The sequence below is a fragment of the Lactuca virosa genome, chromosome 4 (assembly GCF_052849685.1).
Source record: "Lactuca virosa cultivar CGN04683 chromosome 4, Lactuca_virosa_CGN04683_v6, whole genome shotgun sequence".
NCBI classification, from domain to species: domain Eukaryota; kingdom Viridiplantae; phylum Streptophyta; class Magnoliopsida; order Asterales; family Asteraceae; genus Lactuca; species Lactuca virosa.
The window spans coordinates 281,098,206-281,170,294 of record NC_136429.1 but is presented as its reverse complement, the minus strand read 5'-3'; the positions used below and the strand labels follow the sequence as shown (position 1 = coordinate 281,170,294).

The window sequence follows — 72,089 nt, the reverse complement described above, 5'->3', positions numbered from 1 at the left end:
ATCGAAGTATAAAACTCAAATATCACGATAGCGATTCAACGGAATATAAAACTATTTGAATAATCAACCAAGAATAAATCGAACGATAAAAAGAAAAAACACGCGATATTTACGTGGAAACCCAAATCGGGAAAAACCACTGGCGGAGGAAGCCGAGAACCAATTTACTATAATATTCAGTGTTTACAGAGATAGAGGAAAGAAAAACAAATATATCAAATATATATTTGTATGAATATGAGAGAAAAATGAAGATGTAATTTGAGGTGTGTTGTTTTTAATAAGCTTGGTTTCATTTCCTTTTATAGGCAAATGAATGTATGAATTCAATTGTCTATTACCATCCAAGCTTGACAAACATGCTACCATCCATTCTTGACAAACATGCTACCACCCATTCTTGGCAAATTAAAACCACATGTGTAGAATGGTATTCTAGAAATCATCCAATGTTGAAGTTTGAAGGAAACTTCCACAATCTCCACCTTGACTTCAAATGAGACAGGATGAAAAAACTTTAACTTGCACAATGATCATGCAAAACAGTTTATCAACAGCTCATCATACTCCAAATCTCTATAAGAATCTGCAAACACCATATGAGAAAAAATTGATTTCGAAAAGTAAATATACTTCCTCCACCACGAGCCTATCAGGCTCAAATGCGATCTGAAACACCCACCAAATCCAAACATGCTTTGAATTTGGCTATTGGAAGACTTTTAGTGAACATATCAGCAGGATTATCATTGGTGCTGATCTTGTTTACTGTAATATCGCCTTTAGCAATAACATCTCTGATGAAGTGATAACGAACATCAATATGCTTCGTTCGATCATGGAACATTTGATCCTTCGTCAGAAATATTGCACTTTGATTGTCACAAAAAACAGTGTTAACAGATAACTTGTTTGAAAGCTCACCTATCAACCGTTTCAACCAGAGGGCTTCCTTCACTGCTTCCGTAGCAGCCATGTATTCGGCTTCAGTGGTGGATAACGCTACAGTAGATTGTAAATGCGCTTTCCAGCTAACTGCGCAATCACCCAAAGTAAACACGTACCCTGTAATCGATCGTCTTTTATCCAAGTCCTTTGCATAATCGGAATCCACATAACCAAGTACTCCATTATCGGTTTTTCCAAACCGCAGACATAAAGAGGAAGTACCTCGCAAGTAGAGAAAAATCCATTTAACAGCAACCCAATGCTCCTTTCCTGGATTCGCCATGTATCTGCTCACCATGCTTACCGCATATGACAAATCTGGACGTGTACAAATCATAGCATACATAAGAGATCCTACAGCGCTGGAGTATGGTACCTTTGCCATGTATGCTATATCTTCTTCGGTGGTAGGACTTAAGGCGGATGATAGCTTGAAGTGGGCTGCGAAAGGAGTGCTGACTTCTTTTGCGTCATGCATATTGTGCAGAACCTTCTCAATGTAGCTTTGTTGAGAAAGGTATAGAGTTCTTGCACTACGGTCTCGCACTATTTCCATTCCTAGAATTTTCTTGGCAGCACCCAAGTCCTTCATATCGAACTCAGCATTCAACTGGTCTTTTATCTTTTGAATCTCCTTTATATTCTTCGCTGCAATTAACATGTCATCCACGTATAAAAGTAGATAGACCATTGAACCATCGTCACACTTTTTGTAGTAAACGCAGCTGTCGTAGGTGCACATTTTCAGCTTGTGACTGGTCATAAATGAGTCAAACCTTTTATACCATTGTCGAGGAGATTGCTTGAGGCCATAAAGAGACTTCTTCAATTTGCACACGTAGCTTTCCTTGCCAGGAGCTACAAAACCTTCAGGTTGTTGCATATATATCTCTTCCTCAAGCACACCATTTAAGAATGTTGTAGTAACATCAAGTTGCTCTAATTCATAGTCATGAGAGGCAACTAATCCCAACAAGACACGTATTGACGTGTGTTTCACAACCGGAGAGAAAATGTCGGTATAATCGATACCTGGGATTTGACTGTAGCCTTTGGCTACTAAACGAGCTTTATATCTTGGTTTGTCACCAGGGTGGATAGCCTCCTTCAACTTGTAGACCCATTTGCACTTAACTGTCTTCTTACCCTTTGGAGCTGGAAGGAGATCCCATGTGCCATTTTTCTGAAGAGATTCCATCTCCTCGTGCATGTCAACCATCCACTTATTAGAATGTTTGGATTGAATGGCCTCGTTGTAGCTTGTGGGCTCCAGAACAGACTCAACTTCATTGGCAACTGTAAGTGCATAAGCGACAGAATTGGCTTGAACATATCTCTTTGGAGGTACAATCTGTCTGCGAGGTCTATCTCTTGCAATGGAGGGACTGTGAGGTTGGCTTGGAGCTTCGGCTGGCTCATGAGAAGAGGAATGTTGATTATTTGAGGGTTGAGAAACCTCGACACCTTCATGAGACTGGTCCTCGAAAGATGAATTTAAAGGAAACTCCACCTCCACTCGAACATTGTCTTTTTCCGAATTTTCATTTTCTCTGGTCTGAATGTTTGGAGACAGGATGAAGCATGGCTTTTTCATCGAAGGTCACATCTTTAGATGTCAAAACCTTGCTTAGCTCCGGGCTCCATAATTTGAACCCTTTAACACCTGTCGGATATCCGAGAAAGACGCATTTAATTTCCCTCGGTTCCAATTTACCGTTATCAACTCGGGCATATGCTGGACATCCAAATGGAATCAATTTCGTGTAATCAGCAGGTTGGCCGGACCAAAGCTCAAATGGGGTCTTCTTTTGAATAGCACGAGAAGGGGAACAGTTGATAATGTAGCATGCGGTTGAAGCGGCCTCGGCCCAAAAAGACTTCGGCAACTTCGAATGAGATAGCATGCATCGGACCTTCTCCATGATGGTGCGGTTCATACGTTCCGCTACGCCGTTTTGCTGTGGTATATGAACTACGGTGCGATGCCTCGTAATTCCTTCCCTACGGCAATAGGAGTTGAATTCTTCAGAACAAAATTCCAGTCCATTATCAGTACGAAGGTATTTCACTTCAAAACCTGATTGCTTTTCAACCAATACTTTCCAATCTCTAAAAGTTTGGAATACTTCTCCCTTTGACTTCAAGAAGAACGACCATACCTTTCTTGAGAAATCGTCAATGATCGTGAGCATATAAGAGGCTCCACCTTTCGATGTAACCTTCGCTGGTCCCCATAAATCAGAGTGTATGTAGTCAAGTGGCCCTTTCGTCGTATGTTTGCCACCGATAAAACTCACTCGCTTCTGCTTTCCAAATACACAATCTTCACAGAATTCAAGTTCGATTGATTTGTGCTCCCCGAGCAACCCCCTTCGACTTAGTTCATTCATACCATGGTATGACATGTGAGCGAGCCTGAGGTGCCATCTACGAGAGCGATCAGCGTTGGAGAGGGATTTAGAACATACCGAGACTTCGCCGGAGATAACTTGCCCATCCATAATGTAAAGGTTTGCAGATTTTCTAACTCCTCGGATGAACACAGAACCTTCCTTGAAAATATGGAGTTTCCCGTCTTTGCCAACAAACTCGTAACCTTTCTTCTCGAAAGTACCGAGACTTAGTAAATTTCGCCTAAGACCGGATACGTGCTTCACATCTTGAATTGTTCGAACAACGCCATCGAACATGCGGAACCTGAGTGTACCCCGTCCAATAATACGACACGAAGTGTCGTTACACATTAGAACGTGGCCTTCGTTAACCTTTTCATATGAATGAAAAACGCTTCGGTTGGAGCTCATATGAAAAGTACACGCTGAATCAAGTACCCACTCACTCGTGGTCATTAAACCGTAGTCTGAAACGGATAGAAGCTCGCCATCGGAACCAGTTTCGGCAACATCGGCTTCAACGGTGTTATTGGTTGTTTTTCCCTTTGCGATTTCCTTTGCTTTCTCCTTGTTCTTTAACTTGAAACATTCATCGATCAGATGTCCCTTCTTGTGGCAATAATTGCAATACTTGCGATTGGCTTTGGACTTAGATCTAGATTGGTTTTGTGAAGAGCTACCTCTCTCGTTAGGTCTCCCTCTGATGTTGAGACCTTCGGCTTTAGAATCGCTGCTACTGTTCCCAACTATCTGCTTCATCTTTTCCTTTGAATCAAGAGCAGTCATTACCTCGTCAAGGACAAGAGTGTCCCGAGAATAGATAATGGTGTCACGAAAGTGATCGTAGGAGTCTGGGAGAGAAGATAATAAAAATAACGCCAAGTCTTCATCTTCGTATTTGACGTCCATATTCTCCAGATTTCCTACAAGCTCTTTAAAGGTAGAGAGGTGATCAGACAAAGAACTACCTTCACCCATCTTTAGGTTAAAAAGTCGTTGCTTCAAGTGTAGCTTGTTGGGCAAGCTTTTCGTCATAAGTAGCTGCTCGAGTTTTAGCCAGAGAGGGCTGCGGATGTCTCTTTCAACACATCTTGGAGAACGTCGTTAGAAAGATGCAGACGGATCTGCGACGACGCCTTCAGATCTTTCATCTCCTTTTCCTCAGTCGACCAAGTTGCCGGCATTTTCTCCATTCCTAATAGTGCTTTGTGGAGATCCATTTGGATCAACACATCTTTCATCTTTACTTGCCAAAGAGGGAATCTTGTGTTTCTGTCAAGTAAAGGAATATCGTACTTCATCGATGACATGGTTGAAAATAGTTTTTTACGAATCGTTATCGGAAAACCCGGATAGCTCTGATACCAATTGTAGACAAATCGACTACAATAAATAATCGATAACTTCAAGATCGAAGTATAAAACCCAAATATCACGATAGCGATTCAACGGAATATAAAACTATTTGAATAATCAACCAAGAATAAATCGAACGATAAAAAGAAAAAACACGCGATATTTACGTGGAAACCCAAATCGGGAAAAACCACTGGCGGAGGAAGCCGAGAACCAATTTACTATAATATTCAGTGTTTACAGAGATAGAGGAAAGAAAAACAAATATATCAAATATATATTTATATGAATATGAGAGAAAAATGAAGATGTAATTTGAGGTGTGTTGTTTTTAATAAGCTTGGTTTCATTTCCTTTTATAGGCAAATGAATGTATGAATTCAATTGTCTATTACCATCCAAGCTTGACAAACATGCTACCATCCATTCTTGACAAACATGCTACCACCCATTCTTGACAAATTAAAACCACATGTGTAGAATGGTATTCTAGAAATCATCCAATGTTGAAGTTTGAAGGAAACTTCCACACCAGACATATTGATTCATGAACTCGGATGGAGAAATAAAACAAAACCTTAAAGAATGGATAATAAGAATAATTTTATGTTTAAAATACTAAAACTAAATAAAAATCCCAAATAGTACATAGTTATTATTTATTAGTATATTGAACATGTAGTCAAAATAAATTAATGAAATACATATTCTATAAACCTATCAACGAAAAAAATACCCGTCGCTTAGCGCGGGTAAACGGCTAGTATATATATATATATATATATATATATATATATATATATATATATATATATATATATATCAAGGTTGTAAAAATCGCTCGACGGTAGCTCGACGGTCGACTTATATATATATATATATATATATATATATATATATATATATATATATATATATATATATATATATATATATATCAACGTTGTAAAAATCGCTCGACGGTAGCTCGACGGTCGACTGGTGTTAAGGGATTAATCGGTCTTGACGAGAATTAATCGGGGACCATAGATTATTAATAAAATATTAAAATTAATTAAATATTAATATATCTTAAGAAAAACAAGTACTTCAAAATTAGAAAATAAGAAAATTTGTAATTTGGAAAATTGAAAATACAAAAATATGAACATTTTGCTATAATATTTGAAATTTTGAAATTTTGAAAATTTTGGAGTAAAAGAAAAACTTGGTTTTTTGAAATTTTTTAAAATTGTTTTTAATTTTTTTCACCTTTTTTGACTTTTTATTTTGACTTTTTTCGACTCTTTTTGACTTTTGTTGACTTTTGTTGACCGATTAATCCCGCCAAGGCCAATTAATCCCGCCAAAGCCGATTAATCCTAAATTTCCGATTAATGTCCTTATCCTCGACGGTTGGAGAACGTCAAGCGATTAATCCACGATTAATCCCGATTTCTGCAACCATGATATATATATATATATATATATATATATATATATATATATATATATATATATATATATATATATATATATATATATATATATATATATATATATTAGTCTATAACCCGTGAGAACCACGGTTATAAAATTAATTAAGCTTTTATAATAAAAATTTATAATTTTTAATCAATTATTTTATATAAATCATTTTAAATAAATTATTAATCAAGAGATATATCAAATTTTTAAAGTTATTATAACTTCAAATTTAATATATAATTAGAAAATGTAAATTTGAATTTTGAAATGAGTTGCCTAATATATCTATATGACACATGGCATAATATTAATGACGAGTTGTATTAGAGTGACACTTGGCAAAAAGGAGATTAAAACTATTCATTTATTAGAATAAGGATATATATATATATATATATATATATATATATATATATATATATATGGAGAGAGAGAGAGAGAGCTAGGTTCAAATGTTTCTAGCAACTATTGTGTTCCTAAATGCACCAATCACAAATTAACAAATAATTAAATAATTAAGTAAATCAAAAAGGGCATTTCTAGTTTTTTGCACTTCCAATTAAGGAAACCAAATAAATATATGTTGACCTAATATCTTTTCTTTATAACCATCGACCATTCACAGTCTATCCCTCATCTTGCCACTGTGGTATCTTCTTCTTCCTCCTTCTCCATCACCGGCTTCGTATTCCATCACTGAAATCGGTCAATAGTGCCGTTGTACACCAACATCATATCCCTGGTATGTTCTTGATCTCAATTTCTAATTTTTAAACCTAATTTATGATTTTACAATCTACCATCTTCCATCTCCTTTTTCGATTAAAACAATTCCTTTTTGAAAGCTAATTAAAACAATCGACCATCGGAACTCATATTGGACGAGAGAAGGTATTAAATATGTTAAGGTAAGATCTTCAGTGACTACTTCTTGGTCTTGTTATGTATAAGTGTCCCAAATCCCAATAAAACAAGCTCATTAATTTTCTCAACCACCCTTTTAAATTTAGATCAGGTGTGCAGGAAGGGATTTAGTGCCTGATAACGAGTCTGTAGAAAAGTTCATTCAGGAGGTAGTAGGCATCTGTTAGTTTGATTTTTGAAAATTTTGACACTTATGATTTATGATTATGATCTTTTACTGAGATTTGCATTTATGTTATTTACACAACCCGATTCAGCTCCCAACAAAATCATTTAAGTAAGTATGTGCTTGTCCACTGCACACATGGACATAATCGGACAGGTTATATGATTGTGCATTTTCTTATTCGATCAGAATCAGTTTCCCTCACAGAGGTAAGTGATATGAATTTGATTAGTCAGTGAGAGTTCTTAAATCTTAAATTGTCTTCTTTATGTTTAACAAATCATGCAGGCAATATATAGATTTTATGAAGCACATCCTCCAGGGATTTACAAACAATATTACATCAATGATCTATACAATCTTTTTGGTGAACAAATTCCTAAAAACTTTGTTTGCGCCCAAACCCCTAAATGGAGAGGTCACCTGATTGGGATGATGGTGATGATGGAAATACCGGTTTGCAGGTTAGATGATTGGGACCTTTATAATGAAAATTTTCATTATTACACTTGATCTTCTAATTATAACAGTTTGTAGGAAAATAATGTGCAAGCAAGTGTTTTGGGGGCAGGTGATGTGGCAAATTCTATGGGGGCGGATGAGATGGGATATGATATGGCACTAAGTGAGATGACAAATGATGATGTATTGGGAGATCCCGTGCCATTTAATCAGATAGAGTCAATGAGGCAGTTTTGCAATCAAGTTCTTAAGTTGAATATACGGGTAAGTAAGTATTTTGGTAACTTGTTATATTTATGGTTAGTTAGTAGTAATACATAATCAAAAGAGTGTGTCTGAAATACTTGTGTTTGAAATATTCTGTTATAATTACAATAACATGTTTATACTTGTGTTGAAATATTCTGTTAGAAGGAAAGTAGGTAATATTATGTTAGAATTTTTAAGGAATTGAAGTTTAAGCAACAAACGGAAATGAAATATCCTTTTAGAATTGAAGTCAATATGTGTAGTATGTTATTTTTGGTGTATTCAAACCTGTAAATTCTTTCAGAATGAGAAAACACAATATTATTTTAGAATGAGGTTAGTAACACTCATCGATTTGATGCCTATTATTCGTAAAACAATTCGTTAAAGAATGTTATTTAACTGTATTCTGTAATGTATTTTGTCAGAATTTATTTATATAAATGCATTCTGTTAGAATGATTTTGAGAATATTTGTTAACAACAAGAATATTTGTTTAACGAGTAATACTAACGAGTAATATATCTTATTCTTTCAGAATTTCATGGAGAAGGAATTCAATGTTGATCATACGAGAGAAATATTTGGAATCGAGTTCAAAAACAAGTATATATGCGAAGATCAAGTGGATATTCTGTTAGAATATGATAGAATATGTATAACTATATTAAAATGTATAAGGATATTAGTATGTAAGAATATGTATGAATTTGTATTTTATTTCGGATGTGTATTAAGAATAAAATCATAGACCCAACTTGGATGTATATGAATAATATCTAGAATTCTTAAATCAGGTTAATTATCAAAAATATATGCATTAAATATATTCTGCAAGAATAAAATCGAAAATATATTTACTAGTTTATGGTTGGCATTCTGTCATTCTGACAGAATAATATCGGATTTTTAAATTTGAATTAATTTAAAATATTCATATTTTTAAAAATAATGGAATTAATTATCCCTAAAAATCCGAAAGTTTCCTTTTTTAATATATGTTAATTGACTAAAAAGCCCTTATGCTGAAATTTGTGTGATTATATGGTACATGTTACCCTATTGTAATATCATAGACCCTCAGATCATGACCTTTGACTCTATTCCATCCGGTGGTCCAGATCTGTGCATTCTGGCACACAATAGTTAGTAAAAACAAAATAACCTAATCCTATATATATATATATATATATATATATATATATATATATATATATATATATATATATATATATATATATATATATATATATATATATATATATTAAAAAATGCAAAAGAAATCAGTAAGGGTAAATTAGTGTTTTTAAAACGGACAGGCACTAAGCATGCAACAAAAATATAAAGTAGAGATGGTTCAAGTTAAAAAAATGGTTATTGACCAAACATACAGATTACCATAAACTACAGGGACCATCTGTGTAATTTACCCAAGAATCTTTTAATTCAAATCAACCAGCTATCCAAATGTTGTTGAATCGAAATAAAGAATCTGCGATCTTTTATAAAAAATTTATCATGCAATTCTTTTCGAATAGCCTCGTTCACCGATGTAATCTCTGCCAATATGATAAAAGAATCAACCAAAAAAAAAAGACCTGTTAATTCCAGTTAGGAAAATGTTTGGCTCGTTAGGAACATACTTTCCAATCTATAATTTTTATTTATTTTTCGGTTTAATAACTCATAATCAGACCTTGATAACTAAATATTTGCAAATTGAAATTTTCAAATAGATTTTTCAAATACTTAAATATTATTTACTAGATAAAAGTGGTCAAATTTATAATCCGTAGTATACAGTACGTAGCATCATTTTGAATCCATTCCAATTAAATTGCTATTTTCTTCATTACAATTATTACGACGAGACATATCTAATCCTTAGTTTTGAGTAGTTTCTTTGTGAAAATGTATGTATAACCAAAAAAACTAATGCATCTAAAATTGAGTCAAGTTCTGACTGTTGTAGTTGATTAGACATTATGGGGAAATCTTTTACGAATAAGATTTATTGTTACATTTATATATGAAAAATTAAGATATGGTGATATAAATCAAGGTCTTCCAAAGTGGACGATTAATTTATTTATAGCATTAGCTTTCCCAACAAAAAATGGAACCATTAGCAGCAACAAAAGACATCGCAATTGATTATAAAATTGTTGCTAAAGGTATTAGCGATGACATGTTGCGGTTAGTATTTTATGTCAAATACTCATAAAAACGTCACTGTTATGTGTGTCACTAAAATATCTTTCTTCGTAAATAGGGGTGTCGCTATTACCATTCCGGTACACTGGCCAGAGATTTTACGAAGAAGGTTGTCAGAGTTACCATTTGTAACGTCGCAATTTTCGCAACAAAAAATTTTCGATTTTTACTTAGATAAAATGAATCATTTCTATATGGTTACTTCACAAAAATCATTTGTTGTAAAAGTTTACAACCAAAATCACAGTAGAATCATAAATGCGGAATCACAAAATAAGAAGGTTGTCGATATGTGTGTATAGTCACGCATTCGTCTTCCCACAATCATCTGAAGTACCTAAACCATTTAAATCCACAACTATAAGTCAAAGCTTAGTGAGGTCCCCAAAATACCATATAAAACAATATACGTACAAACATACATGCAATGGGTCCGTACCAACCCAACAGATATCTAGGATCACAACACTTTTGTTAATCTTACCGTCAACCCGACCCATGTGAATGTCTAGACTCACAACACTAAATGTTGATCTTGTCATCATTTCACCCCTCTTGGCCCTCAACATCAAATTATACCGACCGTACTATTGGCCATCCGCACAAAGTTGGACGCCTCATCCTTTCACAAATATGTGGGCATATGTATAATACCGATAAATAGACAATTCGACATTACAGGTAGTAATCTACAAGTCAACCTGTCTAACAACACACAACAGTCTAACCACATCCTAGTACATTAAGACACATACTACAATACATATTATAGTGAGTAAACTCACCTCGCAGTCGAGCAGCCAAACATCACAGCTCACAAAGAAGTAAACACTAGTACTATGAACCACCTAAACATTAATTAGATGTCAACCCTTAGTCTACAACGTAAAACCCTCAAGTTGACCAAAAGTCAACGTAGACAAAAGTCAACGGTCAACGGTTATAGTTAACAGGCGAGTCACTGCACCATGTTGGCTAAAAGACATAGTAGTTGAGTTTCAACCTACCATCGCATTGTGGCCATTAGCCAAAACAATTTAATAGATTAAGTACTTAACCCATAGTCTTCAGAACTCAAAAGCTCAGTTCTGGTCCTTCTAGAGATCTTAATGGATAAAGTTTCCAACTTTATCCATTACGACATCCCAATAAGTCAAGATCTAGAAACCTAAGTCCTTAATGGATACACTAAGTGCATGAATACAAATCTAGGATATGCAAGCAACATTTCTAACCACCACTAGGTCCAGAAGTCATAATTTCCACCAAGAGGTTCTAAAGTTCACTTCAACTCCAAGAACAGGTTAGAGCTTTATACCTCCAAATGATCATACATGAGATGAAGATGGTGGATCTACATTGGAATCAAGCACTCAAATAATAAGGGGGGCTCCTTATTCTTTCAAACCTTCCCAAAATGAAGTTCAAACACTCAATAAACACTTATGGAGGCTAGGGTTTAGGAACATTTCGTTCTTAGAGAGTGGGGGCTGGCAAATGAGGCAACCATAGAAGTTAGAGCCTATAAATAGGGATCAAACCCCGGAGTTTAGGGTTTTGAACCCTAGCAGCCACAATGGCGTGGCCAATGCTTTGCCACATCGCGGTCAACAAGAACGCACGTCTTCTTAATGGTGTGGTCGCGCCGTGGTGATCCTCCACCAACACGTCGCGTCAGCCAAAACTCCCAAAATTTATAAGATTTAAAACATTTAAACCAAAAGAATAATACTTGGAAAGCATATGACCATGATGTCGCAAATACTCGTCGTCGCTATTGTTGTTTTATTTTTTTTAATATTAAATTACATTTTACATAATTTATATTATAAAAATATAGAAATTATAAAAATACATAAATACTAATCTAGAAATTTGCATTACATAAACGATCAAATAACATAAAACAAAATATACTACATTACATAAATGATATAATCCATAATTGTACCGTTTTAACTTTTCAATCCATGAACAATATAATAAATCCATAATATCTTATATAATAACATCATCGATAATAAAAACAAATATTACTCGTCTTGTCCGTCGTCGTTGCTCTCATAATGCCGCTTTAAATATCGAGTTTAGGTCCTACAAAATATATATATAAGTTAAAATAACAAAATAAGAAAAAACAAATTGTTACTTACAATTAGTTCACAAACACATTAACTCATTGACAATTTAACAACTATCAAACTACCAAATTATTTAAGTCATTAACAACTTAGCTGATTAACAAATGCATTAAGCACTTAACAAATAAGCAAAATACAAAACTGCCAAAATTCACTATAAAGTGCATCAAGTCTTTAATAATGTAGCAAAGTATCAAAGTACCAATTTCATAATAAATACATTAAGCACTTAACAAATTAGCAAAGTACTAAACTAGCAAAATTCACTATAAAATGCATTAAGAATATAGCAAAGTTCCAAAGTAACAATTTTCATAACAAATGTCTTAAGCACTTAACAAATTAACAAAGTACGAAAGTACAATGTTTTGGGAGCATTAGCAGTGACGCTGTCGACTTGATTGTTGTCGTCACTATTGCATATGTATGAAGATAAACTCTACCCGTTGGATCAACATAAGAAACTATAGCCACGATTCATTCTCGGCAATGTCACACGGATCGTCGGTAGAAGCTATTAGTGATGACGCTTTTAGTGGTGACACACGCTTTAGCGACGACACCAGGCTTGTCCGGTTTGATGTCGTCGTTAACGCATGCGCCATCGCTTAAAGTGGTGTCGCTAAAGGTGGCTTTTCTTGTTGTGTTTGTAAATTGTATTGATCTATGAATTTTTCTAAAATGAAATAATAAGAAAATTTAAATTATTTTTCATAAGTGGGAAACACATATAGCGTCGACATACACATGTCACTATATGTGTGAATGGGTTTTTCAAACACAACCATTATAGCGACAAAACGTTGTCCAATAAGGCTTTGTATATTTTATTAAGTTACCTATTTGTGATAGCATGTCGTTAGTACATAGATTTAAGTTTCTAATTTTTTTTTCTTCAACTTTAATGTCTAGTGCGACGACATATTGTCGAAATTGCGTATGTCTACAACGATGGTGGGTATATAGTCACTATTGCTATTAATACATATGAAGTATTTGCAACACTGTCTATAGGGACAACCATTGTCGTGCGCTTAGCGACGGAAACTTGAACTTCATCAACAACTTTTGTCTTGGCCATAGAGGCCATTCATTTATCGGTGTCTCGCCATTTTAGTTATGTTCTTGTTCAGGAATCCATCTATGTTATTGTTGATTTGCCCCTTCTAATGCAAACTATTTTAACATGAGGTCAAGGCGGTCAGGGGCAGAAACCTGAAGGTGTGTATGATGAGTGATCACACATCGCCCCGAAAAATTTAGAACCAAAAATTCGGTTGATTTATCTATTAATCTTTATATGCAAAATGTGTTTCATTTAATATATAAATAAAAATAGCGTAGCCAGAATGACTTTAGCATTTCCCTTTGATTAATCCACCCAGCTTCAATTCTTGTTCCACCGTTTTCTTTTTTTCTTTTTTTTTTTTGTTTAACTTTTTATACGGAAAAAAATTATTCATGACCCATATTTACTGTCCGAAAGTATAAACTCAAGATTTTCCCAACATCAACATTTCATTCACTATGAAACAGTTGGTTTACATCAAACAAATACAAAGGAAAACATCACTACAATCACTCTCAACTCTCAGATGAACATTAGGAATCAAGTCTTTAGCAAATACGAACAATCTAAAACCATAATACAAAACCCTAATCTGAAGAGAACAAACGAGAGAGAAACATACGAATAAGACTTGTGGTGTATAATAAATGAACTCAGCTTCCACTTTAAATAGTCGGGGCAACATACAACCCATTAACCACCCATGATCAGGTTCAGGTTAAAGAATCTGCATGTATCCTTCACCGGCACTCACAGAATTACAATAGCACCCCTATACATATAATAATTTAACACTACACACCCTGAATACCATATCAATACAAATGATAAGTTTGCTCATGACCCTATTACTTTCAACATCCCCTCTCAAACTTATCATTTGAAAACACTACATTATTTCTTGAAAACATATTTAAAAGTCCAAGTCTTTTTGACAAAAACACATGTTGAAAAGAAGTCAAAGAATTAGTCAAAATATCTGCATTTTGATTAGATGAATCAACTTTAACTAATTCTAAAATACCATTTTCAATTTTTTCTCTAATGAAGTGAACATCTATTTCAAAATGTTTTGTTTTCTCATGAAAAACGGGATTTAATGCTAATTTAATAGCAGATTCATTATCACAAAACAATTTAACAGGAGTTAAATCTTTATAACCAAGATCATTCATAACTTTCAAAATCCACAATACCTCACAAGTAATAGAACCCAAAGCATGATATTCAGACTCAGTTGAGGACCTGGATACTGTGATTTGTTTCTTACTTTTCCAATAAACAAGAGAACTACCTAAATAAACCAAATATCCTGACAAATACCTCCTTGTTGACAGACACTTAGCCCAATCAGCATCCACATAACCAACAATATCAAAAATACTAGACTTAGAAAACACAACACCTTTTCCAGGACAATCTTTTAAATACCTTAGTAATCTAAAAGCAACATTTAGATGAGATTTTATGGGCTTATCCATAAAATGACTCAACACTTGAACATCATAACTAATATCAGGGCTTGTTACACTAAGATAAATCAGTTTTCCAATAAGCTTTTGAAATTCAGTAATATTACTAACATATTCAGAATTATCATCACAATCTCTATTAAAAACAAAATTAACTTCCAAATGAGTTTTAACAGACTTACAACCCAACATTCCAAACTCATGTAAAAGATTCAAACAATATTTTCTTTGATTCAGACAAACACCATTAACTGTAGGTAATACTTCAATTCCCAAAAAATACTTTAACAATCTCAAATCTTTTATTCTAAATTGAGACTTAAGAAACAATTTAACATTGTCAATTTCTTCATTGCTATTACCAGTCAAAATTATATCATCCACATAAACCAATAAAATGACAATGGTGTTATTTTTTGTTCTAACAAACAATAAGTAATCACTTACACTTTGAAAAAACCAAAAATTGACAAGGAAGAACATAACTTTTCATTTCACTTGCGTGGAGCCTGTTTTAAACCATATAGGGACTTAACAAGCATACAAACCCTACTATCATTTTTAGTATGATACCCTTCTGGTAAAGACATATAAACATCCTCAATTAAGTCACCATATAGAAAGGCATTATTAACATCCAATTGGTAAAGAGGCCAAGAATTATTAACATCAACACATATGCCAATTCTAACTGTAACAATTTTAGCCACATGAGAAAAAGTTTCTTCATAATCTATTCCTTCCCTTTGATTATAGCCTTTAGCAACCAGTGTAGCTTTATATCTCTCAACCTCACCATTTGACTTATATTTAATTTTATAAATCCAATGACAACCAATTGGTTTTTTATCTTTAGGAAGATCAACAATATCCCAAGTATGATTTCTATATAAAGCTTCCATTTCCTCATTCATAGCATTGATCCAATTAGGATCTGAAGATGCTTTAGAATAGGTTTTAGGTTCAAATGTTTTATTAAGGTTAGATACAAAACATTTACTTTCATTAGACAAAAAAGAATAATTCATAGATTTTTCTAAACCATACTTATGAGAACTTTCAACAACAAAGTCATTAAATCTAGCTGGCAAACGAACATTTCTACTAGATCGAGTGACTCCTAGTAAGTGATCATCAGAAGGATTATTTTGTTCTAAAATACTATCCTCAGCCATGGTAGATGAACTAGGAACATCCACAACAACCTGAGGCACATGTGCCTCGTCACTCTGGTTGCTAACCTCACTGGTAGGGATCTCAGCCAGACTGTGGACTGCTCCAGCACCATCAGATTGACGGGTTACTCCTAAGTCACCTAAACTACTATTTTCTTGAAGAGAATTAGACAGCACACAGGCTCATCATAGGAAAATGGGTCACTTGGATTAACCAAAAAAATTAGATTTATCACCAACTGAGGACTTAAGCTTGAATGGAAATACAGATTCATAAAATTTTACATCCCTGGAAACAAAAACAAAATTTGAATCAAGACTCAAGACTTTATAACCCTTTTGTTCCAAAGAATAACCAAGTAAAACACATTTTTCAGCACATTCAGAAAATTTGTCCAGATTGTTCAATGTTGTTGCAAAACAAAGACACCCAAAACACGAAGTTTATTAAAATTGGGAATAAACTTATAAACAAGTTCATAAGGAGAAGCTCCATTTAAGACAGACGTGGGAGTTCTGTTAATCAAGAAAACTACAGTTAAAACAGAATCACCCCAAAAACATAATGGCAACCCTGACTGAAAAAATAAAGATCTTGCAACATTTAAAATGTGTCTATATTTTCTTTCAACCACCCAATTTTGTTGAGGTGTGTGAACACATGAAGTCGGATGAATAACACCTTTACTTTGAAAAAAAAGACTTCATGTTATGATTCAAAAACTCAGTGCCATTAAAAGTTGAATTACAAGCATTGAACAAGCAAGTACCTGCCATATTAGCATTGACAGATGCCTCCTCATTGCTTTGTCTTTCACCAATCAGATTAAGAAACTTGGCATACTGATCTTTAGTAAGTTGATGAAACTCAGACTCTTCAGGTTCAGATGATCCAGGAGCAACAAAAGATGAGTTTACAATGGCGTTTTTAACTTGACTGTTTTGATTAATATCACTTCTAGGTTTAAAATCCTTGGGATACCCAATTAGTTTATAGCATTTCTCTATAGTATGTCCTTTTAACCCACAATTCTTACACTGTACAATCTGACCTTTGCTTTTATTACCAGTATTACCAGAAAATTTATTATTGAATTTACTATTAAATACACTAGGTTGACTCTTGGAACAGGTTGAGAGTCATTAGAAAGAGACCCATTTCTTTGAAGAGACTCTTCTCGAGAAATTATTGAAAAAGCAGTTTTAACATTAGGAAGTGGATCCATAAGTAATATATGACTTTTAACCTGGTTATAAGAGTCATCCAGACCACTAAGAAATTGCATGAGCTTCATCAATTTAGAATGATCATTTAGTTTAACAACAGCCTCACAAGTACATTCTGTAAGACTAGATAAACCATCAAATTCTATCCATAAAGCATCTAGTGTATTAAAGTAATCAGAAATAGACATAACATTTTGTTTTAAAGAATTAATTCTTTGATGAACTGTAACGACGTAATTTTTCAAAACAATTTTTCATTTTTAAATCATACTTTCAATCACATGAAAAATCACAAAACGTAATGTATCACTGTGTCATAACAAAGCATGTCCCCAGAATCTCAATAACATAAACTCCATAAGTGTGTACGGATCATGCCGACGCCTTCCCGCGATCCTCGCTAGCACCCGAAACACATAACACAACAACTGTAAGCATAAATGCTTAGTGAGTTCCCCAAAATACCACATACAACACATACGCCAATCGATGCTATAATATGACCCTTCGGTCGATGTGTCTCAGCGGGACCCCCCAGTCCCGTAGCTCGTTGGACCCTCTGGTCCGGTCATAGCTCGTCGGACCCTTCGGTCCAGTCTGTGTCGTTGGACCCTTCGGTCCGGTCTATATCGTTGGGCCCTCCGGCCCGGTCTGTTCAACACATAGCATATATATAACACAATGCACATAATCTCATACATACACATAGCACACAAGACCCTCTGGTCTACACATAAATACCACTCTAGGTAATGTATAGTGAGAAGACTCACCTCGGGTAACTCGGTAATCTCGAACTCGGTAAAATCTGCTCTAGCCTCCGCCTAATCACATGGAATAAGCACTCTAATCAATACAACTCTCAAGGCTAGACTGTTCCCTCTCTTAGCACTCTCAGAAGGGTAAAAGACCATTTTACCCCTCTCATGGCTCAAAGACCCAAATGTTGACCAAACCCTAAAAGTCAACAAAAGTCAACTCTCTGGGTTATGCTGCGCGTACCGAACCTGTACGTTGGGCGTACCCGGCGACCTCACAGAAACGGGGTGCGCGACCCCTTACGCCGCGCGTACTGGGATTACGCCCCGCATAACTCCCAGTTTCAGACTCTAAGCTCTTGAGGTCTTAAACAGTTAAGTCCCACGCCCAACTTCTAGATCTGACCATTTCTAAACCTCTTAATCCATAAAGTTGGTGACTTTAACAACGACCAAGATGGAATTTTTATGGATCTATAACACAAATATCACTGAAATGGGACAGATCTAGGTCCATGGAGTACATTACACTCATAAAGTCTCCACCTTTGGGACTTTTAACCCTAGAAATGGTCCATGCAACATTAAACCAAATAAAGAGGAAAGTTTTGTACTTTATACCTCTAGATGAAGCTCCTTTCTCTGAAGATCTCAGATCCAAACTTGCACTTCAAGCCCTAGCCTCCACAAGCTCTTCTCCTTCTTCTTCACTAACACACCAAGACATTTTTAGCTCCAAAATACACACACTCAAGCTAAGGACGATGGAAGGCTCTCTCTTAGGGTTTCACTCTTTGATATAGAGGCTGAGAAATGAGCCTTAACATCCTTTAAATAGTGCATAAGCCAAACATTTAGGGTTTGCATCTGGACCCGTTACGCCCAACGTACCCAGGCTAGTCCGCGTCCAAATTAAGCGCATGAGTACGCGCAACGTACTCCCCAGTACGCCCAGCATACTCATTTGCTACAAGAACTCTCTCAAGGGACCAATCTTGACAACTTGACAAAATGGAAGGGTTAAATAGCTTTACCTGATATTCGGGATGTTACAATTCTCCCCCACTAGAACTAGACTTCGCCCTCGAATTCTCATGCCAAAAACAACTCCGGATGCTGCTCTCGCATCTCTGACTCCGTCTCCCAAGTCAGCTCGGACCCCCTCCGATGCTGCCACTGGACCTGAACCAGAGGCACCTCCTTGTTCCTCAGAACCTTGATCTTCCGATCCCGGATCGCGATTGGTCTCTCAGCATAATTCAGGCTCGCATTCACCTGAATACCCTCCAGCGGTACCACCGCCGACTCGTCGGCTATACACTTCCTCAACTGAGACACGTGGAAGGTATCATAAATCTGACTCAACTCCGTAGGTAGCTCCAACCGATATGCTACCTTGCCCACCCTCGCGGTCACCCTGAACGGATCGATGTATCGGGGCCCCAGCTTGCCCCTCTTCCTGAATCGGATCACTCCTTTCTAAGGGGACACTTTCAGGAGTACGAAGTCCCCCACCTGGAACTCCAGCTCGGATCGTCGCCGATCCGCATAACTCTTCTGACGACTCTGAGCCGTCAGTAACCTCTGTCTAACCTGCTGTATTTGCTCTGTCGTCTGAAGCACTATCTCAGTGTTACCCATCACACGCTGCCCTACCTCTCCCCAGCAAATGGGAGTCCGATAGCTCCTCCCATACAACAACTCGTAAGGAGGCATACCAATACTAGAATGGTTGCTGTTGTTGTAGGAAAACTCAGCCAATGGCAGATACGTGTCCCAACTTCCTCCGAAGTCCAACATACATGCTCGAAGCATGTCCTCGAGCGTCTGAATCGTCTGCTCACTCTGCCCGTCCGTCTGTGGGTGGTAGGTGGTACTGAAGTGCAATCTCGTACCCAACTCCTCGTGGAACTTCTTCCAGAACCTGGAAGTGAAACGTACATCTCGATCTGACACAATCAAGATCGATACCCCATGACGCGATACCACCTCTCTCACATATAATTCTACCAACCTCTCAGCAGAAAAGCTCTCACTGATAGCAAGAAAATGTGCGCTCTTCGTCAGCCGGTCGACGATCACCCAAATTGCATCGACACCCCTCGCGGTCCTCGGCAATTTGGTGATGAAATCCATGGAAATCTATTCCCACTTCCACTGGGGAACCTCAAGCGGCTGCAACTTGTCATGCGGACGCTGGTGCTCGGCCTTAACCTTGCGACAGGTCAAGCACTTCTCGACAAACCACGCGACATCCCTCTTCATACAGGGCCACCAATAATCTTTCTTCAGGTCCAAAAACATCTTCGTGGCCCCGGGATGGATCGAGAACCTCGATCTATGCGCCTCCTCCATCAGAATGGTACGTGCCCCGCCTGCATGCGGCACCCAAATCCGACCCTGAAAGGTCATCAGTCCTCGACTATCGGTAACGAACTCGGACACCTGGCCGATCACCCGCTCCCTTTTGCGGTTGTCCGGTATCACGGCCTCTGCTTGGGCCTCCCGAATGGTGTCCAACACCGGGGTCATCACTGTCAATCTCATACAAGTGCCTCGAATCGGGGAACTCTCCGCCCTACGGCTTAGCGCATCAGCTACAACATTAGCTTTGCCCGGGTGGTACATGATCTCACAATCATAATCCTTTACCACATCCAACCATCTCCTCTGGCGCATATTTAGGTTGGGCTGATCCATCAGATACTTCAAACTCTTATGGTCCGTGTATATGGTACACCGAACCCCGTACAAATAGTGACGCCAGATCTTGAGGGCGAACACCACTGCCCCCAACTCCAGATCGTGGGTGGGATACCTCGTCTCATGAGGCTTCAGTTACCTCGATGCATACGCTATCACATGCCCTCTATGCATAAGCACCGCACCCAACCCCGATATCGATGCGTCACAATACACCATAAAATCCTCCATCCCTTCTGGGAGGGCTAACACAGGGGCTTTGCATAACTTCTGGAGAAGTGTCTCAAACGAGGTCTGCTGCTCCGGACCCAATGAAAAAGCAACACCCTTCCGGGTCAACCTGGTGAGAGGCACGACAATCTTGGAGAAATCTCTGATAAATCTCCGATAGTAGCCGGCCAATCCCAGAAAACTCCTGATCTCGGTGGGAGATCTCAGCACCTCCCAACTCATAACCGCCTCAATCTTGGCTGGATCGACCAAAATCCCATCCTGGTTGACGAGATGCCCCCAAGAACTGGACCTCCCGTAACCAGAACTCGCACTTGGAGAATTTGGCATAAAGCCTCTCCGTCCTCAATACACCGAGAATCTCTCTCAGATGCTCCTCGTGCTGCTCTCTAGATCTCGAATACACCAGTATATCGTCGATGAACACGATCACCGAACGATTCAACATCGGTCTACACACCCTGTTCATGAGATCCATGAATGCTGCCGGTGCATTGGTGAGCCCGAAAGGCATCACCACGAACTCATAATGCCCATAACGAGTCCTGAACGTCGTCTTCTGGATATCCTCATCACGCACTCTCATCTGATGATATCCAGACCTCAGATCAATCTTGGAGAACCAAGACGATCCCTGCAACTGATCGAACAAACCGTCGATCCTCGGTAATGGGTAACGGTTCTTGACCGTCAACTTGTTCAACTCCCGATAATCAATACACATCCAGTGTGAACCATCCTTTTTCTTGACAAAAAGGATCGGCGCTCCCCATGGCGAGCTACTCGGTCGAATAAACCCCTTTCCCAGCAGCTCCTGAAGCTGCGAGGATAACTCCTGCATCTCTGGCGGCGCAAGGCGATAAGGCGCCTTGGCGATAGGCGCTGCCCTCGGAACCAAATCAATGCGAAACTCTACCTGCCTCTCGGGAGGCACACCCGGCAACTCCTCGGGAAAAATATCTAGGAACTCACGCACTATCGGAACGTCCTCCATTGAACTTGGCCTCCCAGCAGCCTCTCGTCTGTCCATCACATAGGCTACAAACCCGCTGCAGCTCTGCTGCAAACTCTGTCTCGCTCTGGCGGCTGAACAAAACACCGACCCACATCGGATACCCTCACCGTACACCGTAAGTACTCCCCCACTGGGGTCTCGTATCGTCACCAACTGTCGCTCGCAGTCTATGACAGCCCCAAATCGGCTCAACCAATCCATGCCCACTATGACACATACGTCCATCATCGCTATCGGGACCAGATCTATCGGGAACTCAACACCGAAGATCTCGAGTACACATCCTCGAATGACATCTATAGCATACACCGCTCGCTCGTCAGCTATGGAAACTCGTAAAGGTCGTCTCAACGCCTCTCGTTGGCTACTGATGTGTCGACTAAACGCTATCGACACAAATGATCGACTCGCACCCGAGTCAAATAACACTAAGGCAGGTACAGAACTTACAAGAAAAGTACCTACGCATATCATAATATAAATATCTCATCTCAACATAAATAAATAAAGAATACGTACCAGCCACAACATCGGGCGCTGCGCGGACCTCCTCCGCTGTCAACTGGAAAGCTCTCCCATGAGCCTTCGGTGCCTCGACCTTCGCTGGCCGAATCTCGGTAGCCCTAGCAGCAGGTGCAGATCCCTGATGTAGCTGCGGGCACTCGGCCTTCCGATGGCCAGTCTGGTTGCAATGAAAGCAAACCATGAACTCCTTGGGGCAATCCTTGGCGATATGCCCCTCCTTGCCACATTTGTAGCAAGCACCCGATCGACAGACCCCATCATGTCCCTTGCCGCACTTCACACAAGTGCGGCCCTTCTGGCCTCCAGATCTCTTATCAGCGGACTTGGCCCGCTTGGCTGCCGGCTGAGACTGTGCCGGCCGCCGATCCATCCTCTGAGACTCAGCCTCCTCCCTGGCCTGAGTCTCCAACTCAATCTCCCTCTTCCGGGCATTTGCCTGCAGCTCAGCAAATGTCCGGTAAGTCGAGTTAGACACGAACTCCCGTATATCCCTCCTCAAAACGCCCAAATACCGGCTCATGCGTGCCTGCTCAGTAGACACCTGCTCAGGGTAGAACATCGCCCTCTCGTGAAACTTCCTGGTAACCACAGTAACCGAATCAGTACCCTGCTTGAGGGTCAAGAACTCCTGAACCAACCGTTCCCTCTCCACAGGGGGAACATACTCATCTCTGAACATGGTGGTGAACCTCTCCCAGGTCACCGCTGAAATCTCTGCAAGAGTGAAGCTCGTCGTCACGAACTTCCACCAATCCTTCGCTCCCAAGCGAAGCTGGTTCAACGCGAACCGTACCCTCAGATGCTCCAGACATGAACACGTGTAGAAGCATCCTTCGATATCAGAAATCCATCTCATCGCAGCGATCGGATCCTGCGTCTCGTCAAACTCTGGTGGCTTCGTGTTGCTGAACTCCGGAAGCAACAACGAGTCACCTCCCTGAGGTCTGGCAGCAGCCACTGCTGCAGTAGCCGCAGCAGCCGCAGCCTCAGTCACTGATGCGTACCGCTCATCAAAAGTCTCAATCAATGTGGTCTTGATAGACCCAAACATCTCCAGAATCTCGGCCCAAATCGCCGCCGCCACCTCATCGTGGATCATCTGACAAAGCTCCTCGTCACTCACGCCGCTCGGCTCAGGTCTGTGGCGTGTCCCAACCATACTGCCTCCGAAATACAACATAATAATATCAGAGACTCGCTCAAGCGTACTCGCACTCGATAACTCAACCCTACTTGTTCTCTAGTACCCAAAGGATTCTTACTTAGAGTGCGCACTACTCCGGTGTCTTCAGTAGTACGGGCCCTATACTACCGTCCACACCGCATCAGTACTCACCCTAAGTCCTCCTTGGATCCCAGATCACGAGTACTCTATATCTCGCTGGCATAGGCTACCCTTCGGTAGACCTCTCATCAGCTCCTCACTGCTACCTACTCGCTCTCAAGCATCACATAGCAGCAAAATCCTTCCTAGGCTAAGGCATCACAAAATCAGGCCACTCTAGTCCTAATATGAATACCTAGCCAACTATAGCATGCATATTATATCATAACATATCTCATAACACATAATGTAAGGGTATTTTGGGAAATCACCGTTCGGGCGCTGGCTGATCGTACACACTGCTTCCTTTTGCCTTTCTCAAAATCTTTTGCTCTTTTAGAAAAATTGTTTATTTTATGAAAAACTTTCTCAATTCCTCAGTTTGAGTCCAGGTTCATCCGAAGATGCACCCGAATCCCTCAAACCAAGGCTCTGATACCAACTTGTAACGACGTAATTTTTCAAAACAATTTTTCATTTTTAAATCATACTTTCAATCACATGAAAAATCACAAAACATAATGTATCACTGTGTCATAACAAAGCATGTCCCCAGAATCTCAATAACATAAACTCCATAAGTGTGTACGGATCATGCTGGCGCCTTCCCGCGATCCTCGCTAGCACCTGAAACACATAACACAACAACTGTAAGCATAAATGCTTAGTGAGTTCCCCAAAATACCACATACAACACATACGCCACTCGAGGCTATAATACGACCCTTCGGTCGATGTGTCTCAGCGGGGCCCCCCAGTCCCGTAGCTCGTTGGACCCTCTGGTCCGGTCATAGCTCGTCGGACCCTTCGGTCCAGTCTGTGTCGTTGGACCCTTCGGTCCGGTCTATATCGTTGGGCCCTCCGGCCCGGTTTGTTCAACACATAGCATACATATAACACAATGCACATAATCGCATACATACACATAGCACACAAGACCCTCTGGTCTACACATAAATACCACTCTAGGTAATGTATAGTGAGAAGACTCACCTCGGGTAACTCGGTAATCTCGAACTCGGTAAAATCTGCTCTAGCCTCCGCCTAATCACATGGAATAAGCACTCTAATCAATACAACTCTCAAGGCTAGACTGTTCCCTCTCTTAGCACTCTCAGAAGGGTAAAAGACCATTTTACCCCTCTCATGGCTCAAAGACCCAAATGTTGACCAAACCCTAAAAGTCAACAAAAGACAACTCTCCGGGTTACGCTGCGCGTACCGAACCTGTACGTTGGGCGTACCCGACGACCTCACAGAAACGGGGTGCGCGACCCCTTACGCCGCGCGTACTGGGATTACGCCCCGCGTAACTCCCAGTTTCAGACTCTAAGCTCTTGAGGTCTTAAACAGTTAAGTCCCACGCCCAACTTCTAGATCTGACCATTTCTAAACCTCTTAATCCATAAAGTTGGTGACTTTAAGCTTGTGCATGGCTGGACAAGTCACTAACACCCATAACATTCCATTTCCCAACTCTAGAAAGCTCATAATTCAAGCATGACCTCATAACAACGACCAAGATGGTATTTTTATGGATCTATAACACAAATATCACTGAAATGGGACAAATCTAGGTCCATGGAGTACATTACACTCATAAAGTCTCAACCTTTGGGACTTTTAACCCTAGAAATGGTCCATGCAACATTTTGTTGAGGTGTGTGAACACATGAAGTCGGATGAATAACACCTTTACTTTGAAAAAAAAGACTTCATGTTATGATTCAAAAACTCAGTGCCATTAAAAGTTGAATTACAAGCATTGAACAAGCAAGTACCTGCCATATTAGCATTGACAGATGCCTCCTCATTGCTTTGTCTTTCACCAATCAGATTAAGAAACTTGGCATACTGATCTTTAGTAAGTTGATGAAACTCAGACTCTTCAGGTTCAGATGATCCAGGAGCAACAAAAGATGAGTTTACAATGGCGTTTTTAACTTGACTGTTTTGATTAATATCACTTCTAGGTTTAAAATCCTTGGGATACCCAATTAGTTTATAGCATTTCTCTATAGTATGTCCTTTTAACCCACAATTCTTACACTGTACAATCTGACCTTTGCTTTTATTACCAGTATTAACAGAAAATTTATTATTGAATTTACTATTAAATACACTAGGTTGACTCTTGGAACAGGTTGAGAGTCATTAGAAAGAGACCCATTTCTTTGAAGAGACTCTTCTCGAGAAATTATTGAAAAAGCAGTTTTAACATTAGGAAGTGGATCCATAAGTAATATATGACTTTTAACCTGGTTATAAGAGTCATCCAGACCACTAAGAAATTGCATGAGCTTCATCAATTTAGAATGATCATTTAGTTTAACAACAGCCTCACAAGCACATTCTGTAAGACTAGATAAACCATCAAATTCTATCCATAAAGCATCTAGTGTATTAAAGTAATCAGAAATAGACATAACATTTTGTTTTAAAGAATTCATTCTTTGATGAACTGTAACGACGTAATTTTTCAAAACAATTTTTCATTTTTAAATCATACTTTCAATCACATGAAAAATCACAAAACATAATGTATCACTGTGTCATAACAAAGCATGTCCCCAGAATCTCAATAACATAAACTCCATAAGTGTGTACGGATCATGCCGACGCCTTCCCGCGATCCTCGCTAGCACCCGAAACACATAACACAACAACTGTAAGCATAAATGCTTAGCGAGTTCCCCAAAATACCACATACAACACATACGCCAATCGATGCTATAATATGACCCTTCGGTCGATGTGTCTCAGCGGGACCCCCCAGTCCTGTAGCTCGTTGGACCCTCTGGTCCGGTCATAGCTCGTCGGACCCTTCGGTCCAGTCTGTGTCGTTGGACCCTTCGGTCCGGTCTATATCGTTGGGCCCTCCGGCCCGGTCTGTTCAACACATAGCATACATATAACACAATGCACATAATCTCATACATACACATAGCACACAAGACCCTCTGGTCTACACATAAATACCACTCTAGGTAATGTATAGTGAGAAGACTCACCTCGGGTAACTCGGTAATCTCGAACTCGGTAAAATTTGCTCTAGCCTCCGCCTAATCACATGGAATAAGCACTCTAATCAATACAACTCTCAAGGCTAGACTGTTCCCTCTCTTAGCACTCTCAGAAGGGTAAAAGACCATTTTACCCCTCTCATGGCTCAAAGACCCAAATGTTGACTAAACCCTAAAAGTCAACAAAAGTCAACTCTCTGGGTTACGCTGCGCGTACCGAACCTGTACGCTGGGCGTACTGGGATTACGCCCTGCGTAACTCCCAGTTTCAGACTCTAAGCTCTTGAGGTCTTAAACAGTTAAGTCCCACGCCCAACTTCTAGATCTGACCATTTCTAAACCTCTTAATCCATAAAGTTGGTGACTTTAAGCCTGTGCATGGCTGGACAAGTCACTAACACCCATAACATTCCATTTCCCAACTCTAGAAAGCTCATAATTCAAGCATGACCTCATAACAACGACCAAGATGGAATTTTTATGGATCTATAACACAAATATCACTGAAATGGGACAGATCTAGGTCCATGGAGTACATTACACTCATAAAGTCTCCACCTTTGGGACTTTTAACCCTAGAAATGGTCCATGCAACATTAAACCAAATAAAGAGGAAAGTTTTGTACTTTATACCTCTAGATGAAGCTCCTTTCTCTGAAGATCTCAGATCCAAACTTGCACTTCAAGCCCTAGCCTCCACAAGCTCTTCTCCTTCTTCTTCACTAACACATCAAGACACTTTTAGCTCCAAAATACACACACTCAAGCTAAGGACGATGGAAGGCTCTCTCTTAGGGTTTCACTCTCTGATATGGAGGCTGAGAAATGAGCCTTAGCATCCTTTAAATAGTGCACAAGCCAAACACTTAGGGTTTGCATCTGGACCCGTTACGCCCAGCGTACCCAGGCGAGTCCGCGTCCAAATTAAGCGCATGAGTACGCACAACGTACTCCCCAGTACGCCCAGCGTACTCATTTGCTACAAGAACTCTCTCAAGAGACCAATCTTGACAACTTGACTAAATGGAAGGGTTAAATAGCTTTACCTGAATTTCGGGATGTTACATGAACATTAAAGACAACTGATCCATCTGTTGGATATAGTGTCTAAGTCCATAACTATATTTGGTATGTACTTGACCCGACCCGGCATGGTCCATTTGGGTTGCACTTCACCCGAACAATTTATGGATAATCGTTTGAGAATAGTATAAGTTATGATTTATTAATATATTATAAGTCCTAATATATTAATATAAAATCATATTATTTAATTAGTGTTGATCTATAATTAATTTAGAATTAATTTAGAGATCAAAAGTATGACTAATTAAATATGGGCTCTTGTATTTATATAGTGTGGGCTAATGCTTATTTGGAATGGGCTAGGCTTGCATGGAAAATCCATGGAGCTTTAACCCATGGATCTCATGGAAATGAAAAGACATGGGTATTAGGGTTTACATGGATGTAACCCTAATCCACCACACTATACAAAGGAGGCTTTGGTTCTTGAAATAACACGAGTTGATGTGTGTAAACTAAGAGGGCCGATTTCAAGAAGTTTGTGACTATTCTCTCAAGTTTCCAAGTTTGTGGTGATTTGTGACTTCCATTTGAGGCATCCACATTATTGGTGCTAGGCTCTCAAACTCCAAGCAATCAACTACTACTATAAGGTAAGTAATTCTACTAGTTTTATTTGATTCAAGTACCCCATGCCATGCTAGTTAGGATAAGAACCTTGGAAAAATAATTATTTGCATGTATCTTAGTCAAACATAGATCCAATGTTTCTAGGGTTGCATGTACACCATAGGAGTGTTAGAATGCTGAAAACCCATCAGTGGTATCAGAGCCTGGTTTGTTTATTTGATACTTGATGCAAAAAAAAAAAAAAAAAAAAAAAAAAAAAAACTTGAAAATCGAAGTTTTGTTCAAAAGCTCGTATCAAAATTTCAAGTTTTGTATATGTACTTATGATTCTTGAAAATTTTGATATGAACATTCATAAACATATGAGTTTAGAAGATCATAGAAATTATGTGCTAATAATTGATTAGATTAATTCTTGATCTTTATGTGTTTTAATGGAGTCCATAACTAGTTCTTAAGTTATGGATAACCAAAAGTCACATTTATAAATAACCATTAAAAGAACACATAGGTTACAAAAAATGAAGTGTCTTCATTTTTAATAACCATTAACTCATAAGTTATGAGAAATGAAAAGTTTTGAAAGTTTACAAAACTTTCCCTCAAGTTTTGGAACATGTAAAGTCATATTAAAAACTTTAGTTCCAACCCCTAGAATTTTAAAAGTTAAAATTAAACCCTTATACTTTATAATATTATAAGTTTAATAATATTTATATATGTATAAGATCAAGTCGTCTTACCGCTAGTACGCCTCATTCACGAAGCCGGTCTATAAGGGGGGTATAAGGTTGTTGCCTATAAAATGGCAACTTAATGGGTGTCCACTCTCACCCACCGCTTCCTTGATCGGTGGAGGGTCGTTAGCCGAACGGGTAGGACAAGGACTTATAAATTCTCATTAAATACTAAAGTAACTAAACTTTATTGAATTCCCAATCTTAGTTATTTTAGGAAAATGTGAATAAGGTGTTAATCCATGAAATTACACTTTACACTTTGTTTAAGTCGTTAGTGGAGCGTGTGTGGTTAACCGGCACACTAACTTGAACTTAACAAGGTAGGTAAAGGGTGACTTAATGTTTATCATAGTATCGATGGAGCGTGTGTGGTTAACCAACACATCGATTGAGGGGTAATACATTAAGGGTACCAAGTAATTTGCATGGTTACTTCACACCTTGTTTTGTGATCCTCGGCATCCCAGTCACAAAACTTGAAGGGCACACTCGAGATTGAAACATGCCATTGAAGAAAGTTCAATGAATCTCAAAGAATCTAGGAGTTTCTAAACCAATTAAAACCTAATTAAATATTTCGTTTTTCATGGTGGAAATTGGTGAATCGTCATTCACCTACCTTCAAATATCTTATAGCTTAGATTACGGCATCCCTCTTCTAGGTTATAAAATATTGTGTTGGGTCCTAGCCTTAATATTACATTTGGGTGTTTTGTTAAGGACTAGCTCCTTCTCTCTCATGAATCTTTGTGGGAGAGTCATCCTTGATGGGTCCAACTTTACAGATTGGATCAGAAACATCAGGATGGTCACTCGGTATGAGAACAAAGAATATGTTCTCGACAAGGAGCTGAAGGTACCCGAGCCAACTGCTACTCCTGAAGAGCTTGCTGAATATGAGGTACATGAAAGAGATGCTACAAAAGTGGCATGCATCATGATGGCCACCATGACAGCAAGCTCCAAAAGTCCTATGAGGACTATTATCCTTTTGAGATGCACCAGAACTTGATGGACCGCTACCATCAAAGTGCTCGTCAAGAGCGATATGAAATAATCTCCTCCATGATAACAACCCGAATGAAGGATGGTGAACCCATCACGGGCCACATGCAGAAAATGCAAAGGTATGTGGACCGTTTACTGAAGCTGAATGTGAACTTCCCTGAGGAGTTAGCAATATACATCATTTTGCACTCCTTGCCATTGTGTTATGATCAATTCCGCATGACATATCACATGAACAAGGAAGAAGTCACCCTCAGCAAACTTCAAGGACTCTTGAAGACCGCCGAAAGTGGTCTAAAGGGTAAGTCGGTTGTTACTACTCCTACTCCTACTCCAACTGCGGCCAATGTCTTGGCAATCGGGCATGGCAAAGGGAAGAAGAGAAAGAACCCTTCTAAGGGTACCAAGGGTAAGACCCTTGAAGGCTCCTCTTCAAGCAAAACCAAGAAAGGTTTTGTCACTCCTTCTGCTAACCCTAATGAGGCTGAATGCTTCTATTGCCATGAAAAGTCGCACTGGAAGCGAAACTGCCCAAAGTACCAGCAAGATTTGATGGATGGGAAAGTAAAACCCAACCATGCAGGTATATACACTATATTGTCTAATAACTCACCTCATTCTAAGTCTTGGGTCCTTGATACAGGTTGTGGTATTCACATATGTTGTGATTTGCAGGGACTAAAAAGAAGTGAGAATGTGGAGCAGGGAAAGATAAACTTGATCATGGGAAACAGGAAAGCTTCACCTGTCACCAAGATAGGAGTTTATTCCTTAGTGCTAAAGAGTGGGTTTACATTAGATTTGAATAAATGTTATTATTCGCCAGAAATGGCAAGAAATGTTATTTCCTTTCATGCATTGTATAAACAAGGTTTTACCTTTTATTTTGATAATAATAATGGTAGTATTGATGCTTTCTTTAATAATGTTCTTTATTTTAAAGCATTACCTTGTGATGACGTGTATGAAACTGTATCTGTTGTAGATAATCTAGGAAATAATGTATTGTGTATTAACTCTTCCACTAGCTTAGATAAAGCATCCTTATGGCATTGTCGTCTTGGACATGTAAGCAAGAAACGCATAGGACAACTCCAAAAGGATGGAGTCTTGGAGTCATTTGACCTAAAGTCAGATGATAGTTGTGAATCTTGTTTGCTTGGTAAAATGACAAAGTCACCTTTTACTGGCACTTGTGCTAGGGGTGAAGGTTTGTTGGACCTCATGCACACGGATGTGTGTGGACCCTTCAGAACCGCCACAAGAGATGCTAATCGGTTCTATGTGACTTTTACTGATGATTTTAGTAGATATGGATATGTCTACCTAATCAAGCATAAGTCAGAAACCTTTGAGAAATTCAAAGAGTTTAAGCAAGAAGTGGAGAATCAGTTGGGCAGGAACATTAAGATGCTTCGATCCGATCGTGGTGGTGAGTATCTTAGTATTGAGTTCCTTGACTATCTTAAGGAATGTGGGATTGTCTCACAATTGACACCTCCTAGGACACCACAGTTGAATGGTGTAGTTGAGAGGCGCAATCGGACCTTGTTGGACATGGTTCGTTCCATGATGAGTCGAGCTTCACTACCAATCTCATTTTGGGGGTATGCCTTAGAGACTGACGCCCATATCCTTAATCTAGTCCCTACAAAGAAGGTTGCCAAAACACCTCACGAGGTGTGGACTGGAAAAGTTCTCAATCTAGACCACATCAAGATTTGGGGTTGCGAGGCTTTCGTGAGACGCAAGACTCATAATAAGCTCGAACCCCGAAGCGAAAGGTGTATTTTCATCGGCTACCCACAGAAATCCTTTGGTTACATCTTCTACAGACCCAGTGATAATGTGGTCTTTGTAGCAAGAAGAGGATTCTTTCAAGAGAGAGAATTCATGAGCCAAGGAGACAGTGGGAGGCAAATTGACCTTGAGGAAATTCAAGAGTCAAGTGGTGAAGGAACCTCAAACCCTAGCCCTCAACCTGAGGAGAAAACTCCTGTTGAGCCGACTGAAGAATCTATACCTCTAAGGCGTTCCACCAGAGTTAGGAATGCACCTGAGCATTATTATGGTTTTCATATTACTGCAGAAGGTGAGACACTTATCAGTGATAACACACTGGTAAATCTGGATGAGCCTAACAGCTACACGGAAGCCATGGCAGGCCCTGAGGCTGCTAAATGGAAAGAGGCTATGGATAGCGAGATACAGTCCATGTATGACAATCAAGTTTGGAACTTGGTTGACAATGTACCTGATCGTAAGATAGTTGGGTGCAAATGGATCTTCAAGAAGAAGACCGACATGGATGGTAATGTACACACTTATAAGGCACGACTGGTTGCAAAGGGTTATTCTCAAACTCCGGGAGTTGATTATGATGAGACCTTTTCACCAGTGGCCAAGATTAAGTCTATTAGGGTTCTGTTAGCCATTGCTGCATTTCAAGATTATGAAATATGGCAAATGGATGTCAAAACCGCTTTCCTTAATGGAAAGTTGGCTGAAGATGTTTACATGGTTCATCCAGTGGGTTTTGTCAGTACAGAGTACCCCAGTAGAGTGTGTAAGCTCGAGAAATCAATTTATGGATTAAAACATGCACCTCACAGATGGAATCTTTGCTTTGATGAGAAAATCAAAGAATTTGGCTTTTCAAGGAGTGAAGATGAATCTTGTGTCTATATCAAGGCTAGTGGGAGTATAGTCAGCTTTTTGGTACAGTATGTGGATGACATACTACTCATAGGAAATGACATCCCAACCCTGCAGGAAGTAAAGTCCTGGCTTGGGAAGTGTTTCGCTATGAAGGACCTTGGAGAAGCTGCCTATATCCTAGGGATAAGGATTTTGAGAAACAGGAGTAAAAGACTAATTGGACTTAGTTAAAGCACCTATGTGGACAAAGTGTTGAAAAGGTTCAACATGCATAACTCCAAGAAAGGAGAGTTACCCATCCAGAGTAACGCCAGATTGAGTAAGACACAAAGCCCTAGTACTGAGGCTGAGATAGCAGAAATGAGTCGAATACCTTATGCTTCAGCTGTAGGATCGATCATGTATGCTATGACGTGTACTCGACTTGATGTAGCCTTTGCTTTGAGCATGGTTAGCAGGTATCAGGGGAACCCTGGCAAGGCACACTGGACTGCGGTAAAGAATATCCTCAAGTACCTACGGAGGACTAAGGACTGGGTCCTTACCCTCGGTGGCAGTGAGGACTTGAGAGTTGTAAGGTACAGTGATGCTAGCTTTCAGACTGACAGGGATAATTTCCGCTCTCAGTCGGGCTGGGTCTTTACTCTAAACGGAGGGGCAATTACTTGGAAAAGTTCCAAGCAGGAGACAGTGGCTGATTCGACTTGTGAATCAGAGTATATAGCAGCAAGCGAGGCAGCAAAGGAGGCTATATGGCTAAAGAACTTCATCGGAGACCTTGGAGTTGTACCCGCTATAAAGGAGCCAATGGATATTTTTTGTGACAGCAATAGTGCGGTTGCCTTAGCCAAGGAACCAAGAGATCATGGGAGATCCAGACACATTGACAGAAAATATCACTTCATTAGACATCGAATAGAAGAAGGAATCCTCGTGGTAAAGAGGGTATCATCAGATGAGAACCCAGCAGATCCCCTCACGAAGGGACTGACTCGGGCTAAGCATCTCCAGCATGCTCAAAGCATAGGGCTGAAGGATGATATTAGTTTTAGTAGTTAGATAATCTTGAAATTTGTAAAATGTAATTGACATTTGATGATAAATAAAAGCTGTTATTTATGAGTAAAGTGTTGCTATCTCTTGTCAATCGTTTACTATTATTTCTTTTTGCATGTTTTGACTTCCAGAATAATTATGTTATGGTTTATATCATATTATTCAAACTCTCCACAGTCGGTCATATGTTGGAAGTAGATATGAATCAAGACTGTCATGGCTTGGCTTGTAGAGGTCTAAGATGTTAGATAAAGCGGGGCTACAGCACTCATGAGTGCTCATAAGTTCTGAGTATTGGATTCAACCCAAGCTCACTTGTATCACTTCATGGAATTTATCTCGAGTGATCGTGAGACGGTAATATCATATAAGTCTTCAAACCTAGAGATATGATTTGTTGCCTATGAGTTGGTTATGCATTGATTGCACGAAAACGCATTGGTAACTCGATGTTATAAACCGTGCTTTTGTGTGTAATTCAACAAGTAGTAGAGCAAACATATGAGTCGAAGTTTATCTATTCCTTCTAGGATTAGAAGCGATATCTGGGCCCCTCGATGATTTTGTTTTGACCTATGTACAGGGCCCGGTCAGAACTAAATTGATGTGTTCAGTTAAGTTCTATGTCAAACAAATCGGAAATCGGGAAACAAATGCTGGACAATAAGAAAGACCATGTTCCATGTATTTGTCCGGCTGATATCTAGAACAGAGGATTATATGATCACTTATCTAAAATGGCGCTTCATAGTTCAATAGAGTTTAAAGAGCTACGATTGCTGATCGGTTCCTGAAGTCATACTTGCAACTATAGTTATTAGATTTATCCAAGTGGGAGACTGTTGGATATAGTGTCTAAGTCCATAACTATATTTGGTATGTACTTGACCCGACCCGGCAAGGTCCATTTTGGTTGCACTTCACCCGAACAATTTATGGATAATCGTTTGAGAATAATATAAGTTATGATTTATTAATATATTATAAGTCCTAATATATTAATATAAAATCATATTATTTAATTAGTGTTGATCTATAATTAATTTAGAATTAATTTAGAGATCAAAAGTATGACTAATTAAATATGGGCTCTTGTATTTATATAGTGTGGGCTAATGCTTATTTGGAATGGGCTAGGCTTGCATGGAAAGTCCATGGATACTCCATGGAGCTTTAACCCATGGATCTCATGGAAATGAAAAGACATGGGTATTAGGGTTTACATAGATGTAACCCTAATCCACCACACTATATAAAGGAGGCTTTGGTTCTTGAAATAACACGAGTTGATGTGTGTAAACTAAGAGGGCCGATTTCAAGAAGTTTGTGACTATTCTCTCAAGTTTCCAAGTTTGTGGTGATTTGTGACTTCCATTTGTGGCATCCACATTATTGGTGCTAGGCTCTCAAACTCCAAGCAATCAACTACTACTACAAGGTAAGTAATTCTACTAGTTTTATTTGATTCAAGTACCCCATGCCATGCTAGTTAGGATAAGAACCTTGGAAAAATAATTATTTGCATGTATCTTATTCAAACATAGATCCAAGGTTTCTAGGGTTGTATGTACACCATAGGAGTGTTAGAATGCTGAAAATCTATCACCATCTGCTTTATTGTAAGTTTCAAACAAATTGTCCCAAATTCCTTGAGCATTATCCGAATAAGCATGACTAGCATATATTGAATCACTAATTGAAGACAACAACCAGGAACATACGACAGCATTAGCCCTTTCCCATTTAGACTCTTTATTTGTTTCAACTGAATCCTTTTTAAAAGTGCCATCAACAAACCCTAATTTGTTTCTAGCTTTAAGAGCCCTAGACATAGAACTCCTCCAAATACGAAAATTTTCATTTCCAGTTAGTTTAACAGTAACAATGGTTGTAGTGGCATTATCAGAAGGATGAACATAGAGAGGATCATAAAAATTAATTGAATCATTCTTTCCACTTCCTCCTGGAGGATCATTAAAGCCAGCCATAAAGACAGGAAAGAACTAGAAATCACAGATAGACCTCAAAGAATCAATAAACGATAACAATCAAATACTATCTTGACGTCCAGATGGTCACCACGTATGTTGGGGCCCAAGACAATCAACACATAAACAAGAACCAACAACAAGTAAAGAATTAGAGTAAACAAGAGAAGCACACAAATATGTAACTGATGTTCTCAAGACATCAAGATCTCCCACATATAAACTAAAAAAGAGTTGAGAAGGGAACGAGAAAAAGCTCACAACGCTCCAAAGCAAGTTCTGCAAACCAGAATGACCGCTCGCCTCCCTTAGGGTTGTTCCCTGACAGAGTTATTTCAGACTAACGTCTGTTCCCTGACAGAGTTACTTTGACCCTTAACACAGGGATTAAGTGAACAGACCAGAAGATAAGATGCTTTCACCAGATATGAACCACAGATCCTCAAGGACCGAACGATTTCCACCAAAACTGCAAGGTGAAACAAACAATCGCAGTAACTTGATTCTTAAGAAAAAAAGATCTAAACGATCTGATCAACAAAACAATAGAAGATCTAAAACTATCGATTTCAAATGTCAACAACCAATGAAGGATCTAAAACGATCGGTGTCAAAGATGAACAAAACAACGGCAAAATGAACAATGAAGAAGAAAACAACAACTAACCTGTATGAGACCTTCTTCAGATCATCAAGAACCACAACTGAAGCCACACAGTGGCTCTGATACCATGTGCGAAAGTATAAACTCAAGATTTTCCCAACATCAACATTTCATTCTCTATGAAACAGTTGGTTTACATCAAACAAATACAAAGGAAAACCTCACTACAATCACTCTCAACTCTCAGATGAACATTAGGAATCAAGTCTTTAGCAAATACGAACAATCTGAAACCCTAATACAAAACACTAATCTGAAGAGAACAAACGAGAGACAAACAGATGAATAAGACTTGTGGTGTATAACAAATGAACTCAGCTTCCACTTTAAATAGTCAGGGCAACATACAACCCATGAACCACCCATGGATCAGATTCGGGTTAAAGAATTTGCATGTATCCTTCACCTGCACTCACAGAATTACAATAGCACCCCTATACATATAATAATTTAACACTACACACCCTGAATACCATATCAATACAAATGATAAGTTTGCTCATGACCCTATTACTTTTAACATTTACTCTTTGTAGAGAGACTTCAAAATCAATCGACATGCCTTCAAAATCAATGGATCGGGCATGCATGCATGAGGTCTATTCAGTACACTTGTACAAACATAAAACGCAATCATGAAATAATTTTTCTTCAAATCTAAATCCTACTCCATGTCCAATTTTTCTCCTATCACAACGACAATTAAAGATATATGTAGCCATAGAAAATTTTATACAAGAGGGTTATATTGCATGAGCATTCAAGAGAGCAAAGTAGAGCGCCAACCCACACCTTTGACATTGTGTCAAAAAAACTAAAGACACTAAATGTTGTTATTGCTAAGCTCAACGAGCTTTGATATATATATATATATATATATATATATATATATATATATATATATATATATATATATATATATATATATATATATATATATATATATATATGTTTAAATGAGAACATTTTTTAGAATGAGAACAATTGAGAACAAATTTAAACCACTCATTTATTTTTCTATTTTCTTGTCTGCACCTCCCTCCGCCTCACTCGTCCCCTCATCGGAAACCACTTTCATCTACTGTCATCGAGCTCCTTTCCTCCATAATCTCCAAACTTTTCATCCTCATATTCTCGTTTCTCCTCTCATAACCACCATTTCTTCTTTGAAAGACGATCCCCTCGCCAAACAAATGATTGATTTGATTTCCGAATTGTGTTGGTCAAGTGATTCTTCAATATACAACGATTTTTTTTTGCTAGGGTTTCAGATCCCGATTATCTTTTGGTTCCTTATTTTGGAGCAGGCGTCGAATATATTTGGTTATTGTCCTCTATTCCTTACACATATTAGTTTTTATGAGTTCTGAATGACGTCAAATACATACTTGCTGGATGATTAGTGATTCTTGTTGTTATTTTGGCTTCATTCCTCTTTCATTTGGGGTAATTAACTTCTATCTTGTTTCATATAATCTCATAGACATTGTGACAGCTTATAGATTTTTTATGAACACCAAGTGTTCGATGAAATGCCTCAATGAAAAAACCTCCACAAATAAATCAAGAATAAGGTGGTGTATTTATTGTTGCAGTCTATAGGTGATTGTTGATGGTTTTTTTGCTGAAACAACATCATTTTGATGTCTCTGTTTAATTTGCCTCTGTTTTTTTTACTGGACGTCATTTCCCCAAACATATTCAACAACTTGAATGTTTGGTTGTTGAGATTATAAATTGGATTTTATATTCTTTCATAGTTTCCCCAAACATATTTTGATATCTTTGTTTAATTTTCCTCTGTGTAGGACTCGAAAGAGGTGACTTAAAGTGCTTAATGGGTTAAGTTGGCAACTTAACCCTAATAAGTACGAAAGTGACATTTTAATTGAAAATCCTTAACTTTGAACCCTTAGGTTAAATTGAATTTTACATCTCTATAGCCTAATAAGTAACCAACAATCATGTTAAAAGTAATAAACTTAAGGCTTAACCATTGATTCCTTAATAGAACACCAAAAACGACTTAGAAGATAATATGATCAATTTTCCCAAATCTGTCCTCGAACTTCTAAAATCCATGCAAGTCAATACGAACATCTAAAAATCATGAGACTTAGTTTTCTGGAAATCTTAGTGTGTCTACTTTCTTCAAAATTTGAATCACATTTCGACATTCCAACTCCTTGAGAGGTAAAATTGGCAATCTTCTCATGCTGGTCAATGTTGTCATAGATTTCATGCACTGTCTTCAAAAAATCATAATAAATTCATCAGAACTCCAAACGCCAAAATTCCAAAGCTCATAGTTAGATATGGATGTATAGTTTCCAACATATAAATGGATTGATATAATTCTTAGTAGATTGATACATTTTATTCCAAGAGTGTTGAGTGGTCCAGAAAGTGACAGCTAAAAGTGACCACCTTGTAAATTTAATATAAAATAAGCCAATAATCATTAGAATGAGATCTCTATATTTCTGAAAAGAAAAAAGGGGTAACTTTACCAATATAATTTTATCAAAATTTAATAATGGGTTGAAAGGTAAGAAAACATATCCCAAACAGAGGACTACAATGAAAGAGAAAATAAGGAAATATGTACACAAGTTTTATAAGATTAATACAACAAACACAAGCTAAATAATGTTATAATTTTTGTGTAGGTTCTCGGAAAGGAAAGGATCCATCTTGCTCATGCTAGCTAATTTTCAAGATCAAGGAGGTGCGTACTAACTCTCCTATTATGTAGGCATTACATGTTTTATGTTATTGTTCACAGATACCCTAATAACATGTGATTATGTGTATCTAACCAAATATGATTTATATGGCTAAGATTCATTTATGCGTTCTCGATTCAATAATTGTTTCTTTTTCCACTTTAATCAGATGTGATTAAATACATTTAATCAGATGTGATTATATGTTTCTAATCACATATAATTTTATTTGGAAAAAAACAATTCTTGTCTATTTAAATCATATGTGATTAGATACATACAATCACATGTAATTATATACACGATAACAAATATTGAACCAAGAACACAAAAACAAATCTTTATCTAAATAAATCATATGTGATTAAATACATATAATCACATGTGATTATATGAATCTAATCTCATATGATTTATGTGGACATAATTTATTTTTGCTTTGTCGATTCAATAGTTGTTCTCATGTATTTTATCACATGTGATTATATGTATAATCGTATGTGATTAAGTACATGAGCACAACTATTGACTCGAGAAGGAAAAAATGAATCTTGTCCACCTCAAATCATATGTGATTATATACATATAATCACATGTGATTAATTACACAAAAGCAATTATTCAGTCGAAACTGCAAAAATAAATATTGTCTACATAAATCATATCTGATTAAATACATATAATCACATGTGATTATATGTATCCAATCATATATGGTTTATATGGATGAGATTCATTGTCACATTCTCGATTCAATAATTGTTCTTTGTCCACTGTAATCATATGTGATTAAATACATATAATCATATGTGATTATATGTATCTAGTCACATATGATTTATACGGACAAAAAATAATGATGTCTATATGAATCATATGTGATTAGATACATATAATCACATATGATTATATATACAAGAACAACTATCGAATCGAGAACACAAAGATAAATATTGTCTACATATATCATATGTGATTAAATCCATATAATCACATGTGATTATATGTATCTAATCACATAGAATTTATGTGGAAAATATTTATTTTCGCGTTCCCAATTCAGTTGTTGTTCTTGTGTGCTTAATTACATGAGATTATATGTATCTAATTAGATATGATTTATATGGAGAATATTCATTTTCACATTCTTGTTCAATAGTTGTTCTTGTACATGTAACAACGTAAATCTTCAAAACAATTTTTCATTTTTGAATCATACTTTCATTCACATGATAATCACAAAACATAATGTGTCATTGTGTCATAACAAAAACATGTCCCAGAATCTCAATAACATAAACTCCATAAGTGTGTACGGATCATGTCCGCGCCTTCCCACGGTCCTCGCTAGTACCTGAAACACATATCATAACAACTGTAAGCATAAATGCTTAGTGAGTTCCCCAAAATACCACATGCCACACATACGCCTTTCCAGGCCACAACTCTGTAGGATCTTCCGATCCATGTGTCTCAGGGAACTCCCGTCCCAAATCCCGGTAGACCTTCCGGTCATACCCATATCGATCTTCCGGTCCGTAACCTCTTGACCTTCCGGTCCATATCATACATAATCATACATAGCACATACATATCACTAACCGCATATAGCACATACATCATAGCATACAAGACCTTCCGGTCACACATAAGTACCCTTCCAGGTACAATATAGTGAGAAGACTCACCTTAATGAAGTCGGATAAACTCTCGTGCTCAACGTCCCGACTTTGCCTCCTCCTATTATTCAAATAACATCCTGATCAATATTCTCTCATGATCTCATCTCTACAAACTAGGTAGAAGGCCGTTCTACCCTTCCCTGAACTCTCCTGAATCAGTCTTGACCAGAACCCTAAAGTCAACGAAAGTCAACGGTCAAACTTTGACCCAACTCGTCGAGTGCACATGGGCGACTCGGCGAGTCCATGCGGGTCCTCTGAATCCTTTCAGCCTCTCTTGGCTCGTCGAGTCATCCTTCCACTCGACGAGTTACACCTGACACGAATCGCGAGGCAACCCCGACTCGACTCGTCGAGTCCACTTATGGACTCGGCGAGTTGCCGCCATGCTCATACTCAAATGAGCTTCTGAGGTCAGATCTGTTCCTCTAATCCATAAATCTGACCTTCCCAAGCTCAATAAACACGTAAAGGTTCGATCTTGATACTCATGAAATGTCCAAATAACCCTACTTGATGAATTAGCCCCAAATACAACATCCTTAGTCCATTTCTTCCATAACTCATCATAAAGCAAGGTGGATAGAGTTCTCTGGACCATTATGGGTCCAGATCTGAAGTCTAAACATGATAAGGGACCATATTCCCAACAAATCAACCCAATAAAGGGTATAGAAAACCCTAGATCCATGGATTCTTTAACAAAACAGAAAAAGGATCGATATGCTACCTCAAGGATGATGTCCTTTGCTTGAAATAAACAGATATGCAACCTCCTTGGCCTCCTCTAAGCTGGAACCACCTTCTTCTTGCAAAACCAACCCACAAAGATCAAATAATGGCTTCTTCCTTCTCACAAACGCTCAAGCACTCTTAGGGTTTCTCTCAAGGGTCTGGTAGCCGCAAATGGTGGCTATAAAGGTCCTTAAATAGGGATCAAGCCCCGAGAATTAGGGTTTCATTAAACGACATGGACTCGCCGAGTCCACGTATGGACTCGTCGAGTCCTTCATTAAATCAGACCAAAGTGCGCGATCCCACTCGGCGAGTCTGAGCGCCTACTCGCCGAGTCCCTTTCTAAAATTCAACATAAATACTTAAAATAAGATACCTAGGAATCCGGATGTTACAATTCTCCCCCACTAGAATCAGACTTCGCCCTCGAAGTCATGCTCGGCAAACAACTCTGGATGCTGTTCCCGCATCTCCAACTCTGGCTCCCAGGTCAGCTCGGATCCTTTCTGATGTTGCCACTGGACCTGCACCAGGGACACTTCCTTGTTCCTCAGAACCTTGATCTTCCGATCCCGGATCACGATTGGTCTCTCAGCATAGTTCAGGCTCGCATCCACCTGAATATCCTCCAGCGGTACCACCACCGACTCGTCGGCTATACACTTCCTCAACTGAGACACGTGGAAGGTATCATGAATCTGGCTCAACTCCGCAGGTAGCTCCAACCGATATGCTACCTTGCCCACCCTCGCGGTCACCCTGAACGGACCGATATACCGGGGCCCCAGCTTGCCCCTCTTCCTGAACCGAATCACTCATTTCCAAAGAGACACTTTCAGGAGTACGAAGTCCCCCACCTGGAACTCCAGCTCGGATCGTCGCCGATCCGCATAACTCTTCTGACGACTCTGAGCCGTCAGTAACCTCTGTCTAACCTGCTGTATTTGCTCTGTCGTCTGAAGCACTATCTCAGTGTTACCCATCACACGCTGCCCTACCTCTCCCCAGCAAATGGGAGTCCGACAGCTCCTCCCATACAACAACTCGAAAGGAGGCATACCAATACTAGAATGGTTGTTGTTGTTGTAGGAAAACTCAGCCAATGGCAGATACTGATAGGTTTTATACAAACAATCCTATATGTGCATGCAACCCTAATTGGATCTATGTTTTCACTATAAGACATACAACTATATGAACACAAAATAAACCCTAGCATGCTTCTATAATTTTCGAAAATCATATAGAAGTGTAGAAGACATACCTTTGTTGTTATATTGCAATAACAACTAGTTTCCTTGATCTCTTGAACTCTTGAAAGCAAGCACCACAATTGTAGTGCCTCTAATGGCTCACAAACACCTTGAAGCAAGAAGGCAATTAAGAGAGAGAGGGGAAGGATGCTAATTTCGGCCCTAGGGTTTCCCTTGGAATCAAGTGGCCTAAAATTGAAGCATAGGGCATCTATTTATACTGTAAGGTGCTAGGGTTTCAGTCTAAACCCTAATGGATAGCTTAGCCACCAAGCAGCCCAAGGAACCTTCTGGAATGAGGCCCTTGGACGAAAATATGATGATCCCTCATCATAATTTCGTTCCCCCTTAGTCCATAAGGTTTCCCAGCCCAAAACTCAACTATCACACATTTGACAGTTTATACCCCTTTATTTAATTAATCTCTTTTAGTCACCAAATTAATTCCTAATTAATTTATGACTAATACTAATTAAATAAATATGATTTCTCCTTTAATATATTATTCTTATAATATATTAATAAACCATAATATCTTCTCTCTCATATCAAATTACCTTGTCAAGTTGCTTTGGTGAAGGCAACCCAAAAGGACCACGCACACTCGGGTCAAGTACATACCAAATATAGTTACGGACTTAGACACTAATCCAACAATCTCCCACTTGGATAAGTCTAGTAACCACATCTCACATATGACTTCCGTATCCGATTAGCAATCGTAGCTTTCAATAGCCGCTGTCAACTTTGACCAATAATCTGTCCTTCAGATAAGGGATCATATAATCCTCTGTTCTAGATATCATGCTAACAATACTTATTGTTTAGCATTTTATTTCTTGATCTCTGATTTGTTCGACATAGAACTCAGTTGAACACATCAACTTCATCCTGACCGGGCCCGGCACATAAGTCAAACCAAATCATCAAGTGGCCAAGATATCGCTTTTATTCTCATAGAATAAAAGGAACAGAAAAACGTCGACTAATATGCCTTTATCATTTACTAGTTAAACCACACACAATAATGCGTTTTATAACATCAAGTTACTGATGCGTTTTCGCATTATCAATGTATAATCAACTAGCAACCAATAACCATATCTCTAGGTTTAAAGATTATATGATATTATCATCTTGCGATCACTTGTGATAACATTCATGAAGTGATACCAGCAAGTGTGGGTCTATTCCAATGCTCAATACAAATTTCATAAGCACTCATAAACTTTGCAGCAAACCTTTGCTATGTCTAAAACTTTTCAGACAATCTACAAACAAATTTATGACAATCTTCCTTCATATCTACTTCCAACATATGAACGATTGTGGACTGTTCAAATAATCTTATTATTCAGGAAGTCAAAACATGCAAAATTGAAACAATAGATAAATAATCAACACAAGATAGAAGCTTTCTTATAAATAACACACCTTTATTTAATCATCAAATGTTGAATACATGATCATCCATTACAAGTTTCCTACCTATCTAATCTAAACTAATATCGTCCTTCAGCCCTACGCTCCTAGCGTGCTGCAAATGTTTAACCCTACTCAGTCCCTTCGTGAGGGGATCTGCTGGGTTATCTTCTGACGATACCCTCTTCACAACGAGGAGTCCCTCTTCTACCCGATGTCTAATAAAATGGTATTTCCTATCGATATGTCGAGATCTGCCATGATCCCTTGGTTCCTTGGTTAAGGCAACCGCTCCTTCATTATCACAGAAAATTTCCATGGGCTCCTTTATGGATGGCACAACTCCAAGGTCTCCAATGAAGTTCTTCAACCATATAGCCTCCTTTGACGCCTCGCTTGCCGCAATGTACTCTGATTCGCACGTTGAATCAGCTACGGTTTCTTGCTTGGAACTTTTCCAAGTCACTGCTCCTCCATTCAGGGTAAAGACCCAGCCCGACTGCGATCGGTAATTATCCCGATCTGTCTGGAAACTAGCGTCACTGTACCCTCGCACCCTTAAGTCATCACTCCCACCCAGGACTAGAAACCATTCCTTAGTCCTTCGTAGGTACTTAAGAATATTCTTGACAGCAATCCAATGTGCCCTACCAGGATTCCCTTGATATCTGCTGACCATGCTCAAAGCGAAAGCCACATCAGGGCGAGTACAGGTCATAGCGTACATAATTGAGCCAACTGCGGAAGCGTAAGGTACTCGGCTCATATCAGCTATTTCTGCCTCTGTACTCGGGCTCTGAGTCTTACTCAGTTTGGTATTGCATTGGATTGGTAACTCCCCTTTCTTGGAATTTTCCATACTAAAACGTTTTAGTACCCTTTCCAAGTATGTATCCTGACTAAGTCCTATCAGTCTCTTGCTTCTGTCTCTCACTATCCTTATTCCCAGAATATATGCAGCCTCTCCGAGGTCCTTCATAGCGAAACACTTCCCAAGCCAGGACTTGACCTCCTGCAATGTTGGGATGTCGTTTCCTATGAGTAGTATGTCATCGACATACAATACGAGGAAGCTCACTATACTCCCACTAGCCTTGACATATACACATGACTCATCTTCATTTCGCAGAAAACCAAACTCTTTGACCTTCTCGTCAAAACAAAGATTCCACCTGCGAGATGCTTGCTTTAATCCATAAATGGATTTCTCAAGCTTGCACACTCTATTTGGATGCTTCACATTGACAAAACCCTCTGGCTGATTCATGTAAACATCCTCAGCCAGCTTCCCATTTAGGAAAGCGGTTTTTACGTCCATCTGCCAGATTTCATAATCATGAAACGCAGCTATTGCAAGCATTACCCTAATAGACTTTATTTTCGCAACTGGTGAGAAGGTCTCATCATAGTCAACTCCAGGAGTTTGAGTAAAGCCCTTCGCGACCAATCGCGCTTTATAAGTGTGCACTTTCCCATCCATGTCTGTCTTCTTCTTGAAGATCCACTTGCACCCGACTGTCTTACGACCTGGTACATTATCAACCAAATTCCAAACTTGGTTGTCATACATGGACTGAATCTCGCTGTCCATTGCCTCTTTCCATTTAGCAGACTCTGGGCCTGCCATGGCTTCCTTGTAGCTGTTAGGTTCGTCCAGATTCACTAGTGTACTATCACTAATAAACGTATCCCCGTCAGTAGTAATATGGAAACCATAAAACTGGGGTGGAACAATAACTCTACTCGAACGTCTAAGAGGTAAGGACTGGTCAATAGGTTCAACAGGAGTTTCCTCCTCAGGTTGCATGCCAGTGTCAGAGGTTCCTTCTTCTCCTGACTCTTGAAGCTCTTCAAGGTCAATTTGACTCCCACTGTCTTCTTGGCTTATGAGTTCTCTTTCTCTGAAAACCCCTCTCCTAGCAACAAAGACAACATTGTCATTTGGTCTATAGAAGAGATAACCAAAAGACTTCTGTGGATAGCCGATGAAATAACACTTCTCACTACGAGGTTCTAGCTTGTCGTGAGTCTCTCGTCTTACGAAAGCTTCACAACCCCAAACCTTGATATGTGCTAACGAGGGAGCTTTCCCTGTCCACATCTCGTGAGGTGTTTTGGTAACCTTCTTGGTGGGAACTAAGTTAAGGATATGGGCGGCAGTCTCCAAGGCATACCCCCAAAATGAGATTGGTAACGAAGCACGACTCATCATAGAGCGAACCATGTCCAACAAGGTTCGATTACGTCTCTCAGCCACACCATTCAATTGTGGCGTTCTAGGAGGCGTCAATTGTGAAACTATTCCACACTCTTTCAGATAGTCGTGAAACTCAAGACTTAGGTACTCTCCCCCTCGATCAGATCGAAGCATCTTGATTTTCCTGCCCAACTGATTCTCTACTTCATTCTTGAACTCTTTGAACTTTTCAAAGGTTTCTGACTTCTGCTTGATTAAGTAGATATATCCATATCTGCTATAATCATCTGTAAAAGTCACGTAGAAGCGACAAGCGTCCCTTGTGGTGGATCTAAAGGGTCCACATACATCTGTGTGTATGAGATCCAATACACCCTCACCCCTTTCACATGTGCCAGTAAAGGGTGACTTAGTCATCTTCCCAAGTAAACAAGACTCACACACGTCATCGTCCCTAAGGTCGAAAGACTCCAAGACTCCATCCTTTTGGAGTTGGGCTATGCGTTTCTTGTTTACATGGCCAAGGCGACAATGCCACAATCATGCTTTGTCCAAACTTGTGGACGAATCAGTATTCAAAACATCATTTCCTAAACTGTCAATAACTAACACAGATTCATAAATCCCATTACAAGGTAATGCATTGAAATAAAAGACACCATTCAAATAAGCATTAATAGAACCATTACTATTATCAAATGAATATCTGAAACCTTGTCTAAACAAACCATGAAAAGAAATGATGTTCCTTGCCATATCTGGCGAATAGCAACAATTATTTAAATCTAGTCCTAACCCATTACTCAACACTAAGGAATAAACTCCGATCTTGGTTACTGGTGAAGACTTCTTGTTTCCCATGATCAAGCTTATCCTTCCATGCTCCACTTCCCTACTTCCTTTTAGGCCCTGCATATCAGAACAGATGTGGTAACCACACCCTGTATCAAGAACCCATGAAGTAGCAAATGATGAGTTATTAGATTTAATTAAATACATACCTGCAAAGGTGGGCTTTATCTTCCCATCCTTAATATCTTGCAGATATTTAGGGCAACTTCGTTTCCAGTGGCCCTTCTGGTGGCAGTAGAAGCACTCTGCTTCCTTGGGGTCAGAAGAGGGCTTAATAGAACCTGCTTTGGTCCCACTAGAAGAGGAACCATCTTGGGTCTTACCCTTATGGTGGCTCTTGTAAGGAGCCTTCCTCTTCTTTCCCTTTCCTTGGCCAATTGCCAACACAGGAGCAGCTACAGTAGAGGATGATGCAACAGATTTGTCCTTGAGGTTGCTCTCAGCTGTCCTCAGGAGCCCTTGAAGCTTACTTAGGGTGACCTCTTCCTTATTCATGTGGTAGGTCATTCTGAACTGGCTGTAGCAGGAAGGCAAGGAGTGGAGGATGATGTCGATAGCCAAATCCTCATCAAACTTAACATTAAGTTTGAGAAGACGATCAACATATCTTTGCATTCTTTGCAAATGAGCAGTTAGGGATTCTCCACTCCCCATCTTAGCGGTGATCATGTTGGTGATGATCTCATAGCGCTCTTGCCTCGCGCTCTGGTGGTACCTGTCCAGCAAATCTTGATGCATCTCATATGGATACATGTCCTCATAGGACTTTTGGAGTTCAAGGTTCATGGTGGCCAACATGATGCAATGAACTTTCGTTGCATCACGCTCGTGGGCCTCAAAGGCGGCCATCTCTTCAGGAGTAGCTTCTTCTGGGTTGATCCTTTCAAGCTTCTCGTCTAGGACATATTCTTTGTCCTCATAACGAGTTATCATGCGAATGTATCTCATCCACTCGTTGAAGTTCGAGCCATCAAATGTCACTTTTTGACACAGGTTCATCAACGAGAATGACCCAGAAGTGTTGTTGTTTGCGTTTGCGTTTGACATCTGAAATAGAAAGGAACAAAGTTTGATTAGAATGAATCCCTAATTAAACACCCACATGAGAAATTAGGGCTAGGATCCAACAACATTATTTACAACTTAGAAAAGGGATGCCGTAATCTAAAAGTAAATAATTTGAAGGTAAGTGAATGACGATTCACTAATTTTCACCATGAAAAACGAAAGAGGTTAAGTTTTAAATGTATTTGAAAATTCCTAGATTTCTTTTGAGATTCATTGAACATTTCAATGGCATGTTTAAATCTCGATATGCACTTCAAATTTGCGACTGGGATGCCGAGGATCGCGAACAAGTTTGTGAATAACCATGCGAATCATCATGGTGCACTCAATGTCTTCATCACCTAATCAATGTGCTGGTTAGCCACGCACGCTCCATTGATCTATGATAAGACATCGAGCCACCCTTTGTCACCAATGTCAATCCCAAATTAGTGTGCTGGTTAACCACGCACGCTCCACTAACGTTTGACAGGGGTACAAAGTGTAATTCCATGGAATAGCATCATTTTCACATTTTACCCTAAAGTAACTAAGAGTGGGAATTTGTAAAACAATGTAGTTACTTCAATATTTCCATTATACTTATAATGAGGAATTAAGTGCCCTATCCTATCCGTTCGGCTAACGACCCTCCACCAGTCAAGCAAGCGGTAGATGTGAGTGTACATCCATTAAGCGCCATTTTATAGGCAGCAACCTTATACCCACCTTATAGACTGGCTTCGTGAATGAGGCCTACTAGCGATAAGACTAGCTTATTCTTATACATATATATAATAATTAATCTTATAATATCATAATTGTATAAGGGTGTATTTTAAAACATTTTAAAATACTAGTGTCTTTGTTGCATTTAAAATTTTCGAAAATTAGACAATTTAATTTAAAATTTTAAACACCAAAAATCTTTGATTTAATAATTATCAAAATTAAACAATTAATTTAAATTATTAAATCATGAAGGATTATCATAAAATTAAACAATTAATTTATCCTAATCCTTTTTATCCCCTAGATTTCGAAATTTATGGAAAGGATAATTCAAGATCTTCAATTATCTAGTTTAAACAATTAAGTTGATAATCACAAAGATGGCATTATCCAAATCCCTAAAATTTTGGGATCTTGTCTTTGGGGGCAAGGGATTTTCGAAATCCCTAGGGTTTCATAACCCTAATTTCGAAAATGTGAGGCTAGGCAAAAGGGTTTAAGAACCCTATCAAAATCGCCAACTAGGGTTTTGCAACCCTAATTTGCGAAAATCATCAAGCCTTAGGGTTTACTTGCCATAAACCCTAATTTGTCAAATTCATAATATGTATCAAATCCAATTGAAAACAAAAAAACAAAGGCTCTGATACCACTGATAGGTTTTATACAAACAATCCTATGTGTGCATGCAACCCTAATTGGATCTATGTTTTCACTATAAGACATACAACTATATGAACACAAAATAAACCCTAGCATGCTTCTATAATTTTCGAAAATCATATAGAAGTGTAGAAGACATACCTTTGTTGTTATATTGCAATAACAACTAGTTTCCTTGATCTCTTGAACTCTTGAAAGCAAGCACCACAATTGTAGTGCCTCTAATGGCTCACAAACACCTTGAAGCAAGAAGGCAATTAAGAGAGAGAGGGGAAGGATGCTAATTTCGGCCCTAGGGTTTCCCTTGGAATCAAGTGGCCTAAAATTGAAGCATAGGGCATCTATTTATACTGTAAGGTGCTAGGGTTTCAGTCTAAACCCTAATGGATAGCTTAGCCACCAAGCAGCCCAAGGAACCTTCTGGAATGAGGCCCTTGGACGAAAATATGATGATCCCTCATCATAATTTCGTTCCCCCTTAGTCCATAAGGTTTCCCAGCCCAAAACTCAACTATCACACATTTGACAGTTTATACCCCCTTTATTTAATTAATCTCTTTTAGTCACCAAATTAATTCCTAATTAATTTATGACTAATACTAATTAAATAAATATGATTTCTCCTTTAATATATTATTCTTATAATATATTAATAAACCATAATATCTTCTCTCTCATATCAAATTACCTTGTCAAGTTGCTTTGGTGAAGGCAACCCAAAAGGACCACGCACACTCGGGTCAAGTACATACCAAATATAGTTACGGACTTAGACACTAATCCAACAGATACGTGTCCCAACTTCCTCCGAAGTCCAACATACATGCTCGAAGCATGTCCTCGAGCGTCTGAATCGTCCGCTCACTCTGCCCGTCCGTCTGTGGGTGGTAGGTGGTACTGAAGTGCAATCTCGTACCCAACTCCTCGTGGAACTTCTTCCAGAACCTGGAAGTGAAACGTACATCTCGATCTGACACAATCGAGATCGGTACCCCATGACGCCATACCACCTCTCTCACATATAATTCTGCCAACCTCTCAGCAGAAGAGCTCTCACTGATAGCAAGAAAATGCGTGCTCCTCGTCAGCCGGTCGACGATCACCCAAATTGCATCGACACCCCTCGCGGTCCTCGGCAATTTGGTGATGAAATCCATGGAAATCTGTTCCCACTTCCACTGGGGAACCTCGAGCGGCTGCAACTTGCCATGCGGACACTGGTGCTCGGCCTTAACCTTACGGCAGGTCAAGCACCTCTCGACAAACCACGCAACATTTCCCTTCATACAGGGCCACCAATAATCTTTCTTCAGATCTAAATACATCTTCGTGGCCCCGGGATGGATCCAGAACCTCGATCTATGTGCCTCATCCATCAGAATGGTACGTGCCCCTCCTGCAAACGGTACCCAAATCCGACCTTGAAAGGTCATCAGCCCTCGACTATCGGTAACGAACCCAAGTACCTGACCAATCACCCGCTCCCTCTTGCGGTTCTCCGGTCTCACGGCCTCTGCCTGGGCCTCCCGAATGGTGTCCAACACCGGAGTCATCACTGTCAATCTCATACAAGTGCCTCGAATCGGGGCAGTTTCCGCCCTACGACTCAACGCATCAGCTACAACATTAGCTTTGCTCGGGTGGTACAGGATTTCACAATCGTAATCCTTTACCACGTCCAACCATCTCCTCTGACGCATATTCAGATTGGGCTGATCCATCAAATACTTCAAGCTCTTGTGGTCCGTGTATATGGTACACCGAACCCCATACAAATAGTGACGCCAAATCTTGAGGGCGAACACCACTTCTCCCAACTCCAAATCGTGGGTGGGATATCTCGTCTCATGAGGCTTTAGCTGCCTCGATGCATACGCTATCACATGCCCCTTCTGCATAAGTACTGCACCCAACCCCGATATCGATGCGTCACAATACACCACGAAATCCTCCATCCCTTCCGGGAGGGCTAACACAGGGGCTTCGGATAATCTCTGGCGAAGTGTCTCAAACGAGGTCTGCTGCTCTGGACCCCATGAAAAAGCAACACCCTTTCGGGTCAACCTGGTGAGAGGCACGGCGATCTTGGAGAAATCTCTGATAAATCTCCGATAGTAGCCGGCCAATCCTAGAAAACTCCTGATCTCGGTGGGAGATCTCGGAACCTCCCAACTCATAACCGCCTCAATCTTGGCCGGATCGACCAAAATCCCATCCTGGTTGACGAGATGCCCCAAGAACTGGACCTCCCATAACCAGAACTCGCACTTGGAGAATTTGGCATAAAGCCTCTCCGTCCTCAATACCCCGAGAATCTCTCTCAGATGCTCCTCGTGCTGCTCTCTAGATCTCGAATACACCAGTATATCGTCGATGAACACGATCACCGAACGATCCAACATCAGTCTACACACCTTGTTCATGAGATCTATGAACGCTGCTGGTGCATTAGTGAGCCCGAAAGGCATCACCACGAACTCGTAATGCCCATAACGAGTCCTGAACGCCGTCTTCTGGATATCCTCATCACGTACTCTCATCTGATGATATCCAGACCTCAGATCAATCTTGGAGAACCAAGACGCTCCCTGCAACTGATCAAACAAATCGTCGATCCTCGGTAATGGATAACAGTTCTTGACCGTCAACTTGTTCAACTCCAGGTAATCAATACACATCCGGTGTGAACCATCCTTTTTCTTGACAAAAAGGATCGGCGCTCCCCATGGCGAGCTACTCGGTCGAATAAACCCCTTTCCCAGCAGCTCCTGAAGCTGCGAGGATAACTCCTGCATCTCTGGCGGCGCAAGGCGATAAGGCGCCTTGGCGATAGGCGCTGCCCCCGGAACCAAATCAATGCGGAACTCTACCTGCCTCTCGGGAGGCACACCCGGAAATTCCTCGGGAAAAACATCCGGGAACTCGCGCACTATCGGAACGTCATCCACCAAACTTGGCCCCTCAGCGGCCCCTCGTGTGTCCATCACATAGGCTACAAACCCGCTGCAGCCATGTTGTAAACTCTGCCTCGCTCTGGCAGCCGAACAAAACGCTGTCCCAGAACGAGTACCCTCGCCGTACACCGTAAGTACTCCCCCACTGGGGTCTCGTATCGTCACCAACTGTCGCTCGCATTCTATAACAGCCCCAAATCGGCTCAGCCAATCCATGCCCACTATGACACACACGTCCCCCATCGCTATCGGGACCAGATCTATCGGGAACTCAACACCGAAGATCTCGAGTACACATCCTCGTATCACCTCCGTAGCATACACCGCTCGCTCGTCAGCTATGGAAACTCGTAGAGGTCGACTCAACGCCTCTCGTCTGCTACTGATGTGCCGACTAAACGCTATCGACACAAACGATCGACTCGCACCCGAGTCAAATAACACTAAGGCAGGTACAGAACTCACAAGAAAAGTACCTACGCATATCATCATATAAGCACAATATCTCAACTCAACATAAATAAATAAAGAATACATACCAGCCACAACATCGGGCGTTGCGCGGACCTCCTCCGCTGTCAACTGGAAAGCTCTCCCGCGAGCCTTCGGTGCCTCGGCCTTTACTGGCCGAACCTCGGTAACCCTAGCAGCAGGTGTTGATCCCTGTGCTAATCCCTGATGTAACTGCGGGCACTCGGCCTTCCGATGGCCAGTCTGGTTGCAATGAAAGCAAACCATAAATCCCTTGGGGCAATCCTTGGCGATATGCCCCTCCTTGCCACATTTGTAGCAAGCACCCGATCGACAGACCCCATCATGTCCCTTGCCGCACTTCCCACAAGTGCGGCCCTTCTGGCCTCTAGATCTCGTATCAGTGGGCTTAGCCCGCTTGGCTGCCGGCTGAGACTGTGCCGGCCGCCAATCCATCCTCTGAGACTCGGCCTCCTTCCTGGCCTGAATCTCCAACTCAATCTCCCTCTTCCGGGCTTTTTCCTGGAGCTCAGCAAATGACCGGTAAGTCGAGTTCGACACGAACTCCCGAATGTCCCTCCTCAAAACGCCCAAATACCGGCTCATGCGTGCCTGTTCAGTAGACACCTGCTCAGGGCAGAACATCGCCCTCTCATGAAACTTCCTGGTAACCACTGTAACAGAATCAGTACCCTGCTTGAGGGTCAATAACTCCTGAACCAACCGTTCCCTCTCCACTGGGGGAACATACTCGTCTCTGAACATGGTGGTGAATCTCTCCCAGGTCACCGCTGAAATCTCTGCAAGAGTGAAGCTCGCCGTCACGAACTTCCACCAATCCTTCGCTCCCAAACGGAGCTGGTTCAACGCGAACCGTACCCTCAGATGCTTCGGACATGAACATGTATAGAAGCATCCCTCGATATCAGAAATCCATCTCATCGCAGCGATCGGATCCTGCGTCCCATCAAACTCTGGTGGCTCCGTGTTGCTGAACTCTCGAAGCAACAACGAGTCACCTCCCTGAGGTCTGGCAGCAGCCACAGCTGCAACCTCAGTCACCGCTGCGTACCGCTCATCAAACGTCTCAATCAATGTGGTCTTGATAGACCCAAACATCTTCGAAATATTGGCTCGAATCGCCGCTTCCACCTCATCGTGGATCATCTGACGAAGCTCCTCGTCACCCACACAGCTCGCCTCGGGTCTGTGGCGTGTCCCAATCATGATGTCTCTGAAATACAACATAATAATATCAGAGACTCGCTCGAGCATACTCGCACTCGATAACTCAACCCCACTTGTTCCTTAGTACCCAAAGGATTCTTACTTAGGGTGTGCACTGCTCCGGTGTCTTCAGTAGTACGGGCCCTATACTACCGTCCACACCGCATCAGCATTCACTCTAAGTCCTCCTACTTGGATCCCAGGTCACAAGCACTCTATATCTCACTGGCATAGGCTACCCTTCGGTAGACCCCTCATCAGCTCCTCACTGCTACCTACTCGCTCTCAAGCATCACATAGCACCAAAATCCTTCCTAGGCTAAGGCATCACAAAATCAGGCCACTCTAGTCCTAATATGAATACCTAGCCAACTCTAGCATGCATATCATATCATAACATATCTCATAACACATAATGTAAGGGTATTTTGGGAAATCACCGTTCAGGCGCTGGCTGATCGTACACACTGCATCCTTCTGCCTTTCTCAAAATCTTTTACTCTTTTAGAAAAATTGTTTATTTTATTAAAAACTTTCTCAATTCCTCAGTTTGAGTTCAGATTCATCCTAAGATGCACCTGAATCCCTCAAACCAAGGCTCTGATACCAACTTGTAACAACGTAAATTTTCAAAACAATTTTTCATTTTTGAATCATACTTTCATTCACATGATAATCACAAAACATAATGTGTCACTGTGTCATAACAAAAACATGTCCCAGAATCTCAATAACATAAACTTCATAAGTGTGTACGGATCATACTGGCGCCTTCCCACGGTCCTCGCTAGTACCTGAAACACATATCATAACAACTGTAAGCATAAATGCTTAGTGAGTTCCCCAAAATACCACATGCCACACATACGCCTTTCCAGGCCACGACTCTGTAGGATCTTCCGATCCATGTGTCTCAAGGAACTCCCGTCCCAAATCCCGGTAGACCTTCCGGTCATACCTGTATCGATCTTCCGGTCCGTAACCTCTTGACCTTCCGGTCCATATCATACATAATCATACATAGCACATACATATCACATAACCGCATATAGCACATACATCATAGCATACAAGACCTTTCGGTCACACATAAGTACCCTTCCAGGTACAGTATAGTGAGAAGACTCACCTCAATGAAGTCGGATAAACTCTCGTGCTCAACGTCCCGACTTTGCCTCCTCCTATTATTCAAATAACATCCTGATCAATATTCTCTCATGATCTCATCTCTACAAACTGGGTAGAAGGCCATTCTACCCTTCCCTGAACTCTCCTGAATCAGTCTTGACCAGAACCCTAAAGTCAACGAAAGTCAACGGTCAAACTTTGACCCGACTCGTCGAGTGCACATGGGCGACTCGGCGAGTCCATGCGGGTCCTCTGAATCCTTTCAGCCTCTCTTGGCTCGTCGAGTCATCCTTCCACTCGACGAGTTACACCTGACACGAATCGCGGGGCAACCCCGACTCGACTCGTCGAGTCTACTTATGGACTCGGCGAGTTGTCGCCATGCTCATACTCAAATGACCTTCTGAGGTCAGATCTGTTCCTCTAATCCATAGATCTGTCCTTCCCAAGCTCAATAAACACGTAAAGGTTCGATCTTGATACTCATGAAATGTCCAAATAGCCCTACTTGATGAATTAGCCCCAAATACAACATCCTAAGTCCATTTCTTCCATAACTCATCATAAAGCAAGGTGGATAGAATTCTCTGGACCACTATGGGTCCAGATCTGAAGTCTAAACATGATAAGGGACCATATTCCCAATAAATCAACCCAATATAGGGTATAGAAAACCCTAGATCCATGGATTCTTTAACAAAACAGAAAAAGGATCGATATGCTACCTCAAGGATGATGTCCTTTGCTTGAAATCCACAGATATGCAACCTCCTTGGCCTCCTCTAAGCTGGAACCACCTTCTTCTTGCAAAACCCACCCACAAAGATCAAATAATGGCTTCTTCCCTCTCACAAATGCTCAAGCACTCTTTGGGTTTCTCTCAAGGGTCTGGTAGCCGCAAATGGTGGCTATAAAGGTCCTTAAATAGGGCTTAGGCCCCGAGAATTAGGGTTTCATTAAACAGCGTGGACTCGCCGAGTCCACGTATGGACTCGCCGAGTCCTTCATTAAATCAGACCAAAGTGCGCGATCCCACTCGGCGAGTCTGAGCGCCTACTCGCCGAGTCCCTTTCTAAAATTCAACATAAATACTTAAAATAAGATACCTGGGAATCCGGATGTTACAGTACATTTAGTCACATATGATTTATGTACACAAGATTTATTTTCGCGATTTTGATTAAATAGTGTTTCTTTTTCCACATTAATCATATGTGATTAGTACATACAATCATATATGATTAAATACATAAGAAAAAAAATTGAATCATGAATATTATCAATATAAATCACATGCGATTTGATATATATAATCACATGTGATTAAGTGCATGAGTACAACTATTGAATTGAGAAAGAAATAATGAATCTTGTCCACATAAATCATATGTGATTAAATACATATAATCACATGTGATTAAATACATATAATCACATGTGATTAAATATATTAGAACAATTATTGAATCGATGCAAGAATAAATATTTTCCATACGAATGGGTGTTGGAGGTGGGTGGTGGTGGCGGGTGGTGTTGGTTGGGTGGTGATGATGGTGTGTGGTGATAGTGGTGGCGGGTGGTGGTTGGTGGTGGTGGTGGTTGTGGTGGGTGGGTGGTGGTGGCGGGTGGTGGTGGGTAGTGATGGGTGGTGGGTGGTGGTTGGTGGTGGTGGGTAGTGAGGGGTGGTGGTGATGGGTGGTGGTTGGTGGTGGTGGTGGTGGTAGTGGGTGGTGGTTGTGGTGGGTAGTGATGGGTGGTGGGTAGTGGTTGGTGGTGGTGGGTAGTGATGGGTAGTATTGGTGGGTGGTGGTGATGGGTGGTAAGTAGTCGTTGTTGGTGGTGGTGGCGGGCGGTGGTGATGGGTGGTGGAGGTGGGTGGTGGTGGCGGGTGGTGGTTGTTGTGTGGTGATGGTGATGGGTGGTGGTGGTGGTGGTGGTGGTGGGTTGGTGGGTGGTGGGTAGTGATGGGTGGTGGGTGGTGGTTAGTGATGGGTGGTGGTTAGTGGTGGTGGGTAGTGATGGGTGATGGTGATGGGTGGTGGTGGCCGATGGTGGTGATAGGTGGTAGGTAGTGGTTGTGGGTGGTGGTGGCAGGCGGTAGTGATGGGTGGTGGAGGTGGGTGATGGTGGCAGGTGGTGGTGGTTGGGTGGTAATGGTAGTGGGTGGTGATGGTGGTGGTGAGTGGTGGTGGTGGGTGGTGGTGGATGATGGGTGGTGGTTGGTGGTGGTGGTTAGTGATGGGTGGTGGTGGCGGTGGACCGGTGGTGGGTGGTGTTGGTTGGGTGGTGAGTGGTGTTAGTTAGTGGGATTTTAATTGTTTGTAACTATTTTTTGATTTATAAGAATATTATTTTATAATTTTAATTAAAAATTTTGTGTGGTCCAAATTTGTTCTCAAATATTCTCGCGATAAGAAATGTTTTCAATTGAACACTCTCATATATATATATATATATATATATATATATATATATATATATATATATATATATATAATTTCGAGAGTAGAGACTAGCTAGTTCTAGGTGATAGATGAACTTTAAAATATCTATGCTCTCCTCCATTACGTTTCATGTAGCAAATTTTCGGAGCTTGCAATAATTATATAGTTCCAGATATTTTCTTCATCTCGTCTTCATTTTAATTGAGTTTATATTTAGGAAAACAACTAAGAAAACAAATCCAGAAAAAATATTGCTGTCTTTGCCCCTTTATCTTAAAAATCTGGGGAAACAGTGCAAAGTTAATTAGCACGAGCTCTATGCATTAGACGACCCCTATACGCAAACATCAAACACGACAATGACGTTTGGCATGCAAACTTTAATTTACTTTTTTCTTCTTTTAGCACGAAAAGTTACAACTGCTCACCTGCATCCTTAATTGCTATATACAATCATCTGCCTTGAACTATTATTTATTTACATGTATTGTATCATTTTGTTTATCCATGTTTTGCAACTTTTCACATATTTTCTTAAATAAATGTCCATATATTCAGAAGAAGAACCGGGCCTATGGTCTAATAACATCAATCAGGCCCCTACACGGAACCATTAAATTACACGTTCGAGTATGTACGAAACAAAACTTCATTCTTTTCATTTAAAAAATCAACTTTCAACAAAGAAATTATCAAAAACCGAAAACAAATTATATTGTTAAATGAGTTTAATCTTTGATATATACCGATATGCCTAGACGATCGGATTAAATGTCAAAGTACAACCAACACCAACACAAAGGATAAAGATAACTCCAAAACGGGATCATTTATTAATAATCAAAAAATCAATTTAACAAACAATCAAAACGATATAATTATAAGGAGGACAATATAAGCTCCATTCAGTAATCCTATGAGAACATAATTGATAAGGAAAATATTCTATCAATTATCTAAATCAAAAATCAAAATAAAAAGTTTCCGCAAATAAAAAAAATAGAAATAACACGTTTTGAGGGCCTAAACTATCCCGAATGTCCGATAAACAACACATGTCATGGCGAAGCAAGGATTTTTCTTAATCGGCCCATTTTAGATGTCGTGTACAAATTTCGTCCTCCGAGTTGTTGGATCATTTCGACAAATTAGGCGTCGATGTCATCATACTTCCATTCCTAGTGGTACTGACATCCTCAAGCCATACATAAACACTTGTACCACCTGCATTATATTTCCCATCTTGAAAAGGTGTCAACCTCGAGTCAACTTCATCATCAGAATCCATAACGAAAGGTATGAAATCTACAACATTAAACATAGCAGACACATTATAATAACCCAGTAACTCGATCTTGTACGCATTATTTTTGATTTTGTTCAAAACACAAAAGGACCATCAAGTCTTGGGTGGAGCTTGCTAAAACGTCTGTTGGAAAACCTCTCTTTCCTCAAATGTAACCACACAAGATCAACTTCACGATAAACAACCTGCTTGTAATGATTTTTGGCATGATCATCATATTGTTTATTATGCTTCTCAATATGCATGTGAACTTGTTGGTGAAGCTCTTTAATTTGGCTTGACTGCTCATCACCTTCAACACTAAATTGATCAATAATAACTAATGGAGATAAGTCAAGAGGGGTAATTGGATTTCTGCCATATATAATCTCAAATGGACTCTTGCCCATAGTTCGGTTAAGTGATTGATTATAACAAATTCTGCATGTGGAAGAGTAATATCCCATTGGTTGGCATTTTCTCTAATCAAACTTCTCAATAAATTTCCTAAACTTCGATTTGTAACTTCAATATGAACATCAGTTTATGCATGGTGAGAACTATTGAACTGCAACTTCGACCGCAACCGTGTCCACAACGTACGCCAAAAGTGGCACACAAATTTCACATCCCAATCACAAGTAATCGTCTTTGGAATGCCATGCAACTTGAAAATCTCATAAAAGTGTAGACGAGCAACCTGACTAGCATCGAACATCTTGGAGCAGAGCATAAAATGAGGTCGTATTGTTTTTTGATCATGAAATTTGCATAAAATTCCCATTTTATGCGTTGACAATCTAATAAAATTCTATGTCATAAAAGGATAGCCTCACTCTTTTACTCGTCCATCTTTATTCCTTTTCCTGAAATCACATAGCCCAAGAAGGTGACTTCATTAACCAGAAAATGATATTTCTTACCATTGGTATATAACTTCTGCTCTCGAAAAATTGAGAAAACTTGTCGAAGATGAAAGAGATGGTCCTCAACAGTTTTGCTAAAAATCTAAATTTAGGTTCATAAGGCGCATAAATGTGCTTGGATCATTAGATAATCCAAATGGAATAACCACCCACTCGTAGAACCTATCACAAGTCATGAAAGTCGTCTTCCATTCATCGCCCGAACTCATTCGAATTTGGTGGTAACCACTTTTCTAATCGACCTTTGAGAATATTGTCAAGCCATGCAACTAGTCTAACATATCATGCAAAGTCAAACAAAGTCAACAAGTCAAACCGGTCAACTCCATTAACCCTTGTATGTTAAGGTTTACATTGTACAATTCGCTATTTTAATGAGAAAACATCATTTGGAAAATTCATGTGTTTGATTTTCCTTAGCCTTAACAGTGCTAAACAACGAACCAAAGCGATAAAACACTATTGCACAATTATCGGGGGCTGTGTAAGACTCTTAAACATGGCTTAACGGGGTTTACAAATATGACAATTGTAAAAATCTCATCATATTTACTATTTACTATTTACTATTTACTATTTACTACCTACTATTTACTATTTACGTTTTAAAAATTACTATTATTAGCCAATTAGTATTAACCATCTTCTAGAAACATTTGTCATGATTACATCATGAATATGTCATATACACTAACTAGTTATATGGAGAATGTCAACATTTAACACTTATTATTAAAGAATTATATATGAATAGTAATTCTTACTAGTATAAATACAAGGCTTAAGTCACTCATTTTCTACACCATTCTCTCTCAATTTCAAGACTTCCAAGGTTAATCATCAAGCTTTCTTCCACTCTTGGTTCTCGATTCGTCAAGACATCTTCTAAGTGTTTTTGAGTTGAACACTTCTCTTCTCCAACATCCATCCTCTAAGAACACATAAGGTGAGTTCATACCCCTACATTTACATGTTTTTCTTAAGTTTTAAGGGGGGAATACAAGTAAAATCATCAAGAACACAATTAAACTTTTTCTATCAGATTACATCAGAAAAGATGAACTTCGATCACGGACTGTTTTGGTCAACTTAAATATTTTAGTTTTCAAAACTGTTCCAGGTGCAAGTAGTTCAAACTCTTAGCTTTAAAATGGCTACTTGCACATCTCCATATGATTTTTCTACAATTTATGGTGATTTTTACAAAACTGCCTATCATTTCAGAGGCAAACCCGGACCAGTCTGTGATTATGAACATTTTCACCTCTGTTAGAGATCACTAAAAATCATGATAAAATTTACGAACAAACTAGACTCATATTCCAAACTCTCAGAATTTGCGGATTTGGATTTAGAGCTTTGATGATTTTTCTATAAAGTTTCTAAGAACAGTAATAGAAACTGTATTCAACGAAAAGTTGCTGTCAATTTCATTTCACCTTGTAACATGTTGAGCAAGGTGTATATCTTTATGTGATTATATGTTATTGCAATATATGACATTTTATCTTAATATTTAGACACACATCAGTTTACAAATGGATTTGGACATATAAAATATAAAGAATAACAAGTGATTATAATCAAAGTACAACCGATACATTCAAACATTTAATAAACTATTTTGAATATAGTTTGCATACATTACTACGTACTACCCTTGGTTGATAAACTATAATAGGTATAGTTTATGATACATTACATAACACATACATTTAAAAAGGGTACATTTATACAAAGGATATTTTCATTAAGCAAGGTACGGCCATACGGTACCAAGTTTTCATAACACGTAATTCCGTTAATGACTTTGTGAGACATTTACTTCAAATTACCATTAAGTCCTGTATTGTAACCAGAGTCTCCTTGAGGGAGAGCGTGATAGTTGTGTATAGATCTATATTGGGTTTGACAAACCCACACCTAAACTGCATGCAACAGTTAGACCGATAGGTCTGGGGTGACAAATGTCATAACATTTCCGACGCCTGAAGAACGTCGTTTTAGGCAACCTTGGTCATAGTATGGTTATAATAAACTCACATAAAGTATTAATAAACATTGGAATTTACGGGAACTTCATTAAAATTTAACGAGTTTATGTCGATTTAAACTTGCATTGTTTTACTATAAATATGACAAATTACTTGTACATTTCGGTCTTTGGGTTTTAAGACTACATTTACACATTAAGGAAAATATTGGATTTTCTAACACAAATACTACTTTTACAAACAAAAGGCTTTTAATAATACCAAACAAAAGCTTATGAACTCACCAACCTTTGTGTTGACACTTTTTCAAACAACTTGTATTCTCAGGAAATCATTAAACAGGTAACCAAGTGCTTTTGAGGATGGGGCGCTAAGGCGTCTACTATTTCATATTTTGTCAACATATTGTAATTGATTCGTAAACATGTAATTCATACAATGATGTCACTTTTTCAATTATATATATGTTGGTTGTGTTTGCTTCAATTACTATTACAATTGTTGTTATGATACTATACATGAAGTCATCCACCCCCGGACGTTTCCGCCATCCTTGGTTTGGGGGTGTGACAGATTGGTATCAGAGCACAGTTTATAGTAAATTAAGTATATCAAACCACATAAGATATACAAACTATAAACACAATTGGGACTAATAGTCTCTGATTTGTGCATTTTTCAAATAAATATACTCTTAGAAAATAAATGATTTTCTTGATTAAAGTATACATACATACATTACATGCTCGCATGGTATCATAACTAGCGAAAACATAAAGCAAAAGAAGAAGAGTTGAACATTTTGAGTATGCCTTAGTATATGTGGATTAAATCTGGGAAGGATATAGCCTGATCAACTATATCTGTCCGGGAATTTACTTGCATATACCGGGGATGGTCAGGATGGACAACAAATCTAACAAACCTAATAACACACTACAAAAGGATACTTTAAGAACTCAAAACTAAACATTTACAAATACTATAGGAGTATTTTGTGTTACTATAATAAATTATCTGAGAATTAAATAGGTCTTTATTTATAGATCAATAGCTGCTAAGTGGATGCGCTAAGGTCATATGTAACTAAGATGTTATAGACTTAGAATTTATGTATCTTTGTTTCACTTCATGTCCTTGTTTGGTAGTGGTCTTGGAGTTACGGTCATCTATTCGAAGGACTATTATATCTTAATCACATATGACTGGTATGCACTTTGCAACTAATTTAGTAACCGATAAAGATCATTTTAAAATATAATATATTAATTATGTCCCGACTAAATTAGTATATGTAAAACTTTTACAAACAATCATATACTTGGAAACAAGGAGACTCAAATAAAATATTTTATACTTTCATTTTACCTCATAACCCAATGTATTGCGTCAATTAAAAGTATAAAATCGTATGTATCGTAAACATACCGGAAAACAACGTAATAATATACTTTATGTATAAAAGATTTCTCTTCCTATAAATATACTTTTACTAAAAGTACATTGGTTTACGACTTACGACAGAAGCATGCCGCCAAGGAGAAGACCAAGACCTTCCGGCAACATAGCAACACCTCCTCCGCCGCTGCCTCCACAGTTTGATCCTGCGATGTTCCAGGCTGCAGTAACAGCAGCCGTAGCGGCCGCAATATCGCAGATAGGGACAAACGGAGCTGGTGGTTCTGGATCGGGTGCTACAAACTCTAACCATGGAGACAGTACGTGGCGTACAAGAGAGTGTTCCTACAAAGACTTCACCAATGGCAAACCCGACAACTTCAATGGGAGCGGGGGAGTCATCACTTTAATGCAATGGTTTGAAAAGACTGAAGTAGTCTTTCAAGTGTGCTCTTGCCCCGAAGCGAGCAAAGTTAAGTTCGCAGCCTTCACTTTCACCGGCCGGGCCCTTACTTGGTGGAACTGTCGGATTAATTCACTTACTCTTGAAGTAGCTAGCTCCATATCCTGGGCAGAACTAAAAACCTTGATGATGAAGGAGTACTGCCCGAGAGGTGAAATTCAAAAGCTGGAACAAGAACTTTGGAACCTCAGGATGACGGGCTCCGACCTTGAAACCTACACCACCCGATTCAATGAATTGGCTCTCCTCTGCCCAACAATGTTTACTCCGGAGGAGAAAAAGGTGGAGCGATACCTTTGGGGACTGTCTCCCCAAGTGCAAAGTAGTGTCCTGGCTTCAAGGCCAACTACTTTTGACAGTGCCAGGGAGCTGGCACAACAACTTGTTGACCACCGAGCCGGTCATAATACTACAACCACCACCACTGATCAATCAAAAGGGGGAAACAACAAAAGGAAGTTCTGGAACCAAAAGAAGAGCCAACCAGCACAAGACCCCGCTAAGAAGCAACAAACTGTTGTTGTCCATGCTGCCACTAATGCTGCCACTACTGCTACCACTCCAGCACCACCGAAGCCATATGCTGGAACCCTACCTAAGTGCAACAAGTGCAACTTTCACCACAATGGTGCTTGTAGGGAGATGCACTGTAACAACTGCGACAGGAAGGGGCACACTGCTCGTTTCTGTAAAGCGCCGGCTCGACCAATCAACCAAGTCGCCAGTACGGGGGCAACCCGAACCTGCTACAACTGTGGAGACGCCGGTCACTTCAAAAGAAACTGCCCCAAAGCACAAGCCCCTAATGCTGGTGGAGTAGGAAGAGTCCTGGCAATAGGACATGGGGAAGCAGTCGAGGATCCCACGGTGGTTACCGGTACGTTTCTCCTCAATAACTCTTATGCATGCGTACTATTCGATAGTGGAGCGGAGAGGAGTTTCGTGAGCCACCAATATAAACAATTACTTGAACAAAATCCCCAATCACTAAAGGATACTTATGTAGTAGAAATGGCAAATGGGAAAGTAGAACGCACTAGCGATATATACTCAGAGTGTACTCTCACTCTAGACAACCATACATTTAAAATTGACCTGATGCCGGTCACCATAAAAAGCTTCGACGTAATCATCGGGATGGATTGGTTAGTTCCTCACCGTGCCGACATTCTATGTTACGAAAGGGCCGTTCGCCTCAATCTACCAAATGACGAAACCCTTCTCATCTATGGTGACAAACCTAGTGCGAATTTACAAATCATCTCATGCATCAAATCCCAAAAGTATATCCGGAAGGAGTACCACGCCTTCTTGGCCCACGTAGCAGACAAGAAACAAGACGTGAAAGACATCAAAGACATCCCCGAAGTGTGTAACTTCCCGGATGTGTTCCCAGAAGATCTTCCTGGTGTACCACTCGCACGACAAGTCGATTTCAGAATTGACTTAATACCCGGAGCTACCCCCGTAGCCAGAGCTCCATACCGCCTCGCACCAACAGAAATGCAAGAGTTGTCCAGTTAGTTGAACGAGCTTTTGAGCAAAGGGTTCATCAGACCAAGCTTCTCACCTTGGGGAGCACCAGTCCTTTTTGTAAAGAAGAAGGACGGATCCTTTCGCATGTGCATCGACTATCGGGAACTAAACAAACTCACCATCAAGAACCGATATCCTCTACCCCGAATCGACGACCTTTGCGACCAACTCCAAGGAGCAAATTTCTTCTCAAAGATCGACCTAAGGTCAGGTTACCATCAGCTACGAGTTCAAGAAGAAGATATTCCCAAAACTGCATTCAGAACTCGCTATGGGCACTACGAGTTTGTGGTGATGTCCTTCGGTTTAACAAACGCACCTGCGGTATTCATGGACCTAATGAATAGAGTGTGTCGACCCTACCTAGACAAGTTTGTAATCATATTCATCGACGATATCTTGATCTACTCGCGAAGCGAAGAAGAGCATCGCCTACATCTACGCCAAGTGCTAGAGACACTAAGAGCGGAGAAGCTTTATGCTAAGTTCTCTAAGTGTGAACTCTGGATTAGAGAAGTGGATTTCCTTGGCCATGTGGTAAGTGAGAAAGGCATACATGTGGATCCCTCCAAGATCAAGGCAATCGAGAATTGGTCAGCACCCAAGATGCCAACCGAAATTCGACAATTCCTTGGGCTTGCTGGCTACTACCGAAGATTTATACAAAACTTCTCCAAGATTGCGAAACCACTCACCACCTTGACGCAGAAAGGTGTGATATTCAAGTGGGAAAATAAACAAGAAACTGCTTTCCAAACGTTAAAACAAGCCCTATGCAGCGCACCGATCTTGTCTCTCCCAGAGGGAACCGAAGACTTCGTAGTGTACTGTGATGCTTCGAATCAAGGCCTCGGATATATGCTCATGCAGAGAGGGAAGGTTATCACGTATGCATCAAGACAGCTTAAGACGCACGAGGTTAATTATACTACCCACGACCTGGAATTAGGAGCAGTAGTATTCGCTTTGAAGATCTGGAGACACTACCTCTACGGCACGAAATGCACTATCTTCACTGATCACAAAAGTCTTCAGCATATCCTCAATCAGAAAGAGCTCAACATGCGACAGAGGAGATGGGTAGAGTTGCTGAATGACTACGAGTGCGAAATTCGTTATCATCCGGGCAAGGCCAATGTAGTGGCCGATGCTCTAAGCAGGAAGGAGTACTCGGGCCGCCGAGTAAAATCCTTAACAATGACAATCCATTCCCACTTGACCATACAAATCAAGGAAGCTCAACTGGAAGCTTTGAAACCAGAAAAGGTGGCAGGAGAGACATTAAGGGGAATGGATAAAAACTTAGAAGTCAAGGATGATGGAGCACGTTATATCATGAACCGGATTTGGACACCGAAGTTCGGTGGACTCCGAGACGTCGTCATGAATGAAGCACACAAGACTCGATACTCCATCCATCCCGGGTCGGATAAGATGTATCTGGACCTCAAGAAATTATACTGGTGGCCGAACATGAAAGCTGAGATTGCTACCTATGTGAGCAAGTGTCTGACTTGCGCCAAGGTCAAAATCGAATACCAGAAACCATCCGGGCTATTACAATAGCCGGATATACCTCAGTGGAAGTGGGAACGAATAACCATGGACTTCATAACCAAGCTGCCTAAGACATCGGGCGGGCTTGACACCATATGGGTAATCGTAGACAGATTGACCAAATCAGCACACTTCCTACCGATAAAAGAAACCGACAAGATGGAGAAGCTGACTAGAACGTACATCAAAGAGATTGTACGACTCCATGGTGTGCCGATATCCATTATCTCCGATAGAGATAGTAGATTTACCTCACGGTTTTGGCAGTCTCTACAAAAATCATTGGGAACTAGGCTTGACATGAGTACGGCCTACCACCCACAAACCGACGGACAGAGCGAACGAACCATTCAAACGTTGGAAGACATGTTAAGAGCTTGTGTGATAGACTTCAGTAAAGCATAGGATACCCATCTACCGCTTATCGAATTCTCCTACAATAACAGCTATCATACTAGCATCAAAGTGGCTCCATTCGAAGCTCTTTACGGTCGCAAATGCAGATCACCCCTGTGTTGGGCTGAGGTGGGGGATACACAGCTAGCTAGAGGGCAAGTCTCTAATAGCACCCTCACTGGCCCTGAAATCATAAGGGAAACCACAGAAAAGATCGTTCAAATTCGAGAAAGACTGAAAGCGTCTCGCGATCGGCAAAAGAGTTACGCAGACAAACGACGCAAACCCTTGGAATTCCAGGTGGGTGATCGTGTACTACTAAAAGTTTCCCCTTGGAAAGGAATGATACGATTCGGCAAACGCGGGAAACTAAATCCAAGGTACATCGGGCCATTCGAAATCCTTGCTAGGATTGGGCCAGTAGCATACAAACTTCGATTACCTCAGGAACTCGACAAAGTACATCCCACATTTCACGTGTCGAACCTAAAGAAGTGTTTGTCTGATGAGACACTCATAATACCACTCGACGAAATCGAAGTTAACGAAAATCTCCACTTCGTGGAGGAACCAGTCGAAATCATGGATCGGGAAATCAAACGAACGAAACAAAGTCGTATTCCCATCGTGAAGGTCTGTTGGAACGCTAAACGAGGACCCGAATTCACCTGGGAACGCGAGGATCAGATGAAACAAAAGTATCCACATCTCTTCCCGAACTCTTGAAGTCCCAGTCAAAAATGCAAATTTCGGGACGAAATTTCTTCTAACGGGGGGATGATGTGACAACCGTCAAATTTCGGTCAAGTCAAAGTCAAACAAAGTCAACAAGTCAAACCGGTCAACTCCATTAACCCTTGTATGTTAAGGTTTACGTTGTACAATTCGCTATTTTAATGAGAAAACATCATTTGGAAAATTCATGTGTTTGATTTTCCTTAGCCTTAACAGTGCTAAACAACGAACCAAAGCGATAAAACACTATTGCACAATTATCGGGGGCTGTGTAAGACTCTTAAACATGGCTTAACAGGGTTTACAAATATGACAATTGTAAAAATCTCATCATATTTACTATTTACTATTTACTACCTACTATTTACTATTTACGTTTCAAAAATTACTATTATTAGCCAATTAGTATTAACCATCTTCTAGAAACATTTGTCATGATTACATCATGAATATGTCGTATACACTAACTAGTTATATGGAGAATGTCAACATTTAACACTTATTATTAAAGAATTATATATGAATAGTAATTCTTACTAGTATAAATACAAGGCTTAAGTCACTCATTTTCTACACCATTCTCTCTCAATTTCAAGACTTCCAAGGTTAATCATCAAGCTTTCTTCCACTCTTGGTTCTCGATTCGTCAAGGCATCTTCTAAGTGTTTTTGAGTTGAACACTTCTCTTCTCCAACATCCATCCTCTAAGAACACATAAGGTGAGTTCATACGCCTACATTTACATGTTTTTCTTAAGTTTTAAGGGGGGAATACAAGTAAAATCATCAAGAACACAATTAAACTTTTTCTATCAGATTACATTAGAAAAGATGAACTTCGATCACGGACTGTTTTGGTCAACTTAAATATTTTAGTTTTCAAAACTGTTCCCGGTGCAAGTAGTTCAAACTCTTAGCTTTAAAATGGCTACTTGCACATCTCCATATGATTTTTCTACAATTTATGGTGATTTTTACAAAACTGCCTATCATTTCAGAGGCAAACCCGGACCAGTCTGTGATTATGAACATTTTCACCTCTGTTAGAGATCACTAAAAATCATGATAAAATTTACGAACAAACTAGACTCATATTCCAAACTCTCAGAATTTGCGGATTTGGATTTAGAGCTTTGATGATTTTTCTATAAATTTTCTAAGAACAGTAATAGAAACTGTATTCAACGAAAAGTTGCTGTCAATTTCATTTCACCTTGTAACATGTTGAGCAAGGTGTATATCTTTATGTGATTATATGTTATTGCAATATATGACATTTTATCTTAATATTTAGACACACATCAGTTTACAAATGGATTTGGACATATAAAATATAAAGAATAACAAGTGATTATAATCAAAGTACAACCGATACATTCAAACATTTAATAAACTATTTTGAATATAGTTTGCATACATTACTACGTACTACCCTTGGTTGATAAACTATAATAGGTATAGTTTATGATACATTACATAACACATACATTTAAAAAGGGTACATTTATACAAAGGATATTTTCATTAAGCAAGGTACGGCCATACGGTACCAAGTTTTCATAACACGTAATTCCGTTAATGACTTTGTGAGACATTTACTTCAAATTACCATTAAGTCCTGTATTGTAACCAGAGTCTCCTTGAGGGAGAGCGTGATAGTTGTGTATAGATCTATATTGGGTTTGACAAACCCACACCTAAACTGCATGCAACAGTTAGACCGATAGGTCTGGGGTGACAAATGTCATAACATTTCCGACGCCTGAAGAACGTCGTTTTAGGCAACCTTGGTCATAGTATGGTTATAATAAACTCATATAAAGTATTAATAAACATTGGAATTTACGGGAACTTCATTAAAATTTAACGAGTTTATGTCGATTTAAACTTGCATTGTTTTACTATAAATATGACAAATTACTTGTACATTTCGGTCTTTGGGTTTTAAGACTACATTTACACATTAAGGAAAATATTGGATTTTCTAACACAAATACTACTTTTACAAACAAAAGGCTTTTAATAATACCAAACAAAAGCTTATGAACTCACCAACCTTTGTGTTGACACTTTTTCAAACAACTTGTATTCTCAGGAAATCATTAAACAGGTAACCAAGTGCTTTTGAGGATGGGGCGCTAAGGCGTCTACTATTTCATATTTTGTCAACATATTGTAATTGATTCGTAAACATGTAATTCATACAATGATGTCACTTTTTCAATTATATATATGTTGGTTGTGTTTGCTTCAATTACTATTACAATTGTTGTTATGATACTATACATGAAGTCATCCACCCCCGGACGTTTCCGCCATCCTTGGTTTGGGGGTGTGACATAAGAAAACTAGAGACAATGTGTAGAAAAAATAGAAAGCTAGAGTTTGATCAAGTGATAAAGGAAGAAGGAAAACTAGCTTTAAGCTTATTCTCTTTTGTCTTTATCCCAAAGGTCTTAGGACTTTAAGAAACGTTCTTAATGATTATGTCAAGACACACTTTAGAGCCATGTATGTAATAAAATAATAATCAAAAGGTCTCAGCTTGTCCCCTCTCATGCATGCTACGGTCTTGATTATTAAAAGAAAGGGTTTTTATACATAAAAATGTGTCATTCTTTTATAAGTTATAAACCCATATCCATTAAAACACAAAAGTATTTCTAGTCCAAAAATATGTAAATGATTTAATAAATCATACACTTGGATATATCATGATACACATATTGAAATTATATTATTTTCCTAAAATAAATAATTTCCAATTAATTATATGTGTTATAAATATTCATATAGAATCAGATTCTTATAAATAATATATTTTCATCAAGTTTTTATTAGTATGACCCTTTAGGATCATATATATTATTAGAAAATATCATTATATACTGATTCTTCAGCATATAGATCTTTCAATTTCTTCTGCCAAGATATCTATAATTTTTTTAACCAAAGGCTGTACTGCAGTCGAAATTTGCTTGCCCGATTCTTTCTCTAATTCCACCATTGAAGGTAACATAAATGGAATAGTCTTTGCTACCACCTCCAAATCACCGCATTTCAGAAACAACATAGTTTCTTTTTCTTTAACCACATGTGTATCAAGTTGGAAAAACATGATATTCACCCCATGCTTTTGAAACCCATTGTAACACCCCAAATTTTTTCAAAATTTCATATGCTATGGTTTTAAAAAAAAAACATTCGGGTGTTAACCCACATTTAACAAAAACCGGTCCTACAAAAACATTTACAAATTTAAAACAGTGGGTGTTACCATTAAGCATCAATACAACCATAGCAAGCAAATAAGAATTACATCAATATAATTAATAAGGAACTTAACAAGTTCCACTCCATTCTCAATCACTTGACTTCTAACTTTCATCTATCATTCTTTCTCCTTAAGTGTAACCTGAGATACATGGCATTAAAAAGAGATACGTAAGACAATAATGTATCGTGAGATACGTGGGTTTGAGACCCAAAACATTTATCACTTTTTCATCAAAAATGTTTCATCATTGCTAAACATAGTTTTAGACCATATAACATTTTCAAACATTTTCAAGGAAAACTCATTTCACAAATGTCATAAATATCATTTCATATCTTCTCCTTTCATTTAATTTCAAAAGCCATATTTCCATATTT

At 39.4% G+C, this 72,089-nt stretch overlaps 2 protein-coding genes across 2 annotated transcripts; both read right to left on the bottom strand.

Annotated features, from left to right (window-relative positions):
• Positions 1–14,244: 14,244 nt before the first annotated feature.
• LOC145105927 (uncharacterized) lies at positions 14,245–26,270 on the bottom strand. Its single transcript, XM_079042989.1, has 6 exons — positions 25,942–26,270; positions 25,602–25,888; positions 17,148–17,421; positions 16,808–17,094; positions 15,436–16,192; positions 14,245–15,283 (listed from the first exon to the last, which is right to left on the bottom strand). The coding sequence occupies exons 1-6, from the start codon at positions 26,268–26,270 to the stop codon at positions 14,245–14,247; spliced, it is 2,973 nt and encodes a 990-aa protein (XP_078899115.1).
• A 9,274-nt stretch (positions 26,271–35,544) lies between these two features.
• On the bottom strand, positions 35,545–35,949 carry LOC145105926 (uncharacterized). Its single transcript, XM_079042988.1, has one exon. It carries the CDS (start codon positions 35,947–35,949, stop codon positions 35,545–35,547), a length of 405 nt encoding a protein of 134 aa, XP_078899114.1.
• Between the last annotated feature and the right edge of the window lie 36,140 nt (positions 35,950–72,089).

Excerpts from the sequence above, each read along its gene's own strand:
- LOC145105927 (XM_079042989.1), bottom strand. The coding sequence starts at position 26,270 with ATGAATTCTTTAAAACAAAATGTTATGTCTATTTCTGATTACTTTAAT. Across the intron at positions 17,095-17,147 it reads GTTCCAAGAGTCAACCTAGT|CAAAGGTCAGATTGTACAGT; the intron begins GTATTTAATAGT and ends TGGTAATAAAAG. Across the intron at positions 15,284-15,435 it reads TATATGTCTTTACCAGAAGG|AACAAAAAATAACACCATTG; the intron begins GTATCATACTAA and ends ATTGTTTGTTAG.
- LOC145105926 (XM_079042988.1), bottom strand. The coding sequence starts at position 35,949 with ATGGCTGGCTTTAATGATCCTCCAGGAGGAAGTGGAAAGAATGATTCA.